The sequence below is a fragment of the Taudactylus pleione genome, unplaced genomic scaffold, assembly GCF_031769625.1.
Source record: "Taudactylus pleione unplaced genomic scaffold, aTauple2 ptg000268l, whole genome shotgun sequence".
Taxonomy (NCBI): domain Eukaryota; kingdom Metazoa; phylum Chordata; class Amphibia; order Anura; family Myobatrachidae; genus Taudactylus; species Taudactylus pleione.
In genome coordinates this window covers 2726049-2793231 of record NW_028284670.1, presented here as the reverse complement: position 1 = coordinate 2793231, position 67183 = coordinate 2726049, and the positions used below count along the sequence as shown (strand labels likewise).

Here is a 67183-nt window from a genome sequence, read left to right as displayed (position 1 = left end):
GCATACACCACAAATCACTGAGGATAACCATTTAAAAATAAATGACAGTCAAACATGAATGGTGAATTAATGCTAAAGAAAAGACCACAAAGTATTTATTAACCCATTTTTGCACAAGTTTTTTTTATTTAAAATGATGTTGTTGCTATATGTATGAAACAAAACAAAAAAATAGTTAGATTCTGAGAGCCATTTCAATAAAAAAATGTTCCTATATGGGTTGAATCCTTGTTTTTCTCACTTGAGATAACCAGGATAAGAAGAAAAGTGTTCCCATTTTGGAGCAATGAGTTATTGGTGTTTAGAAACAAAATAATGTTTGCTTGTGGTAGACTTTCTTGAAATGTCAATATAAATCACTTGCCATTTTAATTATTTTTTAGGTGAAACATTAGAATAAGCAAAAATACTATTTGTATTTTCTGAAAATATAAAGTCTTCTAATAAGAATCAATATATAATTTATGTAGGTACCACATATAAAATTAAATGATATTCTAGTTGAATGTGACAAGCACAAATATAAAATAATAACCTTAGTACATGGGTGAGAAAAACTTCAGCAGCTTTGTTGCTAAAAGGTACATTTTTTATAAAATATAATTATAGAAAGAAATGAAAATACAATTGAAGACAAAGCAAAATCTAAACTATAAGGTAAAGTTATTTTTAAAAAGTGGAATATTTAAAATGTTACAGCTTTCCCAATAATTATATTAAATTGATGTATTAAAGTGCCTACACGTGGGAGATTATCCTGATTCATCCTGGAACATGTGGTTCCACTAACCATATGATATGTATGCTCTTTTTATGGTGTGAATAGAAATTAAGTAACATACAATCAGGAGAAGAGAGGGTAGAACTGTCTATACTCTATTTCTCAGTAGTGCAGTTCCACACCTTCTGCAGAATGGGCTTAATCAGTTCAGTATATACATATAGTATGTAGATCTGTACACATTAGTATTTATAATGGTCAATAATTTAGTAAATAAATAATGTTCTCTAGGGCAAAGCATTGCTCGTGGAAGCATTTTTACAAAAGTATGTATTTGAAGATACAGAAATAATTTTTTTTTCCAGTGCCTGGAAATTTAAGAAAAAAGATTACCCCAAAATGTGGTCATTTTCGAACCAATACACTTACAATTAATAGCTAATTGTAAGTGTATTTAAATATAATATTGAATACAACCTATGAAAGGGTCTCACATGTTTGAGCATATGAAGTAAAGCAAATTTTAATAGGGGAGCCATCAGGGCTGTTTCCAATAACTTATTAGTGTATATACCTCTGTCTGTTTTGCAACAAATCTGATGGATTGCTAAAACACTTGTTATAAGTCACCAGGTCAGGAGACCTCATACCCCATGCCTTTCTGCTTAGTCAATGTATAATCCTGTGTTTTTTATTGCACCATTAAGTTTTGAAAATAAATCAAGGGTTATATGAACATGATAGGTATAGAGGCAACATATGGATAGTTTAGCAGCATTTGGAAAAAATAATACTTTTAAATGATACAACCCTTACCAGAAATGAGAATCAGTAACCTACAAGTATCCAACAATTTAGCAATTTGTTAAAAAAAGTAATAAAATTGACAGAGAAAATCTACCTAAATCCCCAAAAATTTGTATACCAAAATACTTCTACTAAGAAGGTGTGAGTTTAATTAGTAAACATGTAGGAGTGGGCATGATCAAATTAGATTGACCGGTCAGATGCAGGACCTTAGATTTTTCATCCTGCAAATGTCCCAAACTAGAGGAGATATTTAGCACTATTGGAATAGATGAGGCCATATTAAAGATAACAATTACATATCACCAGCAAAAATAACCATATCCCAGTAAATAAGGTGGAACTAATCATATCCAAAGCAATAGTCTGCAAAGCAAGAGCAAAAGTAGTGCTACTAATGGGCATCACTGCCTATTTCCTTGTCTTACAAAAAATGGGGCTAAAAAACCCATTACTAACTACTAGAGTTGTGGAGGTCAATTATAAAAAATACAATTAATGGAGTGGTCTTATGGGAAGTCAAAGCTTGCAAGCGATTCAACAAGAATACCCTATGTATGTATAGAGGTATAAAGTTTCAAAGTCCTATAGAAGTATATGTTCTCCCTATTTTTGTTATATTTCAGAGAGTGAAAATAGGTGAAATATGAGCAAACAAAAAAGATCTTAAGTGCAAACTATTCAGAGAAATGGATGAGGAATGAGGACAGCTTTTGAGCCTTAACTGTGGATCAGGGGATCAGGTAGCAGCCATGTGAAGTAGAGCAGCAGCAGATGCTGGACACCATACGTACCTGGTGAGATTATGCTGATGGATCCCTATAATCACACTGTTAGATGCTGGTCTAATTGCTGAACTTGAGATAAAACTGATGCATAATTTTAGTATGGTACCAGGTACCATAATAATTACTTATTTAGTACTTCATCTGCATATGCCCTCTCTGATGGGAAAAGGAAACAATAAACTACTGAATTTAGTTGCAACACCAGACTTGTATATGTCCAATTAATAGTAGAGAATATTTGATGGTCAATATCCAGACTGTGGAATATAAAATATGTAGTCTTTGGATTCTACATGATACATTTACCAGGAACTCTATAAAGAGATACATTTCTTTGTAATATGTTGTAAATTATCAGAAAGAAAAAGTTTTTCACTCCATAGGAGGAATTAAATTGTTTTTTTACGCACTCTCACTCAGTCTCTTGTCTAATGTGTGACAGGGCAATATACAATTGTTTGTGCACTGGGTGCACATTACTTTATGTACATGTTGCGCCCAAATACCTTAGGTTTAGACACTATTGGGTGTGAAGAAACTGCAGATTGGGTGACCAAAAGCAAGACTTTTTGTGCATTTCTGTTCACCACCTCAGTAGGATGAAAATAGGAATAATAGGTGTCCATCACGCCTAATCGGCAAAACAATTGAAAAGCTCAGTTAGGCACTTATTACATACAATTGCCCAAAATACAATTGAATGGCCCCCTATAAAGTAATTATACATGAAGATTCCCAAGCACCTTACAGTGTTAATAAATAAAACTTCAATGTGGATAACAAATGATAGTAGGCATTAAAAGCAACTTAACTTATTCATGTTGTCTGCTGGTCAGCTGTCTAACAATGATTCATGGTACATGAAAAGAGAAATAATGCTAAAACAGTACATTGTGTGTACTGTTTTAGCACTGCATGTCTAATAGATGATGTTGTTTGGAGAACTAGGATAAACTCCTCAAACAAATATGCCACTCCAAAATTTTTTATTTTTTACAAAGACACAGTTTTATTTGACAATATCCACGATAAAAAAAATGATAAGGTAGAGAGCTTGGGACCTATACATACTAATGTTAACTAAAGATGGAGGGCACAAGTGGACCAAACAGAGTGTCATCACTTCTTGTCTTCATTTGACAGGAAGTGGTGTATAGTTGGTAAACCTCTGTTTCTGTAACTTTATTAAGCAACTTACATATCTTATAATACCGAAAATATATAAAACACAGTAAAAAAGCATGTATAAACAATATGTCCAGCGGTGGAACGCATTTTGAATGCCAATGCATCACTCCTGGTTGTTAGATGGAGAGGCAATAAAAGGATATAATTGGATCCAGTGGTGGAATGCAACCAGAGTCTATCACGTCACTTCCTTTTAGCAGTGGAAAGCATGTGACTCAGAAACATCACTCCTGCCCCATCAGACTTTCTAATGGAGCATCACTTCCACCAGCGGTGTTCCCTCCTCATTCCAAGGGCCTATTCAGGTAATTCAATATAAGTGGCTCCACATCCGGTAATTTAGTATAGTAATAATATTTTATGACTGGTGAGAGTTCTTTAGTGTCCATTTGTAATGGAGCACATCGCAGCCATATTTGTTTTCCATGGAACGAATGGTGTCCATTTTGTGGAATAGTTAGAGTATAGCCCAAAGTGTCCTTTTTTGCAGCCATTATATTATCAAAGTGTAGGAGTGGGCATGTTCAAATGAGATTGACCCATCAGAGGGAAGAGCTTAGATTTTTCATCCTGCAGATGTCCCTAATGTACAAAAGTGGAGATGAGATTTAGCAACATTGGGATAGAGGAGGCCAGGTTAAGATAACAATTACCTATCACCAGCAAAAAGTACCATGTCCCAGTAAATAAGGTGGAAATAATCATAGCCAAAGCAATAGTCTGCAAAGCAAGAGCAAAATAAGTGCTACTAATGGGCATCACTGACTATTTCCTTGTCTTACAGAAAAGGGGCTGAAAAAAAACCCATTACTAAGTACTAGAGTGGTGGGGTAAATAAATAAAACACAATGGATGCAGTGAAGTCTTCTGGGAAGTCAGAACTTGCAAGTGATTCAACAAGATGACCCTATGTATTTAAATCAAATGCTTTTTCCATATTATAAAATAACATTTGCACCCTGATCCTAAGGAGACCACAGCCATTGAGGTTTAGAAAGGACTTTTCTAATATTCCCTACTAAATGTCTACCCCATGTAAAATTGGGTTAGTCTTTGTGTATAACTGTTGGAATAGCTATCTAAAGTGTATCCGCTACAATCTTATAGAAATATAATATAAACATTTATATAAAAATAAATATATAAATAGAATAAAAACAAAGAAATATAATAAAAAAATATAGAATAAGCACAACACACCAACTGGCCCAGGATTGTACTACAGTTATTAGACTGAAAGTGATAGAAAACAAGAGATGTAGGTTAAAATAATATTATATGAAATTATAAAATCTCAGAACTCTCATTAAAGCCCCATGGAGGTATAGTTTGTAACTCAAAGTTCCAATACATTTCTCTCTTTGATAATAGGTTGGCTAAATCACCACCTCTTTCTCCCATTTTTACATTCTCAATTGCCCTAAATGTCCATTCTTTGGGATTGCCATTATGTTTTTTGGTGAAGTGTTTGGATACATTGTGGTTCTCAACTTTATTTTTAGTATTTTGCATTTGTTCTTGTATCCTCAATTTAATTATCCTTTTGGTTTTACCCACATACTGTACTTCAACCAACATGTGCATTCTAGAAGATAAATAACTGAGGAACAGTTACTGTACAAGAAACTTTTAATATCATATTGCTTGGAATTGTCGAGATTACAGAACTTTTTTTCTGTTGGGGTGGACTAGTTTACAGATGTTACATTATCCACATTTATAGAAGCCTTTGCATGATAAATGATTCATTCCAGTATTTATTTCTTGTTTCTGTTGCATGCTTCAAGCAAATGTGACGTTTAGGTTTCTAGCTTTTTTTTTTAAAACAAATTGAGGTACAGGTGGAAGAATGTCTTTTAATATAGGGTCCATTTGTAGGATATGCCGATGTTTAGAAAAAGAGCTTCTGATCAAATTTTGATGGGTATTGTTAGTGGTGATGAAGAAAACACGGTCTTCCTTTTTCTCCTTTACTTTACATTTTAGAAATTATTTTCTATCAAGGTGCTTCGTTCTTTCCAGGACAGTATTGATTACTGATTTTATGATACTGTTTATATCAGTAATATATCTAAATATTGGTGCTATATCTGTATAAATAAATATTTGTATAAATATATTTTTATTGTCACTGTATTTTGATAATTATCTCTGCACTACCAGGGGTTTACATTTATGATCTTTAAGGTATTAGTGCTGTTCTGCATCTTTTGGTTTCTTTTATATGTGGATGTCAATAATCCATCAGAACTAGCAGCTTTCTAAAAAATTTATATATTATTTACTATTTAATAATTTTAAAGTATTTATTTTATAGCTATTCTTTTATATATAATTTATTATTTTTTCTGTACAGATTTGGGCTCTCTTTTTTTTTTTTGATTAATGTTCTGAACAAGTTTAGTGATATTCTCAAGCACTTTAGGTTATGCTAATCCAGTGGCTCCATGTTCTAAATAATTAATTTATTCAAATAATGAAACTATAAAATGTGTGTGTACATATATATATATATATATATATATATATATATATATATATATATATATATATATATATAAGGAATGCCCATAACTTGCTCTAATATGAATTCTGATATAACCTATTGAAGAAAACAATATGTATACCAGCTGCACCTGTAAAGAAAGAGAGGGCGCTAGAATTTAACTTGAAATAATTTACCTTAATATGGATACCTCTTATTTGTGTGTACAAACTTAAATATAGAATATAGTACTAATCAGTCCTTAAGACAAAGTTCCCAGGTGGATCAGTCCTGGATGATGAGATTAATGAAGTCATTTCTTGAGGTGAAAAATTGCATAATTCTCCAAAATTGTATTTCTCCAAATGTCTGATCCTTCCTTCGGATCGTGCTAAAATAGACCTTTGCACCAGAAAATCACCCAGAAAAATAAAGCCCAAAAGGCCACCATTAATTTTTTAAAATATTTATGTAACATAAAAACAATTAATAACAGAAAAATTGTTAGGCCAGCTTACATTGAATATTTCCAAAAAGATATTGGACTCAGACCATGATTGTGTACATTTTACATCCACTGCTAACCCTTATGGTTAAAAGCTCACATTAGTGGACCCCAAATTTTCAAAGAATATATCAATAATTACCCAACATGTTTTATCCTTAAAAGGACTTCATCAGGGGTATATCACAATTTTGATGTGAAACACAAATTAACAGAGCCAGACCTAGGCATAGACAAACTAAGCAAATGCCTAGGGCATTTGGAATGCATATGGGCATCCAAGCCTGCCTAGGGCTGGTGGAGGTTTGGTGCAGGCACGGCTGGGGCACCTGCTGCCAGCTGGGCAAAGACTCTGGCAGCTGCTAATGCTGCTGCATAGTGTCCACGATTGGAGCTCAGCAGACAGTTCTCATTGGACCTGGCAGCACCTGAACAGCTGGCCAGGGCCGTAGCTAGGGTAGTGCAGACGGTGCCATTGCACAGGGCACCACAGGTCAGGGGGCACTGTTTGGGCCTGACAAATTTCTGTTTATTATCGTTCTTGCTTGTAGTTTCCTCTTATTTCATCCCCAGCATCTCCTGGCCTCTCCTATCTCTTCCCTGGCCCTTCCCCATGAAGCCATGACCCTTTTTGGGTGCATTATGTCCCTTCAAAAAATGAGGGGGCGCCTATTCTCTTTCTGGCACAGGGCACCAAAAAGTCTAGTTACGGCTCTGCAGCCAGCATCAATTTGTGGGGGTGGAGCACCTGGGCAGTGGATAGGGGTTAGCTCCGGGCTGGCTCTGAGGTGTCACACAATCAGAATGAGCATCTGCGAATGGGCAGAGGCTCATTCAGAACTATAAATAAATGGTCACAGGAGGACTGCTGCACCATGGGCCTTAGCGGAGATTGGAGTAGTGAGTCACACCTCACGGCTCTGGGTTCCGTCTCCAGCAATCATCACACACAGCTGCGGCCAGCCAGCTTGAGATGGGAATAGCACGTCCTCCATCCATGGTTTGCTGTACCTTGAGTTGGATGGCTCTGCAGTCTGCACTCAAGTAAAGTAAGTTTGAAACTTGGAGAGGGCCGGAGTGCTGTGGTGCTCTCTGCTAGGAGAGGGGTGCACTGTTGGGATAGGGGTGGTGGGTGAGGGTGGGTGCTGATGCCGTACTGTGCTTTTCAGGATCCCATGGGAAAGGGGGCACCACCCAAAATCTTGCCTAGGGCACTAATTTGGCTAGTGCCGGCTATGCAAATTAGTCTCAGTTTTCTACCAGGTACAATTCCACAAGTTGACGTAGAAGGCAAAAAAGTCTCAGTATGCAATTGGATAATATTTTCACAAACATCCACTTTGGTCCACAGTTACGAATCCTATAGTAAAAGCCTTAGTGATGCACACACAGTCACTGAGGATATTACTCTATTTCCATGTTATAATTCTGAGCAGTAATGTAGGGACTTTCAGTAAAGTGGAGACCCTTGACGGGGGCTGCAATCTTAAATGCATTGATCAATTCATGAACCAAACCCCACTGTTTATTATTATAGTTTTAGTTAGTTATTATGGTGAGTGCAGAGCCCCTGTGATTTCTATTTAAACAATGTGGTTACATATCATTTTGCATCCTAATCTAGGAATGTTGAATGCAGTGGATTAGTGAGTTTTGTTTATTTGATTCATTTTTTAAATTAATCATTTGTGATGACATTTTCTAAAGCACCCCTTTTATCCTGTTTAATCTATCTTCTGTCAGTTTAAAAGCAAAGTTGGTGAGAGCTATAAACCAGTTAGCATGCCTTGAGTTTAACACTTATGTGATAGTAATTTCCATGTTATAATTCTGAGCAAAAAAGTAGGGACTTGCATTAAAGTGGAGACCCTTAACAGGGGCTGCAAATTTAAATGCATTAATGAATACATGAAGCAAAACCCCACTGTTTATTATTATTGTTAGTTATTATGGTGAGTGCAGAGCCTATGTGATATATATCAGAATAAATGAGCTGGCACTCCACATAAATGCAACAGAGCACTTGCCGTGGTGCCCTCAAAGATGTTCACTTGGGAACAACCAAATATGTAACAGAGAAATTGAGGCGGCAGTCATGGTTTTTGTAGATAAAGAATGAGTCTGCCAACTTTGTCTGCCTTTTCAATGTTTTAGTCAGAAATTAGTTTTATCAAGAACACAACAAGTACCTACATACATACATACCTATATACCAGCATGTCTAAATTGATTGGTGCAGCATCATGCTCCTTGTCACAGGGAGCCCTCAGTGTGACATCAGCCATGTGCACACCAGCAGTGTGTTCCAACATGAATGCAAAGACTTCACCATTGTAATGACACATCGCATTGTCCAGGGCACAGAGGCATAGCACAGGGCTGTCAGGTCTGGCATCGCCAGTATCTTGGAGGGGATGTATTACAAAGTCAACAGCAATAGCATGGCATATGTGCAGATGCAGATAGTGAAGTTCATAGAAAGCAGGCACCTCCGTGTATGGTTATATATATACTGTGGGAAATAGAAATAACATAAAAAAGGGAAAGAGGGGATCGGGATGACCAAACCCAGGGGAACAAATAATAAAGACATAGAGTATAGTGTCTCTCAGCCCACTGTGTAAGGGGAGAACATATAAACTCTACTCCCTAGTGTTAAAAAAGTTTGTAAATGTAAATACAAAGAAATATATACAAGTTATATACAACAACTATATACAAATTGGATCTGTAACAAAATGTATATCTCCAATGATGTAGTTCCATGAGAAACAAATATGAGAAAAAAATATTTTTGGAGAGAAAAAAAATTATTTTGAGGAAAAAATTTATTTTAGAAAGAAATTTCTTAGAAAAACATTGTGTTTTAAAGGGGTTGATATATCAAAAATGTGTCTATATAAGAAAAACCGAGGTGACCGTGGTACACCATAAAAAATATATATTCATATGCATCAGGAATGCTGCCCAAAACAGAAGTAACCAAGAACTAAAGAAGAAAAAAAAGAAAAAGAATGTGCCATATGATGCAATATGCTAGAAATTCCTGACGTCAACAAATTAAAAAAGGACTGGGAGCAACTACCTATAAAAACTCATGTCTGAGAGGATGGCATATACTGTATATGTGTGACCAACATATATGCGAGAAAAAGCCTGTCTACAAAGAAAGGGGTCCGTGTGCCACACTACCTTCCACCCAACACCTGCACTTCAAAAAGTAATGTATATACATATCTGTTTTAGAATACTCAATCTTCCTAGGAGGTCTCCCATCCTACTGTAGGACTGGTCAGGCCCAACACTGCTTAGCTTCCAAGATCAGCTGAGGCTGGGCAGAGCCAGTATGGTATGGCTGTATTTAATTCAAACATGTAATTGAATGCACTGTGTGGACTGGAGAGGTCAACATGCTAACCACTTGCCATTTCTAATGCACAGGAGTCAAAGATGCTGTGAATTAAGGCAAAATCACAAGCAAAAACATGCAAAAGAAAGACAAAAATTAACAAAATCAATCTGGAAAAGTCTAAAGAAGCACAAGTAAGAGAGGAACTCCTTCCCTCATTTTAAGTGTGCCAGCAAAGTTCATAAAAGGCAGGAAAAAGAAAGTTTAATTGAGTCCAAAGGTAGCAACTGTGTTCAACTTGTGAATCCACAGGGTTTCCAATTGTAGTAGACACTTCTCGTGATCTTCTTCCCTCTCCTCCTGTCTGTAAATGGTCAATAATCTTGTAACATAAGGTTGCAAGGGGATGTAGGTTCTCTTTGAAATTATGAGCAACCGGTTGGTCGATCTCTTTTCCAGAGAGGACTTGTGTAATGGCTGTATGGTGTTGTGCCATCCTCTCCCTGAATAACCGGGTAATCCTGCCAATATACACCAAGCTGCACATACACTTTATCATGTACACCACAAATTTACTTGTGCAGGTCAAGATGTGCCTGATTAGGAGATGTTTTCCAGAGAGGTGGTGTACTATATAGTTGCCGGGTTCAATGTAACATGGTTTCTTGGACAGAAAATGTGTGTCCAGACTAGAAGACTGTTGTGATATGTCATTGTGTACCAACCAATATATAAGGTCCTTACCCCTCCTATTGTACATCATGATGGTTGATTGATCTGGGATTTGATGTTGGTATCAGATTTAATGATCGCCCATAAGTCCTTGGTGGTCCAATTTATAAATCCATTAATGGTATTGTGTGTGTTGGAGAAGAACATGGTTTTCTTAGTGTCCTTGGATTTGTTTTTGTGGGTACATAGTTAATTCTGAATCATTCTCATCACCTTGGTTTTGGTGGCCTCCAATTCTTTGGGTGTGTAGCCTCTGTAAATAAATTTCTGTATCATGCTGTCAATCTCTGATTCTGCCATTTCTTTGTTTGTAGTAATCCTCTTTATCTCTAGGAACTGCAAATTTGGCTGTCCTTTCGTCAAAGAAATCGAATGATGGCTTTGTGCATGCAACAGTGTGTTGCGATCTGTTGGTTTATGACAGATTTTAGTTTCCATTTGATTACTACATCCAAAAAATGTACTTCTTCAGGGTTATATTCAAATGTGAATTTAATGAATTCATGCATTTGATTAATGCGCATCATGCCGGACAAGGATTTTTCTTGAGTACCTGATTAGGTTATCATCGATATAACTCTTGAAGAACCAGACATGTTTGTAAAATGGTGCATTGTCAAAAAAAATTTAATAAATCGACTCCAAACCTGTAAATGTTTGCAAAGGATGGGGCCACATGTGACCCCCTTGCACATCCTTGTAATTGAAAAAAACATTTGTTATCAAAGCTAAAATAATTCCTCATAAGCATTTTTTCAACATTGGTACATGTGGACCTATCTATTCTCTATTGTTTTCTAAAAAATGTTTTACAATATCCAACCTCTGCTAATGTGGGATGATTGTGTATAAGGATACAACATCAATGGTACATAGTAATAGCTCAGCAGGTAAATCATGTAGGTTATATGTAATTTCTGTAAAAGGGTATTGATGTCTTCAGAAAAGTATGTTGTTGCATTATCAACGGTTGAACATAAAAATCCAAAAACTTAGAAATTGGACTATACAGTGAGCCTCTCGCAGATATTATAGGTTGTCCGGGTGGTGATTGTAGGGATTTATGTACCTTAGGGAATGAGTAAATTAAAGGTACCACAGTTTTTTCCACCAACATGTTGATTTTGGTGGATTCCGAAATCCAGTTCCTGGATGCTGCTTCCAAAATAATGTTGTCTATGTCAATTTTGTATAGATTAAACGGATGTTTCTCCAGTTTGAGATTTACCGCTATATTTGATAGCTGTCTGTATAATTCATTTCTGTAGTCTCCAATATCCTGTATGATGAGAGGCTCATCCCTTGTCCACAGGGCAAATGTAGATAGAGGTGTCTTTGCTTGGAGTTCTTAATGCTAGTTGTTTATCCCTAGATAAGTTTTTGCAGGTGACAGAGTGTTGTCTTTTTGATTATTTTAATACTTGGTGAGTCAATAGATTGGAGAAAGTCTTAATGGATGTGTTGTGAGATTGTGGTTCAAATGTAGAGTGTTTCTTTATGGGTTCATACTTCATATGTCATTGTATCTTTTTGTGTGTTGGAATAGAACTCATTCAGTTTGAGGTTGCATGTAAAGTGTCATAGGTCCGTTTTCCATTCAAAATTGTTGAAAGTGCAGGTGGGGACAAAGCTCAATCCTTTATTAAGTAATTTCATTTCTACCTCAGTGATGGTACTACTTGACAGGTTAATTATTGTGTTTTCTTCCTGTATGTTCTTTTTCCTCTACCCCTGTTGCTACATCTTGTATGAATCCTGTGTCTTTTGTTGCATGGGTGCATGGGTAGTAATCCTTAAAGGGGGCCTCTGTGAGATGGAGTTGCTGGAATTGTCTTGGTCGCTCTGAGAGGAAATAGCCCAACTGGAGATGTCACTCTCCAGAAGTCATCTGGGGGTCCCTGTCTTTCTATGAACTTCACTATCTGCACCTGCACATATTCCATGTTATGGCTGTTGATGTTGTAACACATCCCCTCCTAGACAGTGGGTGTACCAGACCTAACAGCCCTGTGCTGTGCCTGTGTGTCCTGGACAGCGCGAAGAGTCATCACGTTGGTGACATCATTGCATTCATGGATGATGTCACAATAAGGGCTCCCTTTGACAAGGAGCATGATGCTGCACCTATCAATTTAGACATGCCAGTTTATAGGTATGCATGTATGTACTTGTTGATGTGTTCTTGATAAAAGTCATTGACGACTAAAACATTGAGCAAGGCAGACAAAGTTGTCAGACTCATTCCTTATCAACAAGACTGTGAGTGCTGCCTCAATTTCTGTGATATACAGTATATATATATATATATATATATGAACAGAAGGGTGGCACTCAATAGGCTTTTAATAGATAAAACAGTCCTTTACTGAGTCATTAATTTTGGACCGTTTTATATATTAAAAACCTATTGAGTGCCCCACCTCTGTCCATCTATGGTGAGTGAGTTTACACTCTGGGAAGGCACCATAGTGAGTATTTGATTATCCACCTCTGGAGTGCAAGGTTTACATGTTGTTTTATATATATATATATATATATATATATACATACACATTTTTTTCTTATGTCAACACATTTTCAGTAATAGGTATTATTTGGTTGCATATAGAATTATGTATTAATACATAAGTGTTCACCTGTATCTTAAAATGTGTTTTGTACTTTATTACCAGTCACAGCAGTGTAGAACATTCAAATGTACTGTGCAGTATTTGTACATTAGGTTGTTCATGATATTTCCTTTAGAATTTTGTATATTAACATTAGTGGCAGCTCAAGAGATGGGGCTGCAGCGCAGTCCAAGATTCAAATAGGGGATCCACACCAACTGCCTTTTCAAAAGCTGCCATACATCAATAGGCCTGGACTCACTGGATGTTGGTGTAGCTTCCCTATTTGAATCTTGGACTGTGCTGCAGCCCCACTGCGGGAGCCTCCACTGATTAACATCCATATATGTTATACTGTATATGCCATTATATCACATAAAAAAATAAACATATTGGAATTGTGGTTGTGAAGTGCACCTCTCTGACTATATTCTACATTGGAGCACAGCAGTGATTCCTTTATAATATATATACAGTATATATATACATATATATATATATATATATATATATATTTAATCATCTGTTCAGCAGATAAAGGAGGAGCCATAGTCCTTCTAGATCTAGTGGACTATAGAAAGGATGCTGAGAAACAACTATCTGATCAGGACATCTATATTCAATTACAAAATGACCCGACACCATTTAGAAAAAATAAATTACTAACATTCTTCAACAGGCAGTGGATCTACAATTAATATCAGCTAAAATGAAGGAATCATTAATACCTAGCTTCCCCATTATGCTATTGTTTTATACAATTCCAAAGATTCATAAGGGGATGGATTTCCCGCCGGAATGCCCTATAGTATCAACACGGGGCTCCTTGTTACAACCTTTAATACAAAAAGAACTGTATTTTTTGTTGGACACAACCATGCTGTTAAATAAGCTTAAATCATTAACCAATATTCCTAATAATTGTTGGCTTATAGGTATTCATGTAATGAGTCTTTATACTTTGATGCCTCAGGATTTTGGGCTTGCAGGTGTTAAAAAGTTTTTGGTGAGAAAAGCAATTTTCAATGAGGCATTGATTGATTGCATTTTAAGGCAACTTGAGCTCTTATAAACTAGTAGTTTATTCCTGTATGACAAAACTTTTTTTTGCAGCTTAAGGTCTGCCCTATGGCAGCACCGGTATATGCAAACATAGTGATGTTTGAAGTGGAAAATTATTTTTTTTTCCAACACTAAATATCTCCTCACAAATGATTTCATATTCACATTTTACTGATTATCTTTTTTTTGTTTTGGTGTGGTGAGGTGACAGAGATCCATCAGCTTATGGAAACCCATAATAAAATTACATCACCCATCAAATTTACTTACAATATGAACACTGTAGAAATGAATTTCTTGGATGTGAAAATATTGGTAAGGGACAACGTTATTAGTACCACACTTTTCTCAAAGCACTCAGCTAGAAATATGTTATTACAGGCGTAATGTTGTCACCCTAATAAGCTCTTTCAAGTATTGCCCTACTCACAAATGATTAGGGTAAGCCGTATTAACAGTGACTATAATGTGGCCATTAGTCAGATTAACAAACTGATAGAACATTTCTGTGCCAGGGGATATTCACTTAAATCTTTACAACAAACTAAATTAAAAGTTTTGGCCCTGAATCGAGAGCAGTTACTCACCAGGAGAGATAGATGCTTATCTCCTGAAGTTAAATTTCCCTGGGTCAATAGGTTTAATACATCTTCTCCCACAATTAATCTAATTTCCAAGATTCATTGGCCCCTGACTGAGTCAGATAATGCTCTCCATCTTACAGGTAATTAACTCATACCCTGTTACTCTAGTGGATGGAATTTGCATGATTTTTTAGTCAAGACTGACTTTCAAAGATGGGTAAAAGGCTGCAAACTTTCTTTAATAAGAAACTAGGATGTATCAAATGCTCAGGCGCAACCTGTCAGTTTCTGATTGGGGGTGATTTCTTTACTAATCCTCATAGTGCTAAAAAACTTACAAATTGACATCAGATAAATTGTAATTCCTGCTTCATGATTTATCAAATTATCTGTTCATGTTGACTCTCAATTCATTGGTAAAACTGAAAGAAAATTTAAGGAGCGAATGGCAGCCCATTGCTCAGCCATTCGCTGTGCCCTGATGAGAGGCACCAGAAAACAGCCAGTGGCATGGCATTTCGCTGAGTTTAACCATCCTCTAGCCAGTATCAGATACAGGATGATAGACCACATCCCCAATTTGCTTAGAGGTGGGAATTGTGCTACCAAACTATTACAATGTGAAGCACGATGGATTGCCCGACTCAATGTCATTTTACAAGGAGGGCTTAATGAAAGTCTTTCATATACTAATTTGGTTAAGGTTACATAAAAACTATATATACAGTTTTCAGTGGGCCTCTTTAGCTTAATTGGGATCATCCGTGATCTAAATACTCTTCCCCTTAGTAACTCCTGTATTTGTATATTGTTGAATACACTAATTGAGAGTTTACCTACTGTTCAAAAAATTATTATTGAATTTTGCTGCTGTTGACTATGCTGTGCATCAAATAGTTATGTGTACTGATATAATGTTTCAGTATGATTTATTGCAATTTATTTCCCTAATGTATGCCAGCCCTGGTAGATTCTCTGTTGATGTTCTGTTTGTTTTTATGTACATTGTAGTCATGGTGATGGTGACACATCTGAGGGCGATGAAAACATGCAGTTAGCATGATGACATCACTCTAATGAGCCACCGGGCAGGTGAGTGGTCCCAGCCCCAGACTTTGGCTTCACTTATGGTGTTTTTTCTGTACAAAAGGTATGTACATTTTTGTATTTATTTATCTTGATAAAAGTTATATCATGAACTGAAATGATGACCTAAAATGCTGTTAGTTGTCTCTTTATTTAATATGCTTATAGTACAACACCTTTGAAATCTCTCAATATATATATATATATATATATATATACATATATATATATATATATATATATGCACACAAGCTTTTGTTCATGCTATACATCTTTGAAACAAAAACAAAAATAACGCAATAAATAATTAGGTATTTTTTATTGTAGGCTTTGTTGAATAATAACTATTGTAAGTAAACAACATTTTTATCAAGGCTTCCTTGATGTCATTATTCTTCAAACTGTATATGAAAGGGTTAGAAAATGGAATAAACACAGTGTATAGCATAGAAAGTATTTTACTAATTATCAGTAATCGCCCTTTGTTTGGAATCATGTATGTAGCTATTAGGGTTCCATAAAATAGGCACACAACAGTCAGATGAGAGCTGCATGTAGAAAAGGATTTCCATCTCCCGGTTAATGTAGAAATTTTAGATATGATCAGGACAATGTAAGTGTATGAAAGGATGATTAAAATGAGTGGGCAGACTACATCAAAAAAACCAATCAAGAGACATGTCATTAGGACTAGAGAAATACCTGAGCAAGAAAGTTCTAATATAGGATTAAAATCACAGAAGAAATGGTCGATAATATTTGGTCCACAGAATTGCAGCTCACTCATCATGATTGTTAGGACTAATGGTAAAGAAAAACTAAAAAGCCAAGATACAATAATTAGTTTAAGGCAAAATATATTGTTCATTATATAGGAATAATGTAATGGATCACAAATGGCCAAATATCTATCATATGACATCACCATCAGAAGAAGACATTCTCCTGCTTCTGATGAACCAAAGAAATAGAATTGGGTGATGCATCCAGTAAGAGATATGGTGGCCCCATCATCCAGCACAACATGAAGCATGTTGGGGACAATATCTGTGGTCAGCATGATGTCACACATGGAGAGTTGTGTGAGGAAGAAGTACATGGGAGAGTGGAGGTTCTTGCTGAAGGAAACTAGTGTGATAATGAGGACATTTCCAACTAGTGTCACACAGTAAATCACAAAGAGCAGAATGAATAACAAAACTTTGAAATCGTTCTTACTCCAGAATCCCAATAATATAATTGTGGAGAAATTAGTCTGTGGTGCTATCTGGACATGAAAAAGATACAGAGTTACAGTAGAAATTCTTCAATATATTGGAATCTTGGCACATACTGTATGTTTTATACTGGAAAAATATATTTAGTAAAACCCAATTATTTGAATTCCTACATTATCTAACAGAATTATAAGATTATAGAAGTATAAAATAAATAATGTAAGCAATGCACTTTTCATTAGTATGTTGGTTATTTACAAAAATTATAAATACAATGGGGAACTTAAATAATAGTAGAATGGTCCAAAGAAGTAACAAACAGAATTCAGGAGTCCTCCAAAGGGTATTAATAGTTGTAACAATATTTAGTATCAAGTAACCATAAAACTAGATTTGGCTCAAACATAATCATTTTCCCTTCACAATGGCTTTTACAGAGGATGGGGAAAGATCAACTTTAAGCTCTGGTTTTAATTGACTTTGAATAATCACAACCTAATATTATGGAAGGGGCTCAAGTAATTATACATTTTCCTCACCAGTACTTGGAATAGATGTAAGGGTTACACAATAATATACACAATAATATAGCTGATAATACTGGTTATCAAATGCCTCTCTGGTGCATCCATCCAAGTTTCAAAGAAGACAGAGGTTCACTACAGATCAGCTTGTGAAACCCCTATAATCTATTTTTATAGATTTGATGGACATAGACATAATCCCTTTAGTTACAGTAATACACAATTAAATAAGTGCAAAATAACCTCTGAATGTGATTATTTTAGGAAAAATAGTAGGCAAAGGCAAGTCTCTACATTACAATACTAATATAATGATTAGCAAAGAATATTTGTAGTTTAATTTTACTTAATTTGTACTTTTATTTTTTTATCTTACAGCTCAAAGGCCTACAATGCACCTTTAATGTCTACACTCATATTCTTGAAACATTATTATATCACCAAAAATATCCATGTACAGATCACCCATCCATCTATTAAGTAGAATTTATAAGTATGCAAATATACACCCGACACCTCCCTTAACCCTTTATAATATTAAAAAGTTAATTCAAAGAGGTCTGGTGGGTGGCCTCATCTCCCCTAGCTCCCCCGCTGCCCTCCAAATTGTTTGCCATCTGCTATATCAGCGCCACAGTAAACATGGTCTTTCCAGAGAACTTAATTAATCAAAACCTAATATTATGGACGGGGTTATGGTAGGTGTAAATCCTGCTCTCCAGTACTTGGAATAGATGTAACAGTGACACAATAATATATCTGATACTTCTGGATATCTAAAACCTCTGCGGTGTCTCCATCTAAGTTTGATAAAAGAGGGAGATCCACAAGGGATTGGCTTGAAAATCCTTATGATCTATTACCATCAATTTGATGGACCTACAGCTAATACCTTTAGGTACAGTAATACACAATGAGAAGAGCAGAAAGTAAACTTTCAAGGTGATTTTTCTTTAGGGAAGATAGTAGTCAAAGGAACGTCTTTACATTACAATACTGTAATGATTAGAAAATTATATTTGTGCTTTAATATTATTTAATTTGTACTTTTGTTTGTTTTATCAATTCAAATGCCTACAATAACTCTGCATCTTTATTTTCCACACTCACATTATTTAAACTTTATTATATCACCAAAATATACATGCACAAAATCCCCATCCATCTATTACATAGAATTTATAAATATACAAAATTAAACCAGACACCTCCCTTAACTCTTTATAATATTAACACCTTGCAGTTACCCTCATAGGTTACAATATAGCAGTTCCCACCATAGACTTCAATGGAGCTTTCCCGGCATTGAAGTCTATGAGGGAAAGTGTGTTAGACAGGCTGTCCACTCACAGTTAATCAATGTTCAGCTCCTACAGAGGTGCCCACTGATTGGCTAGTGGCTCCTTAAAAATGAAAGGTCTCACATGGACCTGGAAATTCACGTGGGTAGAGGGTATGTGTAAACACATACCCTTCTTCCTGTCCAAGCTGGTTTCACAGTCCAATTTTTTTTCTAACCCCTTGGTGGTCTACATGTATCAAAGAAGATGTGATCTACACTAGGAATAGGTGAGTATTTCAGGAACTAAGACAGGCTCCATAGAGCCCTGCACTGGTAATGTTTTTGTGAAGGGAAGGGGGGCACACATAATTTTATTTAATTCAGACCTTCTAATTCTAGGCACAGGTGAATACCCAAACTCACATAATTAAATAGCCTTGAACTCACAAGTTTGCAGGCTATTATATTTGGCAAGTTGTGAAACCCATAAATGTGCCAGAATGTCCGAGTTTGTCTCATACAAAAAACTCAGAACCTATTACATCTTGCCCATTTTTTTAATAGGAAATTTCTGCATTCAGTTAACGGTTAAGGTTTAGGATGGGGTAGCTGTCAATAAATCTGGCTCAACTATAAGATCAGTTCAGGGAGTGGTTAACAGTTCTATATGAATACCTATTGCTGGCAACCATTTTTCTTCTTTCCAGTTTTTGATTCCTGCCCACCCACCTGATTTACAATGGTTTGTTTGTATCTTTTAATTTTCTTTGAAATGTTTAATTTTGTGCAGGCTCTTCTAACAAAAGGAGGTGCGGTCATGTTGAAGGCAGTGCTCCTCAGCAGCCTGTTAGTGTGCAACAGTGATTGGCAGGCATTTCCCCTATGAGAGTGGCAAGTTGGTTTTTGCCACAAGCTTGGACCTGGTCTCTGTCTTAGGTAGGGACCAATGCAAGATGAGTTGGGTGGAAGTGGTATCTTCCAGTCCAGTTTGCACTGGAGCAGAGATCTGCCCCCTTTATTTAAATTAATATAATACATTGCTATGGCCAAGGTAGCACTGCTTCTTTCTGCCACCATAAATACATTTTATTAGATTAAATTTGACTGCAATCCCCTCAATCCAAGCTACCGTCTCTGTCTTTATATTATTTAAGGTTTTAGGTAAGCAAAATAGAATAATAAAACCAATGGGTGACTTAATAAACTATGTTCATCAGTACATTGATGCACATTGGGTAAATAGTTGATACTGGTTGTATATTAGTAATATTGCATTAGATAAATATTGTTGTTAACTCTTGACTTGAAGTTACTCCTTGAACTGTGATGTATTTTGATGCAAGTGCAGAGGTTTCCAGTCCAACACTTATTTAAATGACAGTCTAATATAATTGTACAAAAATAATGCAGTCTAATATTATATTGATCACAACAATTAGCAGGTTATTTTTCATACAGTATACTGTAGCTATAATGAATTATGACTCCATAAATGATTATTGTATTCAATGTAAATGCTCCTCTGGGGAGTTTAATGCTAGGCATACAGTAGGTGCATGAATGGAGGCACTGTCACTGTATTGCGGTGTGCGGTGAGGAGTCACAAGAATAGAGCTTGCTCGCTAGCTCTGTCCCTGCTTCAGAATGTTGATACACTCTTGTGATAATTCCTAAATTCATGATGCGAATTTAGGTGACATGTTCACACTACAATCCACATTTGAAATGCAGATTGATATATATATATATATATATATATATATAAATATACTGTATATATAGTGCCATGTCAAAATCCTGTCATATAAAATGTAATAAATCAAACTTATTCCTGCCTTAGTTAGACATTATAACCCTCAACTGACATTGAAGGTGCACAAGCCACCACTGCATCTTATTTAACAACAGTGCTCCAGTCAGTCCTCTCAGAACTGTTGCTAGGAGACCGGGATGTTGGGCTGCTATTTCATGAGGTCTTCCTACCTGGCTGCTTCGTCATCTTTGCCATCTCCTGATTGGAGCTCTCTCCTTTTTTACCTCTCTGAATCCCTGCTCGGATGCCGGCTATAGCGTTTGTTATGTGGCTTCCGGTTCTGTTTGTGGAGATCATTCTTGTGGTGTATCCAGTACCTCCTGTCAGTGGGTTGTCCTTCAGTTACAGTCATACTGTGGCATCTGAGCATACTTCATTTATTTTCCTTCGCTGTAGTCTCAGCTGCACTGCAGTGTCAAAGTGAACTGTTTGTTACCAATTTTACAGCTATATCAGCTGCACCGCTGCATATGAGTGGATACTTATTTTCAATATTACTGCTATCCCAACCGCACTGCCTGCATCTGAGTTGACATTCAGTTACTAATCTTACAGCAGTTTCAGCCACACTTCCGCATCTGATTGGACTCTCATTATCACTTCATGGCTGACTAGGCTGCATGATAGCCAAGTATACATCAGCCCTCCAGGCTGCAACTTGGTTACAAGGCCGCATCCTAGCCAAGTACACATCAGCCCTGAAGGCTGCAACTTGGCCACAAGGCCCATCCCAGTCAAGTAATTTTCAGCTCTCAAGGCTGCAGCTTGGCCACAAGGCCCATCCCAGGCAAGTATTTATCAGTCCTCAATGCTGCAACTTGGCAACAAGGCCACATCCCAGCCAAGTAATGTTCAGCTCTCAAGGCTGCAACCTGACCTCAAGGCTCACCCAGCCAAGTAAATATCAGCCCTCAAGGCTGGAACTCAGCCACAAGACCCCAATTCTATCAAGTACACACCAACCATAAAATCATTAATTATCAATTGACTCACATCTCAAACTTTGTACACATCAGCACTCAGGGCTGCAACTTGGCCACAAGGCCACATACAAATCATGTACGCACCCACCATCAAGGCATCAATTATCAATTGACTCACAACTCAAACCTTGTACACATCAGCATTTAAGGTTGTGAACCAGCCACAGGTTGGCATCCTCTCCTTGATAGGCATCAGACTCTAGGATTATTACTGGCCTTTAGGCTGCTCCCTTACTCAGTCTTATTCTATTCTGTTGTGTTCCTCATTTTTGATAGCCAAATCAATCTCACAGTGAATCTACCCAGGGAATCATAACAGAAGGCCACCTCACACCAATTGCAGTGGGTTTTTTTACTTTAGAATAAATTTTATTATTCTTAACATATTTCACTACTGGTAGAGCATGTTAATGCAATTAATTTACCATCATTTTAAAAGTGTTTTCAACACAGCACTAGGATAAAGTTGTGGGAAGGAACAAGTTAGGAGAATTATAATAAACTGTTTGAAAGGCTTTTTATCTCTCTTTGAGTGCTGTTCAAAGTATTAGTAAGAAGAGGAAAGTGAATGGCACCACCAACACCTTTACTTGATTGTGCTACCCCTCCAAACAGGATGGCAAAGTCATAAGGATATTGAGCATTGAAGCTACCTAGAGGCCAGTAGCAGTTTTTAGAACTTATGTGTTTATGGCAGAGATGGTTTGATTTGTGCATGTGACAACTATCTCACAAGCTTCACACAAATATGGCCTATATTATTATTATTATTATTATTATTATTATTACATTTTATCTATAGGGTGCCACAAGTGGTCCGCAGCACTGTACATACAGTACAGGGTGCACATAAACTTACTTTACAATACAGTATAAACAGAGCACAAAACAAATAGCAACACAAATCTCCATATAAAATACAGCTGGGAAGGTGAAGGCTGTGATTGAAGTGCTTGAGAAGAGGGCTGTGAGACAGTAGGGAGGAGGACCCTGCTCCAAGGAGCTTACAATCTAGGGTGGCAATCTATATGATAAGGTGGTAAGAAAGAGACCTCTTCTAAAAAGTTCCTCACTCAGAGCCAAATGTAATAGGGTGAGGGTTTAGAAAATGTGAGTTTAGCAGTAAACTCTCACACTGTTTAAACTCAGACAATATAAGAGAGACAGAAAACATGCAAACTCACATATTTTTAGACTAAAAAAAATCTCCAGTTGTGTTCCCATTTTTAAGATAAAACATGACCAATGTGAATGTTTACTACTAAACTTTCACATTTTCTAAACTCTCGCCATACTACATTTGGCCCTCAGTCTTTTTTGTGCTCTGCAAATAAACACTTGGAAGACTTTGGTCAGTTGACATCACGATTAAAATTTTGGGACTTAACTCCAGGCGCTATATTTGGTGAGTACTAAACACAGCATGCCATCCAAAATACAACATATCTACTGTGAAGAATGATGGTGGCAATATTAAGTAACAGGGGCATCAGGGATAGAATTGGTCTAGATTGAAAAGGGAATCTGGATATTGCCAAGTATTGTAACACCCAAAATCTTGAGGAAAACCTGTGGCTATCTTCTAGACAGCTGATGGTGGGCAGATAGTTCATCTTCCAGCATGACAATGACCCTAGACATATCCCAATGCAGTTGCTTAAATATAGGTAAGTTAATGTCCTTGAGTGGCTGTCAGGTTGTGGCCTAGGATAAGCCATTACTCACTTCAGTGCTGGCATCCCCTGACCTCCCAAGCAGTCAGACTCTAGGCGCGGCGGCGGGTGATGTGCTGAATATTATACCTGGGGTCTGCTAGGACATCCATGTGCTCACTCCATGATCTAGTTTCTGCGGTTACCATCATGGATGCAGCCATGATGGTCCAGTATGTTATCCAAGAACAATCTCATTATACCATATTGCTGTGCCAGTTCTGGGTCTGAAGTCACAGTGTGTGTACTTAGTACATCATCCAAGTACCATTTCATAATATCATTCTTCTATGTCAGCCTTGTATCTGGATCAACATGGTATATACTCATTACATTGCCTTAGTACAAACATCCAGTGTCTTTTTTCTTTACTTTCCCTGTGATAAGCGGTCTTCTATTTCCAACTTGCGCCAGATACCTGACCAAAGAGCCGCAACCTGCTTGCTGGGTGCAGCTTAAGGCCAAATTCCACTTGGAGGGGTCACTGGTGAACACCTCCCAGTAAGTTAGACTCCGTGCCTTTGGTCAGGTCTAGACAACATCAGGTACTAGTGGATGAGGAAGTCATTTATCAAGGCAAATTAGGATGTCCCAAGCAACCTAAGCATCATATAACTTCCTGGCTTAAAATGTATTTTATTGCAGGAAAGCAGAAGTAACTTAGCTGATAAAATGACATTCGACCAGCCTTTCTGTCTGTGCACAGGGCTTGAACAAGGTCCACCTATGGTGAAAAGCAAACACTATTTCCATGAAGCTTTGTCTTCAAGAGACTAGGTAGCACCTGACCACTTGGTTCAGCAAGTAGCTTATGTAATGAAGAAACAGTTTTGAAACTAACAATTCATATCAAATACATTCATGAAATATACATTTTGGGGGGAACTATAATAATCTACATCATGGTCACAGCCAGGTTATTACTCATAGTACAATGTGCACACTTTACCCAGGGCACACAGAATGCATACAGTCCTGATACATGACTTTGAGGAATTGGCATAACCCTTGGCGACTGTGAGAAATTACATTATTGATAAATAAATGTTTATGACAACAAGCGTGAGAGATATATTATTACCATTGAAAAGATACACACACAAAATTATGTTATTGGACACATCTAGGTACAAATTATTAACCTTCAGTAATTTATACATATGTACTTAGACTGGCCCAGATAGAAAACATACCACTTACATGACCAACTAGACTTTGATTAAAATCCATGCTCTTGAAATTCAGGTTGTCAGTGCATTATCTACAAAAAGAAAATATATTCACTTCATCATTGTTGTTGTGAATTAGTAAAATGGTGACTGAAGTTCTCCATATAAAGCAGATAGATGACTAATAGACACTGTTAAGATCTAAAATTAATCATTTGCAAATGTGAGTGAGAACACAATATTTGGTGCATGCATCCCATTATACACTGATATTGATTCATTTTATATACATATTGAGATTGCTCTAGAGGTAATTATTGTCTCGAGAATTCATAAGGGAGGCCAGTAAGTACAAAACAAGAAGACTTATCAATACTCTTGAGATATTGTAATATTTAATCATATTAAATTATTAGAACATTGTTTTTTTCATGTACATAATATATAAATAGCACTGACAATAAAGAAAACTTGTAATACTTAAGTTGATGAAAGTTAATAAAGATTGAAATATTGAATTATGACTTAAGGTGCACATCCACTTGCCGATTTCTATGAGCAGTTGAACAATAATGATATCGTTATTCTTCAATCGCTCATGAATTGTGCATGAGTCGGGCACACTAATGTTGGAAATGACCAGCGATGTGCGCTTCTGCTGGTCGTTTCCGACATCAATCATCAGCTGAGCATGCTGGTCAACCTGACGGTAACGTCAGGTTGAGCATGTTAGGTGATGATTGCTGTGTCTACACTGAATGACTGATCATTCAGTGTAGGCACAGCACAGACTGTGTCATAATCGTGCATTTGTTTTTTGGTCTGAAGGTGGATGTGCCCCATGAGGTCTTTTGAATGCTTATACAAAATTGATTAGATTGGAGTGCTGAGTTTCTGTTTTCCAGAAATATGAACACACCCCAACTTATGGCTTCTGAGTCAAATCCAAACCAAAACACTTTAGTGTGGTTTTGACAAAACATTATGATGAATTTGAACCAAAATCAAAAGTCAGTGGTCCGCTCACATCTTTAATATATATATATATATATATATATCTATATACATATATATATATATATATATATATATATATATATATACTGTATATAGTTGTCATGAACCTGGACACCCATAAGGCTGAAATATGTGGACAATTATATGATACCAGTGTATAGGAACGTCTCACCAATAACCCTAGTTCCATATATAAAAAGGTTTTGGACTCAATGTTGGACAAAGCAGAAAAGATGGGTTGATTTCCAAAAATACCAAAGAAACCTTGACTGTGGTCTTTCCTAAAGTGCCTGTCCTATGTACCATCTCGAAGCTCCACAAAGATCCAGTGCAACCTCCTGGAAGGTTGATAATAGTGGCCTGAGATTACCTGTATTATACCATATATAAATTCCTAGATCACTTTCTGCAGCCAGTAGTACAGCAAGAACCTACCTGCTAAAAATAGACTACCACATTTTTGCTTAAATTGCAACAATTATCACCATTGCCAAAAAAAATCTTATGTGCACTATTGATGTGGTGAGCCTGTACACTTGCTTCCCACATGACAGGGTTCTTGAGTCAATCAGAAAATTTGTAACTAATAATGCAGCCTTTTGTTGACCTGATATACAGATGTTTATAACCCTCCTACTGTATGTCTGACCCTGTCTCAAAATTATTTTTTATTTGATGGGGCCTTCTACAATTAACAATCTGGTTGTGCCATGGGATCTTGTGTAGCCCTATCTTTTGCAAATATATTCATAAACCAAGTTGAAAAAGACATCTTCTTTGCAGATTCCAACATTCCTCAATATATAGCATTTTATTGTCGCTATATTGATGACATCTTCGAAGTCATGAACCGGATCAATATGAAAGATTCGGCCATCAATTTGAGTTTTGACTGCAGCTACACTGAGGTCCATTACTTAGATGTTGCTGTAAAACTGAATCAGTCACTGGAGATTGCAACTTCTAGTTACACCAAAAAGACAGACAGGAATACCTTCTTATGTGCTGATAGCTTCCATCCTCCAGAAACTATAAGAGGTCTCCCATACTAACAATATCTGAGGATTCTTATAATTTGCAGCAATAGGGAAGATACTATTATCCAGGTGGACATTATTACAAACAAATTCCTGGCAAGGGGGTATCACCCCAAACTACTAAAAGCAGCAACAATGAAGGCACTATTACTCAATAATTCAGAAGCTCTGAAAGCTACCACTGCAAAAAAGACATATGTAAAAAAGATAGTGTGGACACAAGACTTTTCATCAGTTAGACAGGAACTTGTTAAATCAGCTGGGGAATAATGGCCCATCCTGTCGGAAGATGATGTTAAGAATGGGTATATCTTTTATGATCAAGTCCTGCTACAGCATTGAGGGCTGGAATGCTTGGCTAGCTATGACCATCGAGCAGCTTTGAGAACTGGTAATGCTTGGCTTGATGTGGCCTGTGGACTGTAGAACACGATGTGTCCTTTGGACCATGCAGCAGCCTTGAGGGCTGGTAAGCCTTGGCATGTTGTGTCCTGTGGGCCATAGAACAAGATGTGGCATTTGGGCCATGCAGCAAACTTTGGGGCTGGTAGGCCTTGGCTTGTTGTTGCAGATGGAAACTGGTGTTGGTACACTAGCTTGCATACTTTGGACACTGTACTGCGGCCTGTGCCGTTGAGTTGACACAAGCAGCTAATGCTGGAGTGCAGCCTGTGCCACCGGATTGACACAAGCACTTGACGCTGGACTGCATACTCAGGACACAGAGTGCTGTCCGAACCACCTGGATGACACAAACTGCAAAGGACTGGAATGCAGACCATGCCATCTGGATGAAACGAATGGCAGGTAGATGGTATGTGGACCATGCTGCCCAGATGACAAAATGGCAGGTACAACAAGATAGGCAGAAGGACTGGATACGCGACTGGGTTATAGGAGACAATGACAGAACCATAAACACATGAAACGCTATCACCGGCACCAGAGCAGCCTTTGCACCAGCAGGAAATAGTCATGGGAGTCAATCCAGATTGAGCCAGGGATGATAGACAACTGGAAGGAAGAGTTCAACAAATGATCACCTGGCATTCGCCTTGCCCTGCATTCGCAGTGTGGTGGCTTATGACAGTACCCCCAATTGATGAGGGGTTAAAGAACCCCTAGTTCCTGGTTTGTCAGGAAAGTTCTCAAATTTTTTTCTTCAGAACAGTAGCATTTAAGGCTGTCTCAGGCACACAGAATCTCTACTCTGATCCATAGCCCTTCCAATGGACTAAGTACTGAAGGTCACCCATGAGAGTCTGGAATCAAGGATCTTCTCCACCACAAACTCCTGGTGATCCTGCACGAGAACTGGTCGAGGTCTGACTGAACATCTCGGAGAGAATCTGGAGGAGAAAAACACCGGCTTATGAAGTGTAGAATGAAAAGTATTATTAATCCTGAGTGTCCTTGGTAACTGTACATTGAATGCTACTGGATTGATCTGTGAAATTATCCTGAATAGGCCAATGAATTTGGGACCCAGTTTTTGGGACCTCTGATGAAGATTGATGTTTCTGGAGGACAGCCACACCAAGTCTCACACCATTAATTTACATGGTCTGTGATGTTTATCAGCCCAATGCTTGGAACGACTGGTCGCTTGAAGAAGGGTGTGCTGTACCCTCTTTTAGACTGATCAAAGCCTAGAAACAAACATAGAGGATGGAGCGACAGATGATATGGTTTCAAAAGAGTTAATTATGGCATGAGTCACGAAATTACAGAAAAATAGAGAGACAAAAGAGTTTGAATGGCAGGAGTTGTTGAAGGAGAATTCTGCAAATGGCAACAGAGGAACCCAGTTGTTTCAAGGACTGGTTGGCCCGCTCTGTCTGTCCGTGGACTGTGGATAATAACCTAAAGTAAAACTCACAGGTTGACACAATCAGCTGACGCTGGACTGCATACTCAGAACACTGAGTGCTGTCCAAACCACCAGGATGACACAAAAGGCAAAGGACTGGAATGTGGACTGTGCCACCTGGATGACACAAATGGCAGGTAGATGGTATGCAAACCATGCTGCCCAGATGACACAAATGGCAGGTATGACAAGATAGGCAGGAGGACTGGATACTCGACTGGAATACAGGAGACAATGCCAGAACCAGAAACACGTGAAACGCTGTCACCAGCACCAGAGCAGCCTTCAGACCAGCAGGAAATAGTCTCAGTAGCCAATCCAGATCGAGCCAGGGATGTTAGACAACTGGTAGGAGGAGTTCAGTGAACGATCACCCGGTGTTCGCCTCACCCTGAGCTCGCAGTGCAGTGGCTTGTGACAGATGAGTCTTTGCCAGTCTAAAGAACACTGCAATAATGCCTTCAAACAGGCGTAGTAAAAATATAAAATATTTTGTTGTACATAATGACATTATCCCCTTTAAAACATCTACAAACTGTAATTTCCTCTCCTGTAAAGCAGGCAACTACCACTGCTCAGGATGTACAACCTGCAGCTTCCTGGAAACAGGGGACACTTTTGTGCACCACCATTCAGGCAAAAAAAAAATTAAATTCCCCTTGATTTGGTCCAGCAGATTTGTAGTCTACTATACCAGATGCCAATGCAGGCTTCTGTATATAGGTAAGACTACCAGACAGCTCAAAGAGCGTATGGCCTTACAATATTAGGGCAGACATTGAGGGTAAAGAACAGCCTTTTGTTAGGAACTTTACAGACCACAAATATGGTCTCAGTACTCTTCGTTACAAAATGATTGACTGGGTCCCTCCTAGTATCAGAGATGGAGACAGGGGCTGTGTTCTGTTACAGAAAGAATGTTGATGGATACACATGTTGAATATGGTGTATCCTCATGAGCTAAATGAGATTATATCTTTTACTTGTTTCCTATAATTTATTTAAGTCCTTGGATAGGGCTGTTCACTGTCTACTTTGCTTGTGGTTTGAGTGTTGTTTCATTTACAGCCTTTATATACTCTTTATGTCTGTACTGCATTTCTTCTTTTGCTTTTCTTGTATATAGTGGGCTACTTTTTGCAGCATAGATAGTGATGCCATTATATACCTTATATTTATACAGTGTGGGTTTTTGTTTTAGATGATAATTGACAATAATTGAAAGATTATTGACAGTTCACATTGTTTAATAATCATTTGTATTCTCCATAGATGATGCTCTTGCTCTCAGAGTTTGTTACTGTGGCTACCATGGTGATGGGACATGTAGTTTGTGCATGCCCCTGACAGGTGCCGGGACGCTGGCACTTGGGTGCAGATCGTGACTTCATCGGCGCCGAACTGGGTGAGTGGTGAGGTGTGCTGCATGGATCAGTTGCTATTTAAACGCTTTTATTTTTGTATTATGTTTGATGATATCTTGATAAAAAGAGTTCCATTCCTCTGAAACATTGACCTAACACCAAGTGTATGGACCATTCATTTTTGTATTCATCCGGAGTGCCTTCCCTTATCCTTATATATATTGTGGTGAGAGGTGTTGTCTCCCACCTGAATTGTCAACATTTCCATGGTATTATCTCCCTCCAGGGGAGGCTAGAGTGAAGCCTGTGCAGTTTGCAGCAGCAAGGGAGATTTGGAATTCTGGGTTTTCACAATTGTAAAGGCCCAGCTGCAACTCATCACTGAGTGACAGAAAGGGTTTCAAACTTTCATACACCCAGTGCACGGGACACTGAAGCGAGCTAGCAGCCAGTTTAGTAGGCCAAAGTTTCCTTAGTGCCAGGGACTGATAAGATTGGCTGTGCTAGAAGAGCATGTCAGATTGTGGCTGTAGGCCATTGCAGCAGACTGAACATTAAGCAGTGGGAGTGCTGGGATGTTTACTTTAATTTGTTTATTTATGTTATGTGTCTGTGTGTCCAGGCCTAAGCCTACAGTAAGTATGCTACAGTGCAGTGTCTGCTGCCATTAAAGACCCTGCCAATGCAAGAGCAAAAGTAGTATTACTAATGGGCATCCCTGCTTGTCTTACAGAAAAGGGACTTGAAAAAATTAATTACTAACTTGAGTGGTAGAGTCAATATATAAATTTAATCAATACAGTGAAGTCATTTGGGATGTCAAAACTTTCAAGTCATTCAACAAGATAACCCTACTATATGTATTTAAAACAAATGTTTTTTTCCACAAGATAAAATAACATTTGCACCCTGATTCCAAGGAGACCACAGCCATTGAGGTATAGAGAAGACGTTTGTAATGTTCCCTTCTAAATATCTACCTTATGTAAAATTGGTTTATTATCTGTGTATAATTGTGGGAAGAATAATCTAAAGTGTATCCCCTAGTATCTTCATTAGTATGTTATAGTCAGTATTAAGAAAGGAAATAGATTGGCAATAACCTGGTAATGACATGACTCTGTTTGAAAAGTACCTCCAAGATTGCTACATAAAATTATGTGCGAAACTACTGCTTATCAGTAATATGGTTAAATACTTATTGACGCATTTCACAGAGCAATGTAGGGACAGTTTTATAATAGTCTCCATTTAACTCATCAGGGCCCAGATCTTTAGATGATTTTCCCCTCGTGTACCCTTTAGAAAATTTAAGAAAAAGCACCTCAATTTATTTCTACTTTTATAAAATCTACAATCTCTTTGAAAGGAATGCTGGTCCCCTAACTCACTCAGAACATGATCAAATAGTGCTTTCTTCTGGATGGAAATTGATCTATCGTCAGGTGTAGGAAATACTGCCTGGTAAGCAGTAGTCAATTCATCATGAGATAATATACAAAATTCAAAAATCTCTTCACTGCTCTTGCAGTAGTGATGTAAGAAATAATCTCATCTCGAATTACTACCTTAGAGGTTTGCCAAAAAAGGAATGGGTATATTTGCTTACATTTTAAATTATGTTTAAAATTATACCATAAGGATTCTATCCTATTTTGAAAATTTGCGGAGTTGGAAAGATTGAATGGGAATATCCAATGGATGAAAATAACGTTTATCGAAAGGTACAGATTGGTTCAATCTCCATGATGGCCATTGCCTTAGGAAAAACAGTCTCAGTATATAAGGAGAAATGTAATGGCCTGAAGGAAATAGGCATCTTCCATTTGCCATGAGGCAGTCTATTATTTTAAAGCAGCACTAATTTAAAAGATAAAGACAGGTTAGTTTTGCCTATTTTTGGCTATTGCATTACTTACTTACCAGTTCATTATATAGCACACAGGTATTCTGCAGCGGTTTAGAAAATAATATTTGGCCAATCACATCAGTCCCTGTCCCAGTGGAGCTTCCAATCTATATTCCCTATAACATGTACACACACATACACATTAGGGTTCATTTTTTGTTGGGATTCAACCTACCAGTATATTTTTGTATTGTGGGCGGAAACTGTAGAACTCAAAGGAAACCCTCGCAAGCACAAGGAGAATATACAAACTACACACAGGGCCGTGGTGGGCGTAAAAAAAAATCAAAGTTCATAGTGTAGTGAGGCAGTGATGCTAGTCATTACACCTTCCATGTTTCCCAAGCTATTGCCACCTAAAAGAAAGATATTCGCCAGAATAGCGCTGATACCTGAATCTTGCAGGCTATTACATTTCTGCCATAGTCTTGTCTGTTGCTTGAATAATGTCCCATTTTGCGCTGAAAGGCTGGCTTATTTGTGCGTCAAAAGGGTTGTCTTGTCTTCAAAATTTCTGTGAATTGTATCTGTCTAAAAAGAAAATGGGACACTGATTTTGTGGTAATTGTTTCTAGAAGTGCATGTGTGGTTACTATTTAAATGGGTAGTGTATATGAAGTTATAACTGACACAACCTAGAAATGGGGAATTGGAATACATAGGAAATAATTACAATAAATATTAGAGACATATCACAAAACATAACAAGAGTTATTTATTGTCACATTAATGATGACAAATCTACCCTCAGACCAGCATATTGTAATATGTTGTAGCTGCATTTTCTTGCTAATATCACTACCCACCGAGCGTTGGAATTAAATTAAGCAGAATTCATCTCTAAACTATGCACATTAATATTTAACTTCACTTCATCAACGAGATGTGTTTCTTGAAAAAAACACAAGATATATTTCTAACCCTTCATGTAAATCAATTTTGTTTATTACATTTAAGGGCAAATTTATACCCCCAACATTCCAAGAACCAAATTTTTTTTAATGACATAACTTCAGTGTAAATATATTTTGGAAATCCCTCTGCTATATTTTCAACTCTTCACCAGCCATCTGCCATTAGTATACACATCTATTCCAGCCTGTGTTCTGGCCCCTAGGTGTATGTAGTCACATGTCACATTTTTGCATTAAAAAAAAAAATATTCTTAAAATATGCCCTTCTGCTCCATGGGAGGTTCTGTCCTCACTGAGCTCACCTTAGGGCACCTGCATTACGGTTTGACAGGTGTACCACCCCATTCAAACTCCCAACCTGCACATTAAAAATGCAACTTGTGACCAAGAAAGCCACACATTACATTTACATATCCATCTAAATAAGGCTATTAGTGTTAAGACTGGGGCATTGATTGTAAAGAAACCATCCTCTCTGATACAGTACTTGAGTTATCTAATGTTTTGTGACCAAGCTCAATGTGAAACATACCTCAAGACACAACTTCCCTCTATAGCAGGTATCACTTTGTCTCTCTCTAATATGCTCTCATTAGTGACTGTGCTTCATGCCCTGCAATGTTCTCAGATATCAGGTCATGTCAGATGCAGTAATACTAAAAGCAGAATTACTTACTTTTACTATTTCATACTAGTAGCTTCCCCTGGCTCTCTCATCCACTGTCCTTTGTTGTTTCATGATGCTGAGACAATAGAAGCCAAAGGATCCTGGCACGTAGGACTTAAGCTTGCTACACACTATACAATTATTTGCCCAATTTTCCCATAATCAGGTGATCAGCCTGATTTATTGTATAGTGTGTATGAATGATAATTCTAGCATTTCATTAAAAAAATGGTTAAAAAAAAGGTCCACAAATGCATTCTTTCGATTATCTGATCAATTGGCCATGAACGAAAATCCCAGCCTCATTTTCCTGATACGGAGCAGTGTGGCTGCATTTTTGATAATCTGCTGACATTTCCTATGTTTTTCTGTCACTACAAATGTGCACAATTACATTGTTGCTGATCATGCTACAAACGTGGCACACATTACGCCATACTATTCCCCATGCCTACATTCACTACGATACGCTATGGTGTGCACTGCAATTGCACCATGCATTCCTATGGAGCTGCAGGTGCAAACACAGTGCTCATATCCACTCATAGGCGCACGTCTCCTGCCATGCATGGTGTGATTTGCCACACCAGTGGCAAGGATGTAGCTGGGGTATCTGTATGTCATCCTCCTTGTGGGCATGCATATGCAAAATGAATGTGGTGTGGTGGAAAATTGGTAGCTTCTAATAAAAAAATTGTATAATGTTTAGGACAGATATTGGGGCTGGCAATTGTCTGAAAACTTGCCCTGTTTTTCATCTATCCAAACTGCACTATTAATATGAAAAACGTAATACTTTTAAAATGTTTAAAACTTCCCTATGGTTACCTACCACAATTTTTCTCTCAATGTGGAACAGCATAGAGCACAGGTTCTCAAACTCGGTCTTCTGGACCCCAAACAGTGCATGTTTTCCGGGTCTTCTCATAGAATCACAGGTGAAATAATTAGCTCCATCTGCAGTTCATTTAAATTGTGTCAGTGAGTAATGACTACGCCTGTGCACCTGCTGGGTGACCTGGAAAATGTGACCTGTGTGGGGTCCTGAGGACTGAGTTTGAGAACAACTGGCATAGATTGATTAAGAATTAGGGATTCTATGTGCAAATTTTTTCTCTCAATCAGTTGACTTAATTGTTTTCACATATGACATGAATGTATGCAATCATTTTAAGGGATTTGTATCTTTATCCAAATATTCTTATATTGTAATTATTTATATCTCATATGTGGGCAGCAAGAAGAGACTCGCCTAAATGTGCTTATGCTACATTTACTTTTTGACACATGTAGGTAACAAGGAGATACTTACTCTAATGCATTTTTGTTGCAATATTTTCTAATCCATTTTGGCTACAAGGAGATACTTGCCTTAATTACTTACTATCTATTAGGAGTACATTCCTCCTTTGTGTCTTAGGCATTATAACAATAATATGGAGAACATATACGTACTCCTATAGTGCTTTGTAATTTTATTCCCAAGTACTATGTTTTCTATGAATTTATGATCATATTTGAGCTCTCCATATAATCGGTATACAGAAACACTGACTGTTGGGTTATTGTTATACTGCATGTGAGGTACACTGCTCCATTTAAAAAAAAAAAATTCCCCAAATATATGACATCATTCATTAATTAAAATACAGGACATTGTAATACATTTGACAAACAACAAATACCAGATCTTTTGGACAACCAAGAAGCCATATAGAAGTTTTCAACATGAATATAGAAATATATTTCCTATATATAAATGAGCGGGTTCGGATTAGTTCGGATTTTCCCACCAAGTTCGGATTTTTCCCGTCAAAAAACTGGACTCAAAGAGGCAAAATGTCAACTTTCATGGACAAACATCATCATTCCTGGACTTTTGTCCAGGAATGATGATGTTTGTCCAGGAAAGATGATGTTTCCATAGCAAGAATACCGGAGACCTAAACTACTTTGTTATACCGATTGAGTTACAATACTTAAATCACAACAGTGGAGACTATGGGCCTGATTCAGACCCACTCGCAAGCGGCTGTCTGCTCGCAAGTGGGTCGATGTTGTGCTCTGCGCATGCGCATGACGGCGGGAGCTCCGTCGTGTGCATGCGCCCGATGCGACGAGCGAAGGACTTTCCTTCACTTGTTGTGTCTGATCAAAGGGGGCGTGCTGTCGATGTTGATTGACAGCACGCCCCCTTTGGTGGGCGTGGCGGGGGCGTGCCTCCCTGACAGGTGCGTTCCCACAGGATCGCCTCCCGTCAGAAGCCGGCCCACTGACATCACTAGTGATGTCAGTGGGAGTGATTTTGGCTCTGATAGAGCCAAAATCACTCCAGGGCTTGCGGTTGAAAACCTCAACCGCAGGCTCCGGCTCACAGTTTCGATGGTCGCGATGGTCACGACCATCGCGGCCATCAAACTGCACGCTCGTATAGGCTGTGGGTGGTGACCCACTGCTATATGAGCGTCCAGGAGGATGCTCCATTTTTATGGAGGGCGGCACTCATTCAGAGCGTGCGCTCTGTTCAGAGCTTACGGCTCTGAATGAGGGCCTATATGTCCTGTGATTGACCTCAGAGACTACAACTATCTACTACTGTAAACCTGCTGTGCTACTGATACCACCACTAATTAGTACATTACACCAAAGGAAATTGATATAGACAATACCTCTGTTAGGATCTCCAGGGATTCAGCATTATAATTGCCACATTCTACCATTGGATATAATCTATTCAGGATTGTGCTTATTATTTTATATCTATCATTATTGTTTATTTTTGAAGTTCACTTGGTATATGACTTCCATCTTCAACTATTTATATTCCTTTTTGTTGTCATTTTATTAATGAGAGTCTGATCAACTCCATTTCTTTGTGATATGTAATATGGTATTTATCAAATCATGTGTTTATGACTAATGTCCCAGCATTTGTATTAGCGCACAGTCTTTTCTTTTGCATTCTGTCTGAAAGGTTGACAATCACCTTTTTCTCTGCTGCACTAATATCTGACCTTCCTGCTTCATTAGCGCTGGGTATTCTCCTTTTTGTTCTGATGTTACTATGGATGATAGCAAAGCTATGGATATGCATTCATTAACTCGTCATAGTCTAAAATTAGTGGTTAGTTTCACACTTGGATAGTCAATATTAGTTGCAATGACTAATCCTAAAATGCTTCTTTGTAAGGTAGAAACTTTGTATAAATAAATGTAGCCATTAGCTGTCACCAAGTAACTTTCAGCTGTCAATTATCCACAGTCAATTATTGAGAGTAATTTAATTAGCATAAATCATTCAATGATCCATGTCCTATATTACTCAATCCCAATACTACAGTGATTCTCAAACTCGATCCTCAGGATTCCTCACAGACCACATTTTCCAGGTCACTTAGCAGGTGCACAACTATATTCATTACCCAATGACACAATTTAAAAGATCCCCAGATGGAGCTAAATATTTAAATTTGTGATTCTGTGAGGAGATCTGGAAAACATGCACTGTTTGGGGTCCTGAGGTCTGAGTTTGAGATCCTGTGTACAAATCCTTCCACATCAGCTGTGTTCTTTATAGCCATCATTCCAGTAATGACTACAGAGTTCTAAATTTGCTAACTGTGAAAAACAAATATATTCCTTTAATTACTAATATTTTGACCAAGCATGGATGCAATTTTTTTTTCTGAGACCAATCTAGGGGATTCTATAAGGTTATAAGTCTGTAAAAGAATAATGAATGCAAACATTAAATTAACACAGTAAAGTGTGGGTGTTAAATTAATTAAATATAATTGTTGGTCATGTATCTGGATGTTTTTCTCAATTAGGGGCATATTCATATAGCAGAAATTGGTGCTGAGACAACTGCTCCAAAAAGTAGTGGTTATTGTGAATACTCTCACTCCTCTAATTATTACCAGTGATAGTTTACACTGCTGAGTTTGACCTGGCATGCAAACATGGGGGGCAGATCTATTTCCAGTAGGAAAGAATGGAGCTTATAAGAAGATGGTGTAATTTCCCACAATCAAACTCCCAAAACTGTCATTAGGACTGTACATGCACAGGAATTATCAGTGTTATCTCTTGCATTGAAGCAAAGCTAAGTGAGTCCATTACTAAAAATATGTGGAAAGGACTGTTTCTGCATGTATAACAGACCAATTTGGCTTGATAATTAAACTCTTAATTCTAAATAATTTTAAATAATTAAATAATTATCATAATATTATTAGCATATAAGCATAGTTTTACAGAGGCTGTGAGAAAATCAATTACTTTTACTTTTACTACAATTAGAAAAACACAATTTTGAGTGAAGGTTATAATATTTCTCAAGTAGAACTCAGTTTGTATCATTTTCTGGTAGAGAGTATCATTAGCTGGTCTCATAATACAATTATTAGAGACATACTGTACATTTGTTTTTGGAAATTGCAAAAAAATTATAGAATTTTTTTTTAAATGACCACTGAGAATGTAAGGGACCAATTCTGCAAATTGGTCTTCTGTGAATATTTCAACCTTTGAATTTTTTTTATTACTCCTCAGCACCCTAATACTAATCTACTCTTCATCGGAAGTAGATGCTTTGGAAACTGGTAATAGTTATTTTTTGTTTCACAAAAAGCATTTTTTTTTATATAATTTACATTAAAATTAATTTTAACATAACAGAAAAATTATCTAATTTAAAAACTCTGTTTAGAAATAAATAGATTTACTGAATCTGTAGTGCATATAATTTCTCTGATTTGAAAGAAATTGTGCAATTCTACTCAAGTTATTACAGTAGTAGTCAAATTTTTCAGAAATGGTTAGGCCAGTATAATATATCTTGATTCAGTTTATTACTAATTTGAGAACCACAAATAACAAAACCATTGACATTACTTTCTTTTCAGTCGGAGGAAAACCAGTAAAAATGATTGAAACAATTCTGATAAAAATACATTACTTTCTTTTCAGACAGAGGAAAACCAGTGAAATTGATGAAAACAATTCTGATAAAAATACATTTTACAAGTAACTGTACAAGCAAAGTAAAGCTGCACATTATAGATTGGGACAGTGATATTAGACAAGCTACACAAATGTCTTCATTTTGCTACAAAATGTAATACAATAATAAAAAAAATGATAACACATGTTGTTCCTTAAACACTATTCATAATATTTAAAAACACATTAGATCGACAACATTGAATTTAATTATTAATCAAAATGTGCATATTAAAACTTACACTCATTTTTAGCATCATATATGTTGCCTGTTATTGAGATATTAGTCTAATCTAATAGAACATATTCACAAACTTTCTTGCATTTAGCACTGCAACATTTGTAAATAAAATTTCTATAGTCCTATTGTCAATATTGCTGAGAGAAATACCAGCATCTTGTTCTGTGAGGTCTTGTTCATATGAAAACAATTAATTTTTCAAAATCTGAAACCAAATTAGAAATTCTTTTAAAATTGAAAATAAGTTGACAATTTATTTAAAATGTTTAAATTTTGAAATGAGGATCATCTACTTTAACTCATTAAAACATCCTGTATTATTTATATAATGATTTTTGTATAGCCTTATTTCTAAAGCTACGTATTATAGGGTTAATCAGTGGTGATACCACAGTGTACAACAGGGACAGGAGTTTACTCAAACTGTGTGAATTTGCATTATTTGGAATTCAATAAATACTTGTCAGTGTTCCATAAAACAAACAGATAATGATCAGGTGGGAGCTGCAGGTGGAGATGGCCTTATGTCTTCCATTAAGGGATGGGATTCTTAGGATGGTGAGAACAATATAGATATATGAAGTAATAATAATGAAGAAAGGTAAGATAATCACTGGGTTGGAAATCATCTTAGATACAATTTCAACAACATAGATGGCTAAGCAGGAAAGTTGCAGTAGAGGGATAAGATCACAGAAAAAATGATCAGTCACATGTGGACGACAAAACCATAATGTTCTTAGATATATAAATTGATTTAGAAGCACAAAATAACTTAGAACCCAGCACATTATAACTAATTTAAAGCAAAACATAACATTCACTAGACTATTGTACCACAATGGGTTACATAGGGCTAAATACTGGTCATAAGACATCACTGTCAGAAGGAGACACTTTGAACTTCCCGAGGAACAAAATAATAAATATTGAGTGATACAGCCCGAGAGAGAATTAGGCGTACTTCAGTAAGGACAACATAAAGCATATTGGTAACAATTTTGAAAAACAAAACATGCAGATTCATAAAGAACCTGCACCTAAGACTCTATATTGGTGCACTCAGTTGTTTAAAAAAATAATATTGGTTAAAACATGACTTTTAATGATATCCAAAATCGTATAAAAAGGACTTACAATGATATAACAAAAACTGACAAAAGATGTGAAAAAGAAGTGAATAAGTCAATCTCAGTAAGATTGGATGGGCGAAATATAGACAAATACACAATTGACAATACAACATGAAACATGTACCTAATAATAAAAAACACCAGGTCAATGGATGTAAATAATGGTATTCTGAAGTGTACTTAATAAATTCCCATGCAAGGTAATGGTGGAGTAGCAAAGTTATAGATAGATGGGGGCTAAAGATTCTACAACCAGGCTCTGCTGCTCAATCTCATAATACTTAGTAGAGGAAAAGGAGTGAGAGATCTGCTGGTGTAGTAGTCCCGAGAAAAATAGACAAGAAGAAGTTCACGTCATCAACCCCAATTTCTGCTGTTGGTTGTCATACCCGAAGGAATTGGACAATCAATGAGAGAACTATAAGGTTGGTATGAGAACCGCTTGGAAAAAATTAAAGATAAACATCACAGGTGCACATTGTACGACCACCATCATTTATTACGTAAATATTACATTAAAAATTAAATTGAATTTTATAGTTTCTCTCCAATTGATATGAGAGAGGTGGCTAGGAATATTCAGAACCCTAATACTGATTTGATGAAATTCTATAAATGAGAAAAAATATAAATAATATAGTTATGTATTTAAAATTGTCACATTAACCACACAGTGTTGTTTGCTATAGATCATACAAAATGTTACATATAGGCTGTAAATCTTAATGATATCCTAATATGATTGAATCAATTAAGTCAGTTGAAAAACTATAAGTGCCTTATATAGGCAGTACTGACCAGTGATTTACTTAATATGTAGCCTTGGTATGTCAAACAAGACATATACTATATATAAATGGTATATTAAGACAAACAAAAATTCAAAAATACATATAATATAATCCTAAGTGATCAACAATTCCATAAAGGATACCGAAGTACACAGAAAGGAAAAATATATGGGTTTTATTTAAATCGCCAATGTGTCTCTAATTTATCAATTGCTGATTGCCAAGGATAGGAAATAGTCCTATCTTACCCACCAATAATGAAAGGGTTAACGCCTTGCTAGACAATAAGATGAGAACATAATGCCTAGTACTTCAAATTGAATCAGGCAGGATATTAACAGTTTTGATAATACATTAGCATAGACAATGACCCCACAAAAACCAGGTTATTGTGCCATGAAAATATCTATAATGGAAAGAGAAATCCTATTTCTCATGCAATATCATGCTGCACGTATAGCCTGTTATGCGATTGGATAAAAGGGTAAACTACTTCAGAATACATGACCTGATGTGGAGTGTCCTGTGCTGCGCAGTCACAGGATCACCCTGGATCTGTACCGATGCGCGTTTCACCTCGTGGGCTTGGTCACAGGGGGAACCAGCTCAAAGTGTCTCCCACAGCGTCACTACTAAATCCACTAGTGTGGCCAATCAGAGGGGCAGAGCTGGATGACAGGCATCTAGTGTAGCCTATCACATCCCTAAGAAGGAGGAGGAGTAAGAGAGTGAAAGGAGAGGGGAATCCCAGATATGTCATCGTCATCTGTTGCGGGGGGAGGGAGTCTCATATGGAGCCTGTTAGCTGATTACTGCTATATCATAGCCGGTGGCCAAATTTGCATTTAGCCTTCCAAATGGATACATGCTGTAATTTAGTTAAAGGGGACCAGAAAATGGAGCCTGTCAGTTGGCTCATGCTATCACATCTCCCAAAAGGAGTTTGTTATATTCATTGTCGTTTGTCTGTAGATATCGGGTCTCATTTGATTCCATATTAATAAATGAAATAAATAAGAAATTAAATTAATAAGAATGACAAAAAATATTAAAAATAAATAAATAAAAATGGAAAGAAAAAGATAAATCAAAGAAGTAGAATAAACTACTGACTCCAAATGTGAAATGTTGTGCAAAGTGACATCAGGTTAGTCACAAAAAATGTATCAAAATAAATCTATCCAGTGTTAAGAATTGTAATAATTGAATAGTTATAATGAATGAGTGATCTATCAGATAAGTGTTGTAAATGTAGTAAAATTATATGTGAGTGATGTAGATCAATGGTGGAAAAATATATAGTGCACCTCTAACAGGTTGAAACAAAAAAAGAAGGAAAAAGAGGAGAGAGTACATACAAACTCCACATAGTGCAGAAACTGTGTAAAATAATAATTTTGAAATTATGGAATAAGATAAACGGTCAAATAATAATATAGGATTGAATTACACTAGCTCCATATAGTCAGAGCTAGGAAAGAGGAGAAAGAGGGGAAAGTAATAAACAGCATTTATAATAAGCAGCCAAAATATCATAAACATAATGTTACGAGGTTAGGGGCTATAACTATTATATTCATTAAGTCCATTGGGATTGAGTGTCCCCAGTCGAAATACCCATTCTGTCTCTTTTCTGAGTAGATTGTTAGTAACATCCCCTCCTCTTATTCCCATGGTGATCCTTTGAAGACCAAAAACTCTTAGGGTGTGTGGATTCCCATTATGTTTTGACAAGAAATGTCTGGCAACTGATGTGATTTTTCTCATTTTAGTGAGATCAGATTGAGCATTTTTTATATTGTTGACATGCTCTAGTATGCGTAGTTTAAAAGCTCTGGTAGTCATACCGACGTATCTCTGGCCACATTCACACTGTAGACAGTACACTACTCCAATAGCTTTACAGTTGAAGAAGCTCCTAATTTTAATTACATTGTTGTAGCTATCCTTTACCACATTAGTTTTAAGAATATGTGGGCAAGCCTTACAGCTTCAGCATGGGTATGTGCCTGTAAGTTTAAAGATTTTTGGGGGGTTTTGTTCAAAATGACTGTGAACCAGATGATCCTTAAGATTTCTAGCTCTTCTCCAGCTCATGGAGACTTGTGTTCCTACATACTGCCTTAACACAGGATCTGACTGTAGGATTGGCCAATGAGTTTGGATGATTCTCTTAAGGTCCTTCCATTCCCTACAGTAGTCCGATACAAATCTAATTTCATCCATATTGTTGGATTCTTTTGGAGATGTGATAGCATGAGCCAACTGACAGGCTCTGTTTTCTGGTCCCCTTTAATTAAATTACAGCATGTATCCATTTGGAAGGCTAAATGCAAATTTGGCCACCGGCTATGATATAGCAGTAATCAGCTAACAGGCTCCATATGAGACTCCCTCCCCCCGCAACAGATGACAATGACATATCTGGGGTTTCCCCTCTCATTTCACTCCACAGCACAGGACACTCACAGGACACTCCACATCAGGTCATGTATTCTGAAGTAGTTTACCCTTTTATCTAATCGCATAACCGGCTATATGTGCAGCAGGATATTGCATGAGAAATAGGATTTCTCTTTCCATTATAGATATTTTCACGGCACTGTAACCTGGTTTTTGTGGGGTCATTGTCTATGCTAATGTATTATCAAAACTGTTAATATCCTGCCTGATTCAATTTGAAGTACTAGGCATTATGTTCTCATCTTATTGTCTAGCAAGGCGTTAACCCTTTCATTACTGGTGGGTAACATAGGGCTATTTCCTATCCTTGGCAATCAGCAATTGATAAATTAGAGACACATTGGCGATTTAAATAAAACCCATATATTTTTCCTTTCTGTGTACTTCGGTATCCTTTATGGACTTGTTGATCACTTAGGATTATATTATATGTATTTTTGAATTTTCGTTTGTCTTAATATACCATTGATATACAGTATATGTCTTGTTTGACATACCAAGGCTACATATTAAGTAAATCACTGGTCAGTACTGCCTATATAAGGCACTTATAGTTTTTCAACTGACTTAATTGATTCAATCATATTAGGATATCATTAAGATTTACAGCCTATATGTAACATATTGTATGATCTATAGCAAACAACACTGTGTGGTTAATGTGACAATTTTAAATACATAACTATATTATTTATATTTTTTCTCATTTAGAGAATTTCATCAAATCAGTATTAGGGTTCTGAATATTCCTAGCCACTTCTCTCATATCAATTGGAGAGAAACTGTATAAAATTCAATTACATTTTTAATGTAATATTTACGTAATAAATGATGGTGGTCGTACAATGTGCACCTGTGATGTTTATCTTTAATTTTTTCCAAGCGGTTCTCATACCAACCTTATAGTTCTCTCACTGATTGTCCAATTCCTTCAGGTATGACAACCAACAGCAGAAATTGGGGTTGATGACGTGAATTTCTTCTTGTCTATTTTTCTCGGGACTACTACACCAGCAGATCGCTCACTCCTTTTCCTCTACTAAGTATTATGAGATTGAGCAGCAGAGCCTGGTTGTAGAATCTTTAGCCCCCATCTATCTATAGCTTTGCTACTCCACCATTACCTTGCATGGGAATTTATTAAGTACACTTCAGAATACCATTATTTACATCCATTGACCTGGTGTTTTTTATTATTGGGTACATGTTTCATGTTGTATTGTCAATTGTGTATTTGTCTATATTTCGCCCATCCAATCAAGGTTATTCTTACTGAGATTGACTTATTCACTTCTTTTTCACATCTTTTGTCAGTTTTTGTTATATCATTGTAAGTCCTTTTTATACGATTTTGGATATCATTAAAAGTCATGTTTTAACCAATATTATTTTTTTGAAACGACTGAGCGCACCAATATAGAGTCTTAGGTGCAGGTTCTTTATGAATCTGCACCTTTTGTTTTTCAAAATTTCTATTTATACTTTAGGTAGCACCACCACCCTGAAATTATTTGATAATTTACAACAATATTCATATCAGAGGTGACTATAGCAAATTTCTATATATTTATTTTCAATTTCTAGTGTATATCAGTGCGGTGAGTTTACCCCTTCCCCTCTCTTCTCCTTGTTTCTCATATTGGTAACAATGTCTGTGGCCATGAAAATATCACAAAGAGAAAGTTGAGTTAGGAAAAAGTACATAGGAGAATGTAGATTCTTGCTGTGAGACACCAGTGAAATGATGAGGAGGTTCCCACTTACTGTCAACCAGTAAATCACAAGCAACAGAGAGAAAGTTATAACCTTATGTTGCTGGAAACTTGGAATTCCGATCAGAAAAATTTCTTCAATTACTGTCCTATTCCTCATCTGGAAGGTATAAATACAGCAGAATAGTTCAGTAGCTCATGTATGATTCAATTATTTTATTTATTTATTTTATTTATTAACAGTTTCTTATATAGTGCAGCATATTCCGTTGCACTTTACAATTGTAAGCTTTAATAGAACAAACCTGGGTAATAAGAGACATATATATAGGTAGGCTCACAAGATTACAATCTATATTGAAATAGGCATTAATACACAAGGATAGGTGCTATATATTGCATTTTGGTCCAGCCAGAATGCACAGTTTCTTGGTGGGCTGCATGACCCATTCACACCAGAATGTCGGCCAAATGTCATGAGGATGTGAGAGAAAGACGATGTGTGAGGTTATGTGTGGACTGTGAGAGGGGATGTAATTAAATATGGAAGCTATGAAGGCTATGTGGGTGGTTCTGGGATCTGATAAGCTTGCCTGAAGAGGTGAGTTTTCATGGATCGCTTGAAGGATTGTAGACTAGAGGAAAGTCATATTGTGCATGGTAAAGCATTCCATAGAGTGGGTGCAGCCCGAAGAAAGTCCTGTAACCATGAGTGGGAGCAAGTAATGCATGGGGATGAGAGATGCAGATCTTGTGCTGAGTGGAGAGGTTGGGTAGGGAGATATTTTGAGATGAGTGAAGAGATGTATGTTGGTGTGGTTTGGTTAATAGCCTTATGTGTAAGTAAGAGTACTTTGTATTGAATATGGTAGAAAACCAATTCAATGTAATTTATCAACCTAGACTGAAAAATTTCATCATTACTGGCTACTCAGATGACCAAAAAAACAAGCAAAGGATTTGCAAATATGGTGGAGTTGGATCTTTAAAGATGTAGTGAAGGGTTTCTCCTCTCCAGTCATCAAGTGCCACCAGTGGGTTATGTTTTGTGGTTTCACAAATCATGCACAGCTGATTTAATCTATTTTGCTGGGTTATCCCACCTGCTTCCACAGATATAAATTATCAAAACATGACCTGATAGGGGTATTTGAGGATTAGGGTTGAAAACACCTGATGTAGAGTATTCATAGAACAAAAAGCAAAAGCTATTTGTTCTAACTGGATTCCTCCCGTAATGTACTAATATTTGGCTTATTAAGTGACACCAGCAGAATAGGGATATATATATATAAAGTGCTTTGTTGGTTCAATTTCTTCAGTCAGAGCTATTGTACATCAAGTTTGGCAAAAAAAAAAACATTTGCATGCAGCACATTTTCCCGAAGGTGTTTTATTTCAATTAGTAGAAACAGGACATGGATCAGGATGGAGAAACTATAGGCCAAATCTAGTTTAATACATTTTAATTGTTGACACATCTTACAACTGAACTACTGTAGTGTTGGCATTGCAACTGTTTGCAGATAACAATAATATAAGAGTTTATGATTTATTTTTGTTAAATAGTAATTTCAAAGCAAATGTATATATTGAATTCTTAATTAATATGTGTGGAATACAAATCATGCAATAAGCAACATTTGGTTAACTCCAGATTAATTTGAGTTATTCAGCCTTTAAAGAAAATAAAATTGATGACACATATTTACAAACTACACAATGTCATGGAAAATCATTGAATTTTGCACATTTTATTTAGTTTATTTTTATAACTATAATCTAAGGTAAATGAGTTTGTTGGGAAAATCATGCATGCTAGCAGAGCAATCTGTGATCTTTTCTACTTATTCGTAGGTGTGTTTGCTATGCTAGGAAGTCACAAATGTTAAAATCTGACTACCTATGTACCATAGTCTCCCTAGTATCCACAGTGTTCCTGTTGAAAATTAAGTTTATAATGCCCCTTTTCCACTGCCAGCAATAACCCGACTTTTTGTACGTGAGCATGCAGCAACCCGGGTTATTTTGCTGTGTGAAAGGGCAGGGTTGAAATAAGCTGGGTCGATTGACCTGAAATTTCAACTCTGGTCATGAGCAGGGTTGAACGTGGGTTCAACCCCGCTAGTGAAGCAGTGTGAATGGGTAACCCAGGTTTATGCAATACAGGTCCCATTCACTTCATAGGAAGAGCCGGGGATGGGAGATGAGATCATCTCCAAGTGCCGGCTCATTGCGTGATACAGACAGCGTCAGCAACCTTGGATTAGTGCTGGGTTGAGCCACCTGTCTGACAGGGGTCTCGGCCGGGTCACTCCCAAGATGGGCGCTTGAACAACATCCTGGGTGAGGTCCGGCAAACTAGTGGAGAAGGGGTATTAATGTAAGCTTGTATAGTGGTTGAGAGCACTATATCAGAATAATAATGATAATAATGATGCCACCGATGAAGATAATGGATCAGGACTGACTTTCCAAAGTTTGTTTCCTTGTGACTTTGATGACTGACCCTTTGTTCCCATATTGAGTATTTGATCATTGCCATTTTGTAAATGTCAATTTGTTCTAAGGCAACTGCAATCTACATAATACTGTATAATGCTGTTGCCTCATGAAGTAGATGATTACTTAAAATATGAGGTGACGAAGAGCTAACATCAATGGCACTGTCTTTGCATTTTAAGTTTCCCACAACCATATCTATCCTCAATATTTTCAAGCAAGCAGGAGTTATGCTTTTAAGACCCCATTGGTGGGTCAAGCTAAATTTTTATTCTCATTATGCACGTTTCATATGACAGGTGTAAATAGTTGTTATTATTGTTATTATTATTATTAAAATTATTATTATTATTATTATTATTTTTATTATGTATATGAAGTCAGAAAATTCTGCAGCTCATACAACATAGTTACTATAATATAAAAAACAAACAGAATTTTGTGGTCCACTGAAGGGATAATATTACTTATACAGTAGTGTACTATGCACTGGGCTTAATATTACCTTCTTTCTCTTGTTCCAAGTAAATGTTCTTGTTTTCCAATTGACAGAAAGATTCTCTCCAAGGATATGAAAACAAAAAGAGACAAAAAATCATATAGTGTAGTAAGTTTAAACCTTATAGTTCTATTTAAGATATGAAAGTCCAGAATCCAAACAGAAACAGCCTTATACTGTGTGTAGTCAAGTTCAACCAGAAAAATACCCAGTGTGTCAGGTACAGACAAATATTCGTAATGCTCACGTCAATGCTTACATCTATCCAGATGTTTCATACATATAATAGTATATTTAAAGCTTCATATCCATATGATCAGTCTGGAAAAATACCTTGTGCTTATATTGTGTAATCAAATTAGACTCAATTTATGCTTACATAAGTCTGTGTATTACCATAAAGGTTTCTTTAGGTGTTCTCTTTGATTTTCCATTTCATGGATACACTTTCACTCAAATCGAATAATGTAAATTTGGATTTTTATTTAAGCGATTGCCAAATGAACTTAAATATGCCAAAAATTTGTGAGAACAAAATCTAAAAGTAAATAAATAAATTAACACTTCTTTGCCAGTATGTCATTTAGCTTCCTGTAGCGCATACAGAAGCAGGTACAGTAGTCTGGTTCTTCTTGCAAATAAGAACAACAGGTGAGGCCAGTACACTGTGAAATTCATGTTACAACCAAGTGCTAACATCTCAGCTAACTCTAACCTAATGTCTGCCTTTAACTCCAGGGAAACTCTGTAAGCAGATTGCTTAATTGGAGTATGTTCTCTTCTGTTCACATGGAGAATGGATAAAGGGTTATTCCCAAATTCCCCCATGAAGAAGGGTAAAAACATTTGCTCAGTTGTGCCTTCTGTTGACCAGCGCACTGTGACCTAAAGTCAGCACCCTCTATAGATTGTGCCTTTCCCCTGGAACCTTCTAAATCCACTATAGGTTCAATTTGCACCATCCTTGGACAAAGATGAAACTGACCTGGTCCTGGTTTCTATGTCTGGAAAACCTTTTCTTAATTTGGTGAAAGAGATATACTGTAGGCTCTCTCAGTCTGCCTGGCATTTATTCTGGGACCCAAACTTTATGACCCACTTCATCATTCCACTGCGTAGGTTCCCTGGCATTCCTGGGACTGCACCATTTTCCCTTTAATTAACCATGTCAGTGCCTGAATTTTCTTTCTACCGTACATCTCATAACATACTCTGAAACTGAAACCTGCTTAAGTCTTGGGTACGTCTTAATAAGCAAATATGAGGTGTGGGCAGTAATTCGACCAGTATCATCAATGGTACTCATTCAGCATTTTTGAGCATCTGTTTCAGTGACCTTTTTTAAAAAATTCACGTACACCATGAATCTGAGGGTTAAAGGGACTAGTTAAAATATGTGGAACCTGCACTTCTTTATAGAAGCCCTCCAAAGCTCAATACACATTACAGCATATTATTTTCAACAATTGCATCAAGTTAATCACAGGCTCTTTACACAGATTCACATCTTTGTCAAGCTCAAAGGTACATAACAAACAAAAACCACCCACCATAATACAAAAAGAATAATCACCTTATTTCAAATACATTTGTAGAAAGATATAGAAATGTTGAACTGTTTGATGATAGCTTTGATAGAAAATGTTATTACTCATTATTGGATAATAATTTGACATTATATCACATGTACATAAACACAAAAATAACAGAGTAAAAAGATTCTATAATGGAACCATTCATATGGTAATTCAAATAGTAAAAGTGATAATTGAAAAAAATAGATTCTAACACAGACTAGCTCCTTGCATATTCTTACTGGGGAGGATCTTTCATGTAGAACACCATAAAGCATTCATTTATCATCATTTGATTTGCAAATAGAGATATAAGAACAAGATCTAGTGTAACGTAACTCAATTTTACAAATGATAATCTAAAATAGTAGTAATCACAAACAATAGGGGAAAAACCAATATATACATAGGTTCACAATTATTTCCCCTTCAGAACCCAAGTCAATATAGGTATAGAGATTGTATCAAGTGAAAAAGTACCTGGTCACTTTAGCTGTTACATTATTGCAGTGGTCCCAAAGTGGCAGTGGTTTCAGGTACTGTATATCATTCTGCTTAATGTGTTTCAAGTAATCTATTTATTGAATGTTGATGTAATCCAATCTATTCCTCCACACTCTTTGATCATTGCCTACATGTAAATGTCTTATTGCATCCTAGTTATATATTACTTCATTGACAAGTTGATAAGCAGCTGAATGTTTATAACTTTGCATTGCCTGTGTAAGTGTATATTTAGTTCCAGGTTATGTACAGTGCTAAAACACTCAAGATATGCTACACAAACCACTGTACATTCAAATCTGCATCTGCCCCACAATAAATTGTACTATAATCTAGGCCACATTAAATGCAAGACAATGGGCCTGATTCTGTAAGGATCATAATTGCAAAGCTGCACTTTGCAATTGCGATCCTTTGCAGATATGATAATGCAGCAGGAAGCATCACGCCCCCTGTGCATTACTTAACTGAGCTGCATTGTTCAATGCAGCATCGGTTCATCTGCATACCATCGGCCGGCTGCGGTGACCCATAGGGTCCCCCAGCCGGCAACCACAGTTTAGAAGAAGAGGCCAGGAAATCTCCTTCAACCAAAAGAGATACTGGCCTCTTCCCCCCCCCCCAATGGCAGTGACATGCCTCCACTTTGGGTAACGGAGGCTGTCACCGCGCCTCCCCATCCCCAAATGACAGCAGACTGCTGCCAGTTTGCAAGCGGATCCGCAGACCCGTTCTGCACTTACGCAGGATGGGTTTGACGCCTGCGCAGGATCCCAAACATCGGGAATCTGCGTTCAGCAGTGCACTAGCATGTAACGCTGAATCAGGCCCAATGTACACACTTCGATGAGGTGAGTATTATGCTTTAAAAAGTTTAGCCAATCTGTAATGATGATCTGATGGGTGCATCTGTGGAAGTCTTTGTTCAGCTATGTTCCTTTGGCATTTCTCTATACAGCTTTGTCTATATACAACTATAGTCAAATTGCACTAAATAGACTCGATAAGCACACCACAAACTGCAAATTACCCATGCTAAGCGTTATGCCAGAGTCTTCTTTAACAAAAAATACATCACTAATGAGACAAAAGTACCCCATCTGTGTCAAACCTGTTTGTCTTCCCCTCCCTTTTAGAATGTAAGCTCTTTCGAGCAGGGCACTCTACCCTCTTGTGCTTCTCCCTACTTTAGTTTAATCTACTTCTTTCTCACCACCAGGGCACCTAACACTTGGCTGCTTATGCTCTGTTGCTTATCTGGGTGTTATGGTCGTTAATGTAGCAATATATATTATCCATGTCCTTGTCCTGTATTGTATTGTTCTGTAATTTGCTTGTCTACAAATTGTTTATGTACTATGTAAGGCGCTGCGGAACACTTGTGGTGCCATATAAATAAATGATAATAATAATAAATAAATGATAGGGTACCCTGAACACACATGGCGGCCCAAAAAGAGTGACCAATGCCATGCCTTGCTACTTCTATCATTATGCTAAATGTGTAACTTTCTACCACATCCTTTGTAACAAAAGCACTAACTTAGTGTGGCTAGGACACTATATGTGACTTTATTTGCAGCAACTCTATGATGTGAATAAGTTAAAAAAAAATCAGAAAAAAGTCCTTAAGTATAGATATCACTGCTGGTATGGAGCATCTTATTCATGTCATATATATTGTGCAAAAATGTTAGGTGAATGAAGACCCATCTGTAAGACCCCTAAATTGACATAGCCATATCTTTACATGTGCAATGTCACCCCTAGTACCTGAACCCAGCAGAACTCTTCATGGCCAAGTGTAGGAAATCCATAAAAATAAGATATACAGTAAAAAGGGTGACAATGTCTCAGTGGCATCGCAAAGGTGTGTGGGCCACACCCGGGTGTCATGCACCTAGGTGCAGACTCCCCCTCAGTGACAGGAGCTGGGTGCTGCACTGTAGTATTAAGTGTAGCACTCAGCTCCCGACACTGTGAGGGAGCCGGAACTGCACACAGGACAGGGCAGTCTGCACCATTCCCCCCTTCGGACCCCCCCGGTAAAAAGCACGGGACAACGGGGTTCAGGCTGCGAGGTCACACCCCTTCCCAGGAGGCCACACATATTTCCTGTGAGGCTACTTCTCCTTTCCATGAGGCCACACTCCCTTTTTGGTGGCATGTGGCAGAGCCAGGTGCACAGCATCCCTTCCTGCACCAGGTAACAATGCAGGGAAGGACGCCACTGCAATGTCTATAAAGACACCTGATATTAGACAATCAGTAGGTTGATGGGGACAAAAGGTCAACACACTAAAGGTCTACATGAAAGAAGGTTGACATATAAAAATGGTCAACATATTTTTTTCCTAACCCTAATCTTCACCCTAACCGTAATTCTTCCCTTGTGCCTAACATTAACCCTCCCTCCTGGTGCCTAACCCTAACCATCGGAGTAGGTGCCTGACCATAACCATCCCTTCTAGTGCCTAACCCTCCAGGAAGTGCCTAACCCTGACCCTCCCTCCTGGTGCCTAACCCTAACTGTTGGGGTAAGTGCCATAATAGCAGATGACTCCTTTTTGGGGGCACTCTTGTAATAAAGTAATTGTTGATGAGTAAAAATAGCTAAAATTTTACTTTTAATATATAGGCACTTAAAAGAGAAAAAATACTTAGTTTGTTTCACAAACTCACAATTACCATAAAAATTCATATTCTGTGGTCTAAGGGCCTGATTCAGACCCACTCGCGAGTGGCTGTCCGCTCGCAAGTGGGTCGATGTTATGGACTGAGTATGCGCACGACGGAGGGAGCTCCGTCGTGTGCATGCGCCAGACGCGACGAGCGAAGGAAAGTCCTTCGCTCGTTGTGTCTGATCAAAGGGGGCATGCTGTCGATGTTGATTGACAGCACGCCCCCTTTGGTAGGTGTGCCGGGGGCGTGCCTCCCTGACGGGGGCGTTCCCATGGGAATGCCTCCCGTCAGAAGCCGGCCCACTGACATCACTAGTGATGTCAGTGGGAGTGATTTTGGCTCTGATAGAGCCAAAATCACTCCGGAGCTTGCGGTTGAAAACCTCAACCGCAGGCTCGGGCTCGCAATTTCGATAGTCGCGATGGTCACGACCATCGCGGCCATCAAAATGCACGCTCGTATAGCCTGTGGGTGGTGACCCACAGCTATACGAGCGACCAGGAGGACGCTCCATTTTCATGGAGGCCGGCCCTCATTCAGAGCGTGCGCTCTGCTCAGAGCGTACGGCTCTGAATGAGGGCCTAAGTTGCCACCACAGATAAGAAAACAAAGTAAAAAAAATACAATAACAAATAATAATCATTACAAAAAATTGCATAAACTCCCCTTGCAAATATTTTGGGGAAAAATCAAGGCGAAAATATATGATGCGCTTGTATCATTATAAAATAACAATCCCCATGTGCATTACTTTATCCATATTGTACTAGCCATCTCTATACATCTGCATCCGGTACATTCATTTTAAATAAAGAACATTTCCATTGTAATCATTGTACATTTTACAAGGAGCTTTATAGTTGGCCCATATTTTCTAAGGTTTTCAATCACCTATCGTATTATTGTTTGAAACAAGTGTTTGGATCCAATAAGGGGTATACTGAGTATCAATTGTCTGTTAAGTTGTTGCTCAGATTCAGTGACCCCTTATTCAGGCACTCAAGATAAACGGGTGTTCCTGCTAGCTTGGTTACTCAGCAATGGTTAATATTTGTGACTGTTGATCTGTCCTTATCTCACTCCATAGCTGTATTGCGTGCTATATGATTATTGAATTATCATTGACTCGCAATAGTATCCTTATGTAATTACTCAAACATCCCATTCCAAAAAGGAAACAAAGTAGCTCAGAGCCTAAATCAACATGAACTTTGTCTGAAAAAGGCAGCGATTAATATATTAGCACTGTAAGTCTATGCAACTCATAGTTACTCAGAATCTTGAATTAAATGGACCTTGTCTGTCAAATCGGCAAAGGTGGATATATTGTCACTATTAGTCCATACGTCTCTCAGTGTAATTTTGCATTCTTAGGCCCGTATTCAATATGTTTCACACCCGCGATACTTTTTTGGCTGGTGGACTTTTCGTCTAGATCGCGTATTTTAGGTACGGAAACTTTTCGGGCCCGTCCCCACGATTCCCCGTATTCAATATGAAAGTATGCGAAAACAGCACCCGGCGATACTTGAACATGAGGAAAGTCCTCTCCAAAATGGGGTAATCAGCCTGGCACCCCCCAAACCCCCCAAAAGATGCACTGACATGGGGGATCACTATGGATACCCCCAAATTGGCCTGCTGAAGGTATTTGGTGATTTTAAATGGTCTCAATAGGCGCTGTCTTGCTTATTTGCATAAGTGGTGAAGAATAGCATTTTGTTTTATTTTCTGGAGAAAATAACTAGTCCCTGCAAATTTTTGGTGCCTGAAAATGGGTGGTAGCATATATTAAAGTTGCTAAAGTATCGTTTAAAATTACGTTAAAAATCCACCTGCCGCAAACACCTGCAATCAAAAAAACACCTGGGGCATGCTTAGGGACCCTCCTGGATTCTACTTCGCTATTTTTTAACTTTGTCCCCAAACTTTTTTTTTTATGCCCCCAAAATGAAAGTAATTATTTGCGGTGTTCTTAAGTCTTTTTTAAGATTTTTTGATGCAGTTTACCTTTGGGGGACAGCCTTAAGGCTGCACAGGGGTTCCCGCAATGTTGCACCCCAAAACCCCAATTCTGCACTTTTTCCGCCTGCTATTCTTAAGCGAAACTTTTTTTGCCTATTACATTGCATTGACTTTCCGCCTTCAAATTGAATACGGCAATACTTTTCCACCTGGCAAAATGACGTCATCGGCGAAACTTTTTTGCCGATCTCAGCATTTCGCTCCAAATTGACTGCGGGCCTCAGTATGAAGTTTCAGCGATCATAGAGCTAAATTGTAAATTCAGGAAATCAGTCCAAATCCATTTTTCAATTACATTTATTGGCAGCATGAAAGCGAGAAAATAAGTAGCAGTCACATAATCACCACACCAAATCTGCTGTTTAACAATATAACATGTAGCATGCATTGATTGAAAAATGTGATCGGCTGAAGAAAGGTAAACACAGTTTCTACAGCGACTCTGGGCTGTGCCTAACCCGCTGGTATTCAAGATATTGCAGCGTAGCCTTTGCACTAAAAAGAGATATGAGGGAGCAGTAAATAAAGAAAAATGACCTGAGTTAAGATAAAGGTGGATGTGAGACGCGTATTGCTCCTTGAGTGTTGCCGGACGCCGGTGACGAGGTCAAGCTGTACACCGCTGGCTCTCCCTCCTCCTGGATGCGCATTTCACGTGTCAGCTTTCTCAAAGAGGGAGCCAAAAAATTTGTACCTGTCTACCTTCTTACATGTCAACTTTTAGTGTGACAACATTTTGACCCTCTCAACATTTTGTCCCTGTCGACCTATTAACTGTCTAACATCTGGTGTCTATCTAGACATTGTTGACCTTTTTACTGTCTATCTATAGACCGGATCCCTGAATGCACAAGGACAAGAAAATTTGTGCTAACCTTTGTGTCAATTGCTATAATGCCATGTTGTATTCAGTGGACGTACAAATACATTGTTAGAATAATATAATAGAGCCAATATTGATACAAACAATACAATTAGACAGATTCACAATGTAAGCAGAAGTCATACAAGGTTGTTGCAGTCTAATGAAACACATCACAAGATTCGTCCCACATTTACTTATTTTTTTGCCAGACATTTGTGTGGCTTTAATAAAAAATATTCACAATCAGGAGCTAGACAAAACACCATTAGATAACAAAAACTATTAAGATGTGCATATATTAAAATATATACCAGGCTGCTGCCTCCAATGAATTGGCCTGTACTTCTTTATGATAATGAACAATAAAGAAAAACAGTAAAAGTGCTGTCTACTATATAATAGATTTATCACCAACAATCAAAATTGAAATATCAATTTAATATGATAAAATATGACATGCTAAATAACACCGAAATGAAATAGAAATATATAAACTATAACTGTATGATGGTCTCCTCCCAGAAGAATCCAAATAAACATATGGCCAGACTTCTTAAATTGAATTAAATTGATTGAATGCAATTTGTTAACTAGAGTTAGTTCTTTATGCTCAAACTGGTGACTAGTCTTTGCAATCCTTGGTTGTATATATATATATATATATATATCAGTCATTGATATGATATAATACAGTATGTAGCATTGTTATTGAGGTTGTACTTATATTATATAACAGTCCTAACATTCCTGGTGTTACAATATTTGTGTAGATCTCAATCTCCCCCCACTGTCAGAATGCACCTATATTGGCAGCCATAGGGGGTCTACATGCACACAGTGCTCCAGGGAGAAGGTATGTGGAGACAGAGCTGGTCATCTGGGCACAGTGTGTCAGCTGCTGATGACATCAATCATCAGGTCCTACTATCTAAATTATGTCTATCCAGACATATACAGTTATATGAGGACAAAAGCATAGAAACTCCATTGCTTTCCTATGTGTCACTATCTTGCAATCATGGTAGACACGATTAAAAGCAACTACAGCAGTGAAGACTTTTATACAGTACATGCCACGTACCACAATGGAATATTGTTATCTTAACTAAATCTGAAAGCACAACTGTGTGTGGTAACCCTTGCATGCAATATGCTTGGTGTCCCTTATTTATTGATTCTTTTGTTCACTACCTATACATTTATTGAATGCTTTTATGATGTCTTTGTTCCTCAAGCTATAAATTATAGGGTTTAAAAATGGAGTAATCACTGTATACAGTAGAGAAAGTGCTTTACCCATGTTCATTGGTTTCCCTTTAGTTGGCATGAGATACATAGCATTAAGTGTCCCATAATATATAGATACCACAACAAAATGGGAGCTGCAGGTTGAATAGGCTTTCTCCCGTCCAACAACTGAAGTCATTCTAACAATTGTATAAATTATATAGCAGTAGGATACAGCAATAACTATAAAAGAACACAAAAATAATGGAATACCCAAAATACTACCTATCAATCGTACTGTGAAAACACTGGAGCAGGAAAGTGTAAGAACAGGGTCAAAATCACAAAAGAAATGGTCAATGATGTTTAATCCACAGAAGTGTAGACGGCATATTTGTGATGCTTGAATTAACACTATAATACAACTACTTATCCAAGACATGATAATTAGCTTCAGACAGAATAAGGAGCTCATTATAGAGTTATAATGTAGAGGGTTACAGATAGCTAGATATCGATCATAAGACATCACTGTCAGAAGAAAGCACTCTAAACTTTCAGAAAGGGCAAATAAATAAAATTGTGTAAAACATCCCATGAAGGACATGGTGCTTCTATCAAACAGGATGACACGAAGTAGATTAGGGACAATATCTGCGGTCAAAATGAGGTCAGATATGGATAGTTGCACCAGAAAGTAGTACATGGGAAAGTGGAGATTCTTGTCATAGTACACCAACATGATAATCAGGAGGTTCCCACATATTGTTGCACAGCAAATCGCAAGGAATGAGAAGAAGAGAAGAGCTTTAAAACCATTAATATTATTAAATCCCAGAAATATTATGGTAGTGACATTGTTATAATACATTTTGTAGACATAAAAGTGTCAGACAGGTTAATAAAACATGAATGCCTCCTCCTTTCTGGTAGTCTGAACTCACATCTATAAATAAGGGTTCAAACATAATGGCTAAAAAAAATAACAAATATTGTTAATGTGGGAATGTACTGTAGCTGGGTCATATAAAAAAGTAAAAAGACAGCAGAGGTCATAAACAATTCACTCAAGGGACAAAATTTACTAAGCAGTGGTCTCTATTCTATTCTAAACCCCGGCGGTTTGGTGGCGGGTGTTATTCTGTTCTAAACCCCGTGGGTTTGGTGGCGGTTTTGCAGCATTTTCTAAATGACAGCCCTGTTCTATTCTAGTCTAAAATGTGTTTTGAATGTGGTTTGGCGGTGGTTTTGCTATCTGCAGATTTACTAAGGCCAAAACCACAGCAACACTGCCATCAAAACACATTTTAGAATAGAATAGAACAGGGCTGTCATTTAGAAACTGCTACAAAACTGCCACCAAACCCCCGGGGTTTAGAATAGAATAGAAACCGCCACCAAACCACCGCTTAGTAAATTTTGCCCAAGGAATGCTACATTATGCTTGCAGTAAACCAATTTCTTTGCAACAAAAATTAGATATCCTTAGTACTGTACTTAAGGGCTTATTCAGAGGTTCCTGCTGTTCCAATTTTATCATAGATGGGCAATATTTTGAGGACTCTGCATGCATCGGAGATGCTGTGTGGATGTGCCACGATACAGCTTCGACATCAGTCGCAGTGTCTTGTTTGCCACAGCCTCAATAACAGGCTGTAGGTGTTTTGGGGTGGTGATGGGGAGCTTTGCAGAGAATGGGTGAATGTCAACCCCATTTTCTGGCCACGCTGATGCCAGTGGGTGTGTCCTCGGATGCAATTTCCTTGGCCCCTGCAGCTAAATATTGCAAGACATCCAGAGCAACCTGAGATTTAGTCACATGTCTGATGGTCCAGCCTATGTGTGCACTGTGATTTTGATGGCGCATCTTTGGATGCAGCCAACGGATCAGAGAAGCCGGGAGTAAGCATCATTAACACATGGCATTAGCTCTTGCATTCAGACATGATGCAACCAAGAACACAGAACACACAGCTGTCACCATCTGATTCAGGCCCTACTGCGCTTTTATCTATTTAATACACTATTAGTGAATTAAGGTGCTACATTTCCTAATAAATGCTCAAGCATAGGAATCTCTTCCCGTTGTTTTGCATCTAAGTTACATCAGACATTTTATGCCTTATGGAGAAAAAAGGATAGATGGATGAGGACAAATCTATTTGTCAGCATGTCTACATGCATCGTCTAGATACAGTAATACAAATTTTTAAAGTGTGTGCAAACAAGAAAAGCATACACTTTTCTCCATATATACATTTTGGTACTTGCACCTCTTAAAACTTGGAAAGATGAACAGGGGAGGGAAGGGGAACCCAAACACAAGTCAAGTACAAAAAGTCTATGTTCATGTATTAGCATACTGAGTTGGAATAATATGGAGATTGTATGAATTGAAGGTGTGGTGAAAATATGCACTAAAGATAATTACCTGTATACTGGATTTTTGGACTTGAATATGGGGTACAAAAAATAATTATGGAATTCCATGAGCCCGGTGTGTTTTTTCTAAATCGGTAAAGAAAAATTAATTTTAATTGTTATTATTATTATTATTATAAATATTATTATTATTTATTGTTCTTAAATTATTTTCAGAAAATGTTCATAAAAGTTTTAAAACATAACTAATAGGAACACAATTATGGGCAATATAAATGTAAAACTGAAAATGTTAAAGTAAAAATCAGCAAATTAAGATAGTCGTAATTTGTTGCAAATATATTAGTGTTGAACAAATGTAGTTTTTAAAACTATTGAAATGTGCGAGCTGCAGTAATTAGATAAATATGTATACACTTATCCTTTTTATTATCATATGCAGTGGATATAAATGTTTGAATACCCATGTTGATTTTCAGGTTTACTATACGATATATAAAGCCTGAAATCAACATAAAATATGGCAGCACTTTTATAACCTTTAATATGGCCTTGCAACCAACAAATAATTGAAAAACTAATCATACATTTGAAAAAAAATAAGTACAAATAACTACAATTGCATAAATGTGCACAATTTTGAAAGCAGTGAGTTTTATTTTTAAGAAGTCTTTATCAATTTAGCAATTCTATACTATTCTTCCCTACAAAAAATGTTCTAAGTTAAGTAAATTTCAAGCTGATCACCTCTTTTTAGCACTAGTTCAGTATTTATGTTGGTTTTCAATGGGATTAAGCCCTGGGATAACTGTGACTATGCCATTATGAAGATGTTGATGTTCCTTTTCTGATTACATTTCTTGATTGACTTGGTTATATTGCTTTGGGTTACTATTATGTTGGATGATTGGATGAACTTTTTTGTGTGAAATGGATTTTATCTTGCTAATTGAACAACTGACTCCTTGGTCTAAATATGTGAGATATTTGTCGTGTGCAAGGAGTGACCAAAAATGATTGTCAGCAATCCCTGAAGATACTTTCATGTTTACTGTAAGTTTTTCAGTAAATTCCCTGATAGATTTTAATCATTGCCTTGACAAGGAAAGTCCTGAAATTGCTAATGTCCATATTGTGCCATATTTCATAAAATTATTGGTGATAGTCCACAAAATGTTCCATGATGCATGTAATGCCCTTGAAATTATTTGATTCTCCCTTCCTATATATTACTTTTTAAAAGTTAAGATCTTGTAAATGTTTTTAAAAATCATTGCACATCATGGTTTTCATTGTTGTTTACCACCAAGTAAAATGCAAGTCAACCCTATAGTACTAGAAAAGCTGATCTTCATTTTTGGGATAACCACAATTATTTATTTTGCTATACAGTGTATGTTAATTACCTTTTGGCAATGTTTTAATGTGATTGTTAGCTCTGAACATAATACAGTCCTATAATGAAGGTATGTGCAGTCTTATGCATCCATTGTGTTGTAGGTTTTGTACAGTATTTTATCTATTTTTCATTAAAAAAATATATCTGTTTTTAATTTTTATTTTCCCAATTTGCAAAGCCACATTAAAGGTGAGAATATATATGCCTCTTATTTCAGGCTTGACATCACAAAATGATGTAAACTCAATCAGGGTATATACTGTAGACTTTTTAACTTCATCATAAGCCTCAGTTTTTGGTTTATTTGCATGCATGGATGAGAGACATATATAGTTATACTGTTTTAATGTTCATTTAACAGGTTGCTTAATATTTGCTTTACACTTATTTATCAATGTAATTTTACTTTGTTTCACTCATGAACTTCACTACTACTGCAAAATTATTTTTTAGAACTGTAGAAATGTTGTCTCTCAAATAAATAAAAGGTAGCATACTCTATCATATACAATAAATAGAAATGTATTAACAGTAAGAAATTACTTGAGAATTTACATTATTCTATAAAATGTGCACTTTTAAAAGTTTCAACATTATACGATCAGGGTCAAATTGAATTAAGTTATATTTTGTTTGTAGCTTAAATGATTAATATATTTTATTTCTATAAACAAATTACATTACAAAGTACAAAAAAACAAATATTAAGAAAATGAACTGCTGATGATACACATGGCTTTAAAAATATTTTTTATTTTTTAGCTATGTAGATAAATTGTTCCTGTACTTAATGGTTTAGGCTGTTTGAGGAAATTATGCTTTACCAAGGGAAATAAATAAAATAAAACTACTCTACTTACATATATCCACTTCAGAATTTGAAACAAAACAGGTAATTTACGAGAACTTTTGTGAAACGTCTAGCACTGTATGATGAAATATAACAGTGCTACGGTACAAATTATTTTATAAACTTGTAGGTTAAGCCCTGTAGAAATCCTTACTCTGAAGAGTACAGAGTTATTCTCTTGAGTGTTTATAACAAGTCCTGGGTGTAAATCTAGAAGTAACAAAAAGCTTAATTATAATTTAAAAAAATATTTCTGGAAAAAGATTAATAAAGTGTTGTTTAATATGTAAAATATAGATAACTGGGACCATGGTTCACACTTTGTGTCCTAGCTCTGCCATGTTAATATTATTTTGTCACAGCCCGGGCCTGTTTCCCCGGCTGCCGTGTCACTTATCGATTCTGCCAGTATTCTCTGTCATGTCCTAAACACAGACTTCAGTATTGCTTCTAAAGTATTGCAATGACAAGTCCCGATCACCTGACTGTAGCGGCCATTCGAGTGACAGTCTGAGCCTTCCCTCACCACCTGACTTTGATTAGACTATCCCGGGTAACCCAGAGGTATATCTTCCAGCTGCTGGCTCAAGAAAGTCACCAGTACAATGTCTAAGCTCAGTCTCTAAAATGTAAACTATGCTGTGCTCCTATTGCATTCTTTGATTTCCGTTGGTGCAGTTTTGTTCCTGTTTGCTGCCAGGACTCCTGCACGTATTCTACACCTGTGGCAGGTATTCCACTGGCTGCACAGGTATACTCAGCCTGTTCCAGTTAACTGAACCAGGAACACATCTGTGTATATACCATCAATGCAGCACAGTGAGTTTCTGCTGGTTCCTGCTCCATTGCTGCCATTCCTGGTATCACTATCCACTACCCATTCCAGTGTTCAGTCTACATCCAGTCCTGCTACCATCTGAATACTCCTGAATGCTGGATTACAGCGAAAACCCAGTTTGAGCCTGGTAGATATATTGCCAAGATCTACCACTCCAGCATTCTGGTTTACAGATACAAGTAAGAAGAGTGCTATTATATGTTATCTACAGTACCAGCCTGGTCAATCTACTGCTGCACTCTTCTCTGCTATGCATACCAACCTGTCTCCAACAATGAAGTCCCTGGTGGTCTAGTGGATATGATCCAGTACCTCTCCACCAAGACCCGGGTTCAATTCCTGGTCAAGGAAGTGTCCTCTACCACATGCCAAGAAGTCTCCTCACCCCTGCCAGCTTTTTCTACTCACCTCCAGACACCCATTCAGACTTTTCTCTGACACCAGGTCTACAAATAAATACAAGCCTGACAGTTTGTAGTGGCCACATGGATCCGTCCAAAAGAATTTGTCTATCACCAGATCTCCTTATTAATATTGTGGGACATCTGGAGGATCTGGAAGTGACAAGTTGCCAGCTGGTACAATGTCTACAGGAAATCTCCACCCATCAGTATATGATTCTAAACTCTGCTTCAGGGTCTGGAGTTCCTACCCCTCCTGCATAATCTATTGTTCCTGCACACAGAACTTCACCTACCAACTTCTAATAAATTTGATGGGAATCCCAATTTATGCCATGGGTTTTTAAATCAATGTGATGTGCACTTTACTCTTCAACCTACCACCTTTCCATCAGATTAAACAAAAATTGCCTATATGGCATCTCTGCTATTGGGTCAAGCCCTGGATTGGATATCCCCATTATGGGAGTGTTCAGATCAACTACTGTCCTCCTATACTGACTTCATTACCAGCTTCCATAGGATATTTGACAAGCCCGGAAGATCTACATCAGCATCTATAGACATTCTATGGCTACACAAGGCATACTGGAGCCTTTGACCAGTAATGGTAATGATATTGAGGGTACCAGGTATACACCAGCCTGGATCCAAGTACAAATGTCTTCACGCTGGATGCAAAATGTAGTGTACACCCATTGCAGTCAGTATGTTTTGACCCTATTAAGTCTTTTACAAGGCAATAGGGGTACTTTTATCTGTTTTTTTTTATACTAGGGATAACCTATCACAATCTAAATTGGAGGAGTCATCGCTAGTCACATCTAAAAAAAACATTTTTATATTTCCAAAAACAGGGCCGTAGATCACTTCCACCCCCACAGGAAGAGGAGGGGAAACTGCTGCTGCTTAATGGTGGTGAGCATTCTCCCTTGTCTCTGACTGCTGCTCAGAACACAGCAGCATGTGCTGGGCTGATGACAAGTAACAAGGAGGGGGGTGGCATTGGACCCAATTCCCCGCTTGGCCCCTCCAAAAAGCCTGGTCCTTAGTACCGTCTGCCCCTATTTTGGAGCCCCTGTCTCAAATTACACAAAACATATCTTCTATTCTATACAAATTTAGACTATGGGCCATATTCAATTAGCGGCAAAAATGGCCGTTTTTTTTGCCATAGGCAAAAACAGCCATTTTTCACAAAAAAATACAGTGATATTTTCACCAAAAAACATGCAAAAACACAATTGTGAAATATATTAGGAGAAAAGTTTTCTCCATCTGAGACCAGGCGAAAAAAAATGCAAAATCCCTTTTTTTGGCTAAAAATGTGGGGATATCTTTCAGAACCCTTTGGACACCCCCTCTAACAATAAATTACCCCCCCCAAAAATTGTAAGTTGCGCACTTTGGTGAAAAACGACCGCACAATTTTGGCTTGGTCTGGGATGGAGAAAACTTTCCTCCAGGTTTTTTTTGCCAATTGCGTTTTTACCTGTTTTTTGGCAAAAATATCACATTTTACTGGCGAAAAATAGCCTTTTTCACCTATGGTGGAAAAAACAGCCATTTTCACTGCTAATTGAATATAGCCCTCTATGTGTCATTAGTACAATATAGAAATGTAAATGAAACAAAACCAACAAAATACTCATAGGGCCTGTTTCAGAGCCGGATGCTCTGAAAGAGCGTTCACTCTGAATCAGGGCATTTTTTTTTGTAGTGCGGCCTCCTGGCCACTCGCATAGCTTGAGCAGCCAGGATGATGATCGCGGTGATCAAGACCATCGCGACCATCAGGCTTGTGACGAGACCCTTGTGGTAGGGTCTCATGGCTGCAAGCCCCAGAGAGCTTCTGGCTCTAATAGAGCAGGAAGCTCTCCCACTGATATCAGTGGGGCCGCCCACAAATAGCAGGCATTTGCATGGAAACGCCTCTGTTTGTGAAGCCACCCCTCCACCACACCTACAAAATGGGGTGAGCTGTCGATCAACATCGACAGCCGCCCCTTTTGTAGTGAGCCACGGAGTGAGAGAATTTCTCTCTCGCTCCGGGGCTTGCATGCGCACAGTGCGGCCGCTGCGCATGTGCAGGGCACACCATGGACCCGCTCGTGAGCACTCAAGCACTTGCGAGTGTGTCTGAATCAGGCCCATAGTGCAGAAACCGAATGTAAAGTTTTCATTGCTTCCAATTGCTCAAAACTTCCATGTTTTTTTGTATCCACTTAAACATGTCCAACCATAATATACTCCTATGTATATCTATTGTCTGTTTTTTATTCTAATAAAGTTTTGCTTTCTGGATGAAGCTAGAAGTTTACCATTGGCACTCCACTGGAAGTATGGGAGGCACCATTTTGGAATCTTATGCTGAATTTCTTCTGATTAATCATCCAGGAAGTGTTAACAATGACATCTTAAAACTGGTGATGGAAACTTCATTCTTACAGTATTAGTTGACCTGTTGAGTACTCAACTTTAAATATGGTGGGCACAATCTTTACTGCTGGTAGATACAAAGATAATGTCAGTTAGATGTTAAATTCTCACCTACATGTTTTTATAGGTCTAAGAATATATGGTTGTAAGAGAACATAAATATAAGAAATATGACTAACACATAAAAAAATAACAATTATGTATTTTCACATTAAGTGTGAGAGGAGAATGTCAAATAAATACTGATAATACATAATGGATCAATAACAAGCAATTAGAAGAGTAAAATTATTAGATGCTACTTAGTCCATGAACTATTTAATTTAGAAGTCCTTAATTAAACTTTTAAGCACTGTATCAAGGTCATTCGTGCATAGATAAGATGCATTTCTGACTTGGCTGATTCACTTTTTATGTCACTACTTCAATTGTTTATAACTATATTTAAGGTACCAACGTTTCTTTTTATTCCTTGGTGGTCATAATGATCTTCCTTAAAATGGGAAGAAAGGGCATGAGTATCTACGCCTTTTTTGATATGTTGTAGGTATTCTGCAAACTTCACTTATAATACTTTAGATGTTCATCCTATATAGGCCCGAATTAAATTAGTTTTGCAACCGCAATACTTTTTTGCCTGCCGGACTTTTTGCCTACATCTCGTATTTTAGCTACAGAAACTTATCAGTTGCATATACATGATTCACCCTATTCAATTCCAAATGAGGCAAAAATAGAGATACACGATTTCAAAACATGTGAAAAGTGGTGTCAGAATGGGCGAAATCAGCCTGAACCACCTCCAAAAAGATGTGGAGTCTTTAGGGATCAATGTAGTAGTGCCCAATTAGCCCTAAGGAAACAGTTTTGGGTACTTAAGTTCACACAATTGCCACTAATTAGCGTCTTTGCACAAGTGGTGAAGAATGGCATAAAGCAGTATTTTTAGGATAAAATAAATATTCCTGTAAAATATTGGGTACTTGAAAATGGGTGTAAGCATATTTAAAAGTTATTCAAGTGAAGTCAAAACAAACGTAAAAAATGCACCTTCAGCAAACACCTGCAATCCAAAAAACACCTCACCCATACTTGCAGTATGCAGTCGGGAAGCTGGCAAACGTAATCCTGATGGCCGGCTTCACGAATGCTTTATCCTGGCTAGGGTTAAATGACAGGTGTCAGGCATCCCGATCGAAGTGATGCCGGGTGCCGCTGTGGGGGGTGGGTTAGGTTTTGGGCTCCCGGGGGGGACTGAGGGTTAGGCACCCCCCAGGGAGGTTAAATTTAGGCTAGGGGAAGGGAGGGTTAGGGTTAGGCACCCCCGGGGGGGACTTAGGGTTAGGCACCCCCCCCGGGGGACTTAGGTTTAGGAGGCGGGGAAGAGGGGGTTAGGTTTAGGCACTTAGAGGGGGGATTAGGGTTAGGCACCCCTAAGGAGGGTTAGGGTTGGGGGGAGGTTAGGTTAGTAAATACTCACCTGGGGACGATCAGGATTTTCACCCATGTCGGGCAGCCGCTGTCTGGATTTGAACCGCCGGACTTGCATCTGGCGGTAATTCATACCAATTCCATACTTGCAGACCATCAAAATTATATTTAGCTACTTTTTATGTTTGTACCCCCACTTTGCACTTTTTCGCCCCCCTTTTTCAAAGTCCTTTTTTGTGGTGTTCCTCAATTTTTTTTTTTTTAATGCAGTTATCTTTTGGGGGCTGTCCCAAGAGTGCAGAGTGGTTTCCCCACTTTTGCACCCTGAATTAGAGATTTTGCACTTTTTTCTCCAACTATTCCTAGGCAAATATTTTTTGCCTATTACATTGCATTGCCTTTTAACGTACATGGAATGCGAATAACATTGAATACGGAGATAAGTTTCCGCCAGGCGAAAAGACGTAATCGGCAATACTTTTTTGCAGAGCTCGGCTTTTCGCTTCTAACTGAATATGGGTCATAGTATCACAAATCTGTCCTATGAAATGTACTAACATGTTTGTGTTACACATCATAAAATATTCAATGGACTCATTCGTATCATTAATCTCTACTTATGTACATTTATAAATACCTTTAATTGTGCTACTCATTATACAGATGTGTCCTACTTCATCCTTGCTCACATCGCACCATACAGGCATCTTAGTCACAACACAAAAATACTGTGGGTTGGCAAACGAGAGGATCCACAGCATGTAATACACAATTTAACCTCTGGGTGGCCAGTGCTCCACTGATGAAAAATACAGAATTAAATACAA

General features: G+C 37.5%; 2 protein-coding genes across 2 annotated transcripts; both read right to left on the bottom strand.

Moving 5' to 3' along the window:
- Nucleotides 1–16223: 16223 nt before the first annotated feature.
- On the bottom strand, nucleotides 16224–44398 carry LOC148513874 (olfactory receptor 10A7-like). Its single transcript, XM_088481295.1, has 2 exons — nucleotides 44300–44398; nucleotides 16224–17183 (listed from the first exon to the last, which is right to left on the bottom strand). Exons 1-2 carry the CDS (start codon nucleotides 44396–44398, stop codon nucleotides 16224–16226), a joined length of 1059 nt encoding a protein of 352 aa, XP_088337421.1.
- Nucleotides 44399–56557: 12159 nt separating this feature from the next.
- On the bottom strand, nucleotides 56558–57487 carry LOC148513873 (olfactory receptor 6N1-like). The gene has a single exon (XM_088481294.1). It carries the CDS (start codon nucleotides 57485–57487, stop codon nucleotides 56558–56560), a length of 930 nt encoding a protein of 309 aa, XP_088337420.1.
- Between the last annotated feature and the right edge of the window lie 9696 nt (nucleotides 57488–67183).

Coding starts and splice junctions, on each gene's coding strand:
- LOC148513874 (XM_088481295.1), bottom strand. CDS start 44,398: ATGACTTTTAATGATATCCAAAATCGTATAAAAAGGACTTACAATGAT. Junction 17,184..44,299: donor AAGTGAATAAGTCAATCTCA/GTAAGAATAACC, acceptor TTTCATGTCCAG/ATAGCACCACAGACTAATTT.
- LOC148513873 (XM_088481294.1), bottom strand. CDS start 57,487: ATGTATTATAACAATGTCACTACCATAATATTTCTGGGATTTAATAAT.